Source organism: Juglans microcarpa x Juglans regia, chromosome 8D (assembly GCF_004785595.1).
Source record: "Juglans microcarpa x Juglans regia isolate MS1-56 chromosome 8D, Jm3101_v1.0, whole genome shotgun sequence".
Classification (NCBI taxonomy): domain Eukaryota; kingdom Viridiplantae; phylum Streptophyta; class Magnoliopsida; order Fagales; family Juglandaceae; genus Juglans; species Juglans microcarpa x Juglans regia.
In genome coordinates this window covers 15,999,836-16,071,924 of record NC_054608.1, presented here as the reverse complement: position 1 = coordinate 16,071,924, position 72,089 = coordinate 15,999,836, and the positions used below count along the sequence as shown (strand labels likewise).

Here is a 72,089-nt window from a genome sequence, read left to right as displayed (position 1 = left end):
ACAAAAAAAGACAAAAACTAGATGCATCTTACTGATAGATTTTCTACAATATATGCAGAAGGGTTAAACCAATTTATTAGTATTACACGTGATCATGTAGACAAACTAAGTAGGATCAGGTGCCCATGTGTTAAGTATAAGAATGGGTATTATAGGACTATAAATGTGGTGAAATATTATCTATTCATTAAAGGATTTGATAAGAATTACACGCAATGAATATTTTATGAAGAAGATGAACCATGGAATGAAAATCAGGTTCGTGACAATGCTAGTGAGAATGATTGGACAGAAAATGTCGACGATATTAAAGAAATGTTAGATGATGCTAGTGAGAATGATTTGCGGGTGATTGGCCCATTTTTGTTGGGAGAGTTTTAATATTGTTCGTAGAGATGGTGAAAAAGTGGGAGGTCTTTTGAGGCCTTCTCATGCAAAATTGGATTTTAATAATTGTATTCACGATTGCTGGTTGATTGAACTTCTTTATGATGACAATAAACTTTCTTGGTGTAATGGGAGGCTTGGAGGTAGACGTATTTGGGCAAAACTAGATCGTATTTAGGTTTCTTCGATATTTATGAATTTTTTTGAGGAGGCTCAAATGGACTATCTTCTGCGGACTTCTTCTGATCATTGTCCTATGCTTTTACATTTGAAGAGGGAGAGAAGAGATGGCATTAAATATTTCAGGTGTCAGTATATCTGGGGAACTCATGATGGGTTTTTTTCCTTTGGTTCGGGAGGCTTGGAATCAAAGAGTGGAAGGCTCACTGTTGGTGAGAATTAGCAGGAAGCTAAAGCTATTAAGAAACATGCTCCAGAAATGGAATTATGATATTTTTGAGTGGGTTGATTTGGGCTGAATCAACTTGAGGATTTATTAACTGTTAACTACACCCAGGAGCGTGAAACTAAATTGTTGCTTTGTAAACAACAACATCTTCAATGGCTTAATAGAGAAGAGATATTAGGTTGTCAAAAATCACATATTAAATAGCTCAAAGAGGGGGGATTCGAATACTAAATTTTTGCATGCATCTATGCGTGTAAAAAAGAAGAGTTTGATTGTGGATCATATGGATTTGGGAAATGGGCAGGTGTTGGAGTCAGCTAAAGTAGTGCACAATGAAGCAGTTCGGTTTTTTCAGGATTTGTTGTTGACGTCGGCCGTGAATTTGAATAAGGATGCTCTAAGTTTATTATCGCCGCTTGTGTCGGATCAGGAAAATGAGGACTTATGTGCTTTGCCTTCTTTGGAGGAAGTGAAAGTGGCATTGTGGTCTATTCCTCAGGATGGTAGCGCCGAACCGGATGGGTACTCAGCAAGTTTTTTCAGGCTTGTATGGGAGGTGGTGAAACAGGATGTCTTTGATTTGGCTAAGGAATTTTTTGAGAAGATTCCGTTGATTACATTTTTTGGGGCCACTAATCTTGTGTTGATTCCTAAGGTGGATGCTTCAGCAAATTGTGGACAATTTAGGCTGATCAGTTTATGATCGCTAGTGTATAAAATAGTGGCCAAGATTATGGTGTTGAGATTGGCACCGGTCCTTGGGGGTATTATTTCACTAGAACAAGTAGCATTATTCATGCGCAACGCATTTTTGAAAACATGGCTTTGGCACAAGAACTTGTACATGGTATGAATCAAAAAACACAGGGAGGAAATGTCATGTTGAAGATTGATTTGGCAAAAGCATATGACCGAGTAAATTGAAGATTTTTGATGGAGGTGTTGCAAAGGTTAGGATTTTCAAACAAGTGGCATTCCTTGGTTTTTAATGCGATATCCTCACCTGTTTTTTCAGTCATGTTGAATGGCAGTTGCAAAGGTTTTTTTAAACCTTCACCCGAGCTACGTCAAGGTGATCTCCTTTCGCCTTATCTTTTTATTTTACCAGAGGAACTTCTTTCAAAGATACTCCATAAAGCTTTTGCACAAGGCCAAGTTAAGTATTTTAATGCTTGTGGGGGTGTGCATACCACTTATTTATTGTAGGCTTATGATTTACTATTTTTGCAAATGGTGGGAAAGTTTCTATCAGGAACTTTAGGGGGTGATAAAAAAATATAAAGACATTTCAAGTCAGCTAGTAGATCCTCAAAAATCCTCAATTTATTTTTCTTCTAATATTAATTGTGCTCAGAAAATGGAGTTGAAACGTATGTCAGGAAATATAGAGGGTGTGTGGCCTTGCACATATTTAAGCATTTTGTTACATGTTGGGCAAATTACGTTGAGATTGCTTGAGCAATTGTTGACAAAGATGCAAAAAAAGTTAGCTGGTTGGAAGAATAAGTTGTTATCTTTTGATGGAAAAATAATTCTTATCAAGTATGTGCTTAATAATATGTCCATTCATTTATTGTCGGTGATGAACTTGCCTAAAGGAATTTTTGGGATGTTGAAAGTTATTTTTTCAAAATTTCTTTGGGGTTCTAGTGGTGAGATTAAGAAGCAAACCTGAGTTTCTTGGAGAAATATATGCTTGCCAGTAAAGGAGGAAGGCCTTGGCATTCGTGATTTGGCTGAGATACAAATTTCATTATTCATGAAATTGGCTTGGAAGTTGTTGAAGGGTGGTTCTCTTTAGGCGGAATTTTTTCTTTCCAAATACGTGGGTAACGCACAGATTTCTTCGATGTGTGAAGGAGTAAGGGGATCTCAGTTTTAGCGAGGGGTTGTTCAGGCTCTTCCTATGGTGTTAGATAATTCATGATGGCTGGATCACGAGAGATCTTTGAATTTTTGGTTTGATAACTAGCTAGGCAATGGCACTATTGTTGATCGGCAAACTGTGGTGGGCTATAGGGATTTATAGGTCTGAAATTTGTTTGAAGGTGCGGAGTGCAATGTACCATTTTTTCGACAGCTTGTGGATGAGGAAATGGTGAATAAAATTTTGACAGCACAGGTCCGAATTCAAGAAGGGCGAGATATTTTGGTTTGGAGGCATACTGTAGATGGTAATTTTACTACTAAATTTGCGTGGAATATTGTTAGAATTCACGATTTGTTATGCCCATGGAAGAATGGCTTTGGCCAAAGTATGTAACCAAGAAAATTTATTTCTTATATTTGCGTGCACGTCAAATAGCCATTCCTGTTGATGAGGTGAGTAGACAATTAGGCATTCCAATTGTTTCGAAATGTCATTGTTGTATTTCTCCCCAGTTGAGTTTGTTGATCATATTATTTGTGATGGGGAAGGCCCGATGAAAGTTGAGGATTTTTTTCTAACGATTTTTGGTATTCATTTGCCGGCTACTTGGATTTGGGTTGGGGTGATGAATGTCTGGTGGTGTAGAGCTTCAAAGTCTTCCCAGGTGCGTCGTTTACGTGGTGTTATACCTATTTTTATTTCTTGGCCTCTTTGGAAAAGACGTTGTGGTGCTCGAATGGAGGGATTGGTATTTGATTCGAGGAAGGTAGTTCGTATGGTGAAAGGATTTATCCTAGAGTCTACGCGCTTGATGCAAAATTTCAAAAAATTAAGCCCCCATGATGTTACAGTTTTGAGAGCGCTAAATTATCCTATGGTAGAGTTGGGTGGTAGATTGCTAAGAAGGATTTCGTGGGAATTACCGGAGGCTGGGATGGTGAAACTCAATGTAGATGGGGGTTCTTGTGGTAATCCTGAGCATTTCGGTGGAGGGGAAATTGTTAGAGATGATCGTGGTCATATTCTGTGAGGTTTTACCCATTTCTATGGTCAAGCTACCAATACTATTGTTGAATTTTGTGTGGTGCTTGATGGTCTTCAGATGTGTAATCAACTCAGTTTGAGGAATTTTGTTGTTGAGTCGAATTCAATTGTTATTGTAGGATGGTTTGTGTCTGATGTTTGTAATTGTTGGTATCTTTGGGATTTTTGGGAGGAAGTTCAAAGCCTTGTTAGCTCTCTTAATATTCAGTTTAAGCATGTCTTTTGATAGGCTAATATGGTAGCGGATTTGTTGGCTAAATATGAGGCTGATGGCAGTAATATGGATTTTATTAAAGGAGATGTTGGTTCGGGTTGGCTTAGGGGACTTTTACGTACGGATAGATTAGGCATCCCTTACATTAGACTTAGTTTTTGTGGGGATGCATTTTATTTTGATTTTGATGTACTTATGGTTATTCCTCCACCTGAGTGAGAGTTTTAATAAATAGAGGTGATGCCCTCCTTTTTTTTTAAAAAAAAAAGTATAACCTACCTCCTTGGAAGTGTATGAAATATATGTACTTCATGATGACCTTACTTATTCCTAGACATAGGGAACCCATAAATAAAATTGATGTGTATTTTAGACTATTGATTGATGAGTTGAAGTAGTTGTTAGAAGAAGGTGTAGATACATTTGATGCATCAATATCACAAACGTTTAGATTACATGCATCATTATTATGGATAATAAATGATTTTCCTGCATATGTAAACCTCTCCATATGGAGCACCAAAGGAAAATTAGCATGTTCAGTGTGTAATGAGGAGACAGAGTCTATACGCTTGAAATATGGGCATAAATATTTTTATATAGGCTCATAGTCATTTTTTGCAACCAGAGCATATTTGGCAAAAAAAGAATGCTATTTTTAAATATAAAGAAGAGCATAGATTGACACTTCATGAATTGTCTATCAATGATGTGTTAGAACAATTTATGAATGTTAGAGATGTGCAATTTGGAAAAACATATAAGAGAAAACGAGCAGTAAATGAGTTGAATTGAACCAAAAAAAAGTATCCTCTTGAGTTACCATATTGGTCAACATTGAAATTAAGACACAACCTACGTGTCATGCATGTTGAGAAGAATATTTATGACAATGTATTAGGAACGTTGATGAATACAGAAGAAAACACAAAGGACACAATTAAAGCACGAAAGGATTTATGTTAAATGGGTCTCACGTTTTTTACAACGGCTACTCTTAGTTGCAATTTGTGGGTGCTTACAAAAAAATATAAGGATGGTATTGATTGAGCTAATTTTTTATTTAAAAAACTATGTTTATGCACGTTAAACTTAGAGATTTTGAAGTAACTAAAAAGCAACAGTGTCATTATTTTTTCAAGTTCGAAATGATATTTCCACTAGTTATATATATATATATATTGTCATTATTTTTTCAAGTTCGAAATGATATTTCCACTAGTTATATATATATATATATATATATAATGATATACTTAGCCATTTTGAATCATTGCTTGTAGGACCGGTGCAATTTCAATGGATGTATCTCATTGAAAGGTTTCTCGGCAAACTCAAAAGGTATATACGAAATCAAGTATGTCTAGAATGGTCAATTACGAAGGCTTATATTGATGTCGAATACTTGACATTCTGCTCCATGTATTTTCAAGATGTTAAGACAAGATTTAATCATGTAGAACGAAATACTGATATTGGACAAGAGAATGAATGTAGAGATTTATCTATTTTTTCTTAGAATGTTCGTCCATTGGGATGCTCAATACTTCACAGTTTAGATGAACGACTTTTTACAATGGCACAATGGTATGTGCTAAATAATTGCACAGAAATTAAGCGCTATCCAAAGTAAGTAAATCATGTATAATTTGTTTAATTGCACATGCATTTGAGTTAGTAATTATATCATGTATTGATATAAATTTTATATGTAGTGAACACTATGAGGAGATCAAAGCAAGATACACAAATAATGTATATCGTAGACATGAATCTAACTTTCCAAAGTGGTTCAAACAATGTGTAAGTATGTTTTTTAGCAACATGGCGATATTTCTAACGTGTTGAATACAATTTATAAAATATTATTTTGCTAATTATTATGCCCCGTGTGTTGGGATTAGCAGTTTTTTGGACTCGGATTCCTCCCATGGCCACAGATTGGGAATTCCTTTCAGTTAGGGGGCAACACCGGATGCACTACCAGTACTATCATTTATGACTAAGTCATGGCTGTTACATAACTTCATACATTAAAAGATTCATTCATTCCCTTTCCTTTAATATTTTCTTTTTCATTCATCATTCAATTTCATTTCATAGCATAAGCATAAACATCATCAATAAACATTATTTCATAACATCATTTAAACATGATTTCATAGCGTCCTTTAAACATCATTTCATAGCATCATTTAAATATCATTTCTATGGCTGTATAGGAACCGGTCAGACCAATCTCATTTTTCTGTTGCTATTTGTGTGCTTCAATTATAGTTTGATGTTGAATTTTTCCAAGAGTTGAAAATGACATCAGATATGAGAAGGGAAACCATAGGAAGGAGTTGGAATATATATGCTACAAAGTGGAGGAACCAATAAAACTAAAGGGAAGTAAACTAATTTTCTACCATCTACTTCAACTATCTCCATTTACTTCAGTTGCAAGAGATGTTGCTGTCCAATGTTACACCATTGACTTTTCCATATTAAGAATGAATTATGGCCATATATTTAGAGGCATCTAGGTGCTAGTAATCTAATAAGAACTACTGAAGGAATAAAAGGCAAGAACAAAGATTGAAACTTGCCTAAGATGGTAGACGTGTAACAACTTGCCAAAAACACATGGAATCGATTGGATGCAAGGGACTTGTGGCTCACTCACACACTGATTTATAATGGTTTGACGTACAAAGAAAATGGAGGTTTAAACTTAATAATGAACACACCAACATACACACGGTTTCACCAATTCTCAAATCAAAATAGTCATCATACTTCACAATTTCCCAACCTCCATAGTCCCAACACTTCACATGGCATGCTTCCACGTCACAAACTACACAATCACCCCCATCACTTCACACGACACAACCACATCACAAATTTCACATTTAATCTCATCACTTCACACTACACATAACCACTCTACAAACTATACAATCACTCCATTCACAATTCACAATGAACAACACAAAACACATTTAATTCACAATAGTCAATAGAATACCTTTCACAACACCATTTCAAATTCACAAATATTAAATTTATTGTGATAAAGAGAGAGAGATTTATACTATATATTGAGAGGCTAAGTTGGGCAACAGTTGTAACACTAATCCTTGTGGTGAGATTTTAGAAAATAATTTAAGACAAGAAGACAAGAATGATTGAACCTTTTAAAACTTTTTCCCTTTCCTTCCCAAGATATAAAAGATTCTATATTTTAAAATTAAAACATGCTTTGTATATTAAAATAGAGTTCGATGTCGAAATCATTAAGTTAAATTAAAAGTCTTTTTACAAAAATTGACTTTCATACTTTACATAAAAACATGCCTAGGCTTTTGACACTCGTCCCTTGGGCCATGTCAGTCCTGCTGCTTCTTACTCATTTTGTTCCTGTGAGGGGGAGGGGCATACATAAAAATAAAATAAGTCGAATACTTAGTAAGTATTACTTCATACTGTAAAGTATACTAACATAGGTTTTCTTTCATGCATTTGATATTCATCTACATACTTTACATAAAACATTCACTTTCTTTGGAAACATTACAATGTGGGGTTTTTCTTTAAAAATATTTTCATTTCTCATATGACATTTCCCACACCTTGTACATACATTCATAAAGAACTAAATTATTCATACATTTATTTACTTTTTTCACTTTTTCTCTAGCTGGTACACACTGTTATGCCCTGTGTGTTAGGGTTAGCAATTTTTTGGACTCGAATTCCACCTGTGGCCACAGGTTAGGAACCTCTTTTAGTCAAGGGTAGCACTAGGTGCATTATCAGCATTACTTACCCGGTATTGCAATCTATCCAATCCATTGGTACCGTCATTCATTCATTCAATCATGGTCGTTACATATTTTCCTACATTAAAACATTCATTCATTCATTTTAATTATTTTCTTTTCATTCATCGGTACATTTCATTTCATAAATATTACTTAAAAGCATAAGCATAAACATCATTATTTAAACATTATTTCAGAGTATCCATTAAACATTCCTTTCATTGCATCATTTAAATATACTTTCATGACATCATTTAAATGCACTTTCATTGCATCATTTAAACATCAGTTCTTAGCATCAAGCATAAACCTCAATAATTCATTTTATGGAAAATAAAGACAATAGCTACATCATATAACATTTATTCACATGCATATAACTATTACTTAGGGTGCATAAATAGGGGCTGGCAAAGAAGGCATTTACATACTTATACCTTTAAATATTAATACTTAGCATACTTTCATAAAACGTCTTTTCATTTTCTTTCATTGCATAAAAGAATATTTTTCATAAAAGCTTTTCATTTTCATTTCATATAATTTATAAAACTCCATATAAGAGTATGAACATAATACTTACTTGGTCTCCATACTATTTTCATTTCATGCAGTCTATTCATGTGCGTGTCAGATGATAATCTACATGCATACATAATCTTAAACATCATTTTCTTTTCAAATGCATATGTAACTTAAACTTAGAACTTACTTAAACTTCCTTCACTTAGACATACTCTATCATCTAAGTTCAACCTTCATACTTTTCTTTATCACTTTTATTTAAATTTTCAAACCCATTGCTTGTGACCCACTTGAGGTCACATTTCCAACACATAGCATTCTACTTCAAATTTTTATTCTTTAAAGTGAACCTATTTGATTCACTTTAAAGGTTAAGACACACTATCACATTCATCACACTCTTCCTACCAAACTATCACTTTCAATGCAAAACTTGAACCAACCAAGAATTACATCTCAACCCTAATCAATATATACATCTCTTCCTTCATTCATATATAATCTAACTAATACTTCATCATAATCCAAATCAAGCATAATACACAGCTTTAAGCCAAACTTGAGATTTAAACATCGTCTACTCATGCGTAAGACAAACTATCCATTACATATGTTAAATCTGTCCGATACATGCATCCAACCAATTCATACATATATCTTACTCTTTTTATCACCTAAGATCAACATATAATCTACCAACACGTGTACTTATTTTTACAAGCTTCCTACCAACCAGTACAATCCCAACCAACATAACACTTCACACAACATGCCCAACTACATAGCTTATCCCAACACTTCACACGACATACACAACATACAATCACATCACCCACTATACAACATCCCATCACGTCACATGGTTCACAACCACCTTCCAAACTGCACAGTAATCTCATCACTTCACATTCACAGTTCACTACACAGAGCACTTCACGATAGTCCCGCTACTTCACAATCAAAACCCCATCACAATCACACTATGCACAGTCATAACACAACTGCACAAACATCCCATCGCTTCACACTACTTACAACCCACAACACAACTATACTATAATTTCCATCACTTCACACTCCATAGCCACATCACAAATTATTTTGTTTACAGTTCACAACACAACATATTCACAATACACAGTATTCCAATGCTTCACATCATACCACCAATTACAACTACACAATCTCAACTTCACAAACATAATAAATTATTAATGTAAAGAGACATAAATTATACCATGGTTAGGGGATGAAATTGTTGCGTACCGCTTACTGTCCTATGGTCTAGTGGTGGTGACTACGTATGTGCAAAAAGGGGTTGGTTGAGGCTTGGTGGTCACTACCATGACTTTAAAACAACGGTTGTTTGGGTGGCTTACAATGTTTGCCAAAACTAGGATACTCACGGTAGTGGCAGGGGATGTTTGGTGTGTCATGAACAGGGGAAAAGTAATACGGTGGAGGAGCTAGGTTGTGGCTTGGAAGAGGACGGCGAGGCTTTTGCTTAGGGCGTGAGGGAGGCGGTGGCTCACGGCTAGGCAGAGGCTAAGGGTGGCATTGGGAGTTAGGTTATGGAAGTGATTTTGGGTGGCCGTGTGGTGCGACTGAGGGAGGTAGTGGACTAACCGTGGGTGGTGGCGACAAGGTCGTGTGGTGATGACATCGTGAGGGAGAGGTGTTGGGCTGAGCTAGGTGTTATGAACCTCCTTGTAATTCCGTGTAACTTGTGAATTATGTTGTAATGAAATGAGAAATGGGAAAAGGCTGTAATGTAATAAGGATTGTTGTAAAATGAAATGAGTTTGCAGAAGTAATGATAGGCGCAGGGAAGGTGTTTGATAAAGAGTCTCATAGACTCATTTGTATTGATAATGGAAACTTCGAGGGTTTCCAACATCCATACACAGATAAGTTCTTTTCCAGATTTTAGAATGCTTCTCCCTTCACTTAGTCCGTCCCTAATGCTAATGCATAATAACAACCCACTTTCAATACAATACTGACACGTAGCCTTTAACAACTAACTAATAAAAGAAACAAAATAAAATACAAAACTATAAATTTCCCAGGCTGCCAAAACGGTGTGTAAAACACTAATTATTGAAATTGTGCATTTAATCTCATTTCTCCAAAATGGTGCGCTGCATCGGGTTCCTAACAATCTCCTTCCTTTAAAGAACCTTGTCCTCAAGGTTCAGAGTATGGATCATTCTCCTAACTCACCAGATAACATAAAAACGCTGGCCCACTACCTCACTTGTGAAATAGAGTAATAAAAGCCTTTCGTATGAACTCTTCCATGGTTGTAAGAAAGGATAGTGAATGCTCTCTCAGATAGGAAAAATATTTTTTTAGTTTTTTATTTTATTTATTTTTTATTGCAAGTCCCAATTTTGTTGCAAAAATAGCATGAATTACTAGGTGAGAATGATCCAAAATACCTTGGATTCCAGCAAGTTTACAAACAAATCCGTTCACATATTTCACATCATGAATAATGGGTTATTGTTCATCCATGTCCAAATCCATTGATTTTACCATTCTTGGGACCACCTTGGTATATATCCATGATAATCTTTTGGCAAATCCACTTCCACCCACGTCCTTTAATGCGCTTTCATCACCACTTACAACATTCTAGTGCCAAACTTGCTCTTCTCAGAACAAAATATCCCACCAAGATAAAAGGAACATCCACATAGCACCAAAAACATGATTGACATGGGGACACACCTCAAACTTTTGTCCCCTTGGGAAGTTGATTTTCCATCTTTATGCTTCATGATCCTCGAAGTCGTAAACCATATTTCCTTTCCCTAAAAAAAAAAAAAAAAAAAAAAAAACCAAAAAAAAAAAAAAAACAAAAAACCTTGTCCTCAAGGTTGGAGCATTAACACCTTGTCCTCATCCAACTACAACTTTGCCAAATAAGATGGAGAAATCTAGGAGATTGACAATCCACATACATGTACACAATGCAAGCCACAAAAATAAAGAAAAATTCTAGATTTCAACATCAGTAGCTCTGTAAGCATGGAGAGACTGCTGAACTTATAATAGACTTGGAAATGCTTGGGCATCATTGTCAAAACCTTATTGCCATCACCTAAGCTTCTCTTGGGAGCACTGGTTGCTGTTAAGGACTTGCTAATCCAATCTTCACTGTTCTCAGAATCTGTACCCACGGCAAAGCAGACATTGTAAGCCTAGAATCCAAACTAGACTGCTTTACAATCATGCGCAAGTAATCCAATTTATCCAAGTATGCTTCCTCTACCATCCTCTTCAATAGCAACGTAAGGATCTGGACTTCATATTCCATAACATCCAGGTCATCACAATCTATTCCAACAAGGTTTCCTTCCTTTCCTCTTTCAAAAGGCTCAAAAACCACCTTAAGAGGCAATATGTCAAACAGATAGTGAGCAAAAAAAATTTTCCCCTTACATTTTTCAGCAAACTCACCCACATTGCCTTCTTCTTCAATGTTCCTCCACCCAAATGCAGAGTCACAATTATCCTTACATACCAACCCATGAACATATTCAATCTTCTCAATCCATCTAGAAAATTCATGCAGACCCATATGAATACTTTTTCATCCTTTTATCAAAGGGTGCAAAAACACCCTTAAGTGGCCATTCAACAAACAACTTAGGTGCCCTTAAAACTATAGCATTCCAAGACCCCACATATCTATGAGGCATTTTCTCAAACAACTCTTTAGCGTCACCTCTATTTCTGTTATTTTTATATTCTCCCAAAATTTCCTTCTTGTTTGAGTTGCTCTCTTCTATGGTAAACCAAACATACTTACTCTCGCTTTCTATAGAAATAAAATCTCCAAGAAATAAAATACCAAGATTTTCTTCTTTATCTCCATTGCTCTCTTCCATAACCAATTCGTCTTTTGCAAATTCACCTTCTCTTGAAAGTGAATCTCGAAGTTTTCATTTGAGTCCATAGAGAACTTTCATGGAGGTTGCCAACACAGACGAGGTCCAACCTTCCCATTGTTAATGAGGTTCATCTTGATGATCTGGTTCTTGGCTCCATCCTCGATCAAAGGCTCCATCTCGACGAGTTTGACATTGGCATGGAGAGGGAAATCGATAACCACGAGTCCATCCATCAGTAGCTTCACTACTTCACGAGCTTTGTTTTTTATGATCACATCTTGTAAATCAAATCCATTCGAGAGAGGACCCCTGCAATCTACAATCATTATGGCTTCGGTGCTCTCGGTCTTCACGATGGCAATATTGTCAATCCCATTTGATGACAACCCTGTGTGAACATAAGCCCCATATGCAAAGAAACTATTGGCTTCAGAAGCAAGGTACGAAAGATTGGGAGGAACCTCAAGATCGGCCTTGAGTAGAGACCGAGAGGAAGCTTCTAGCGTGGAACCCCCTGAATCGCTTGGTCTACATATTTGTTCTTCATTCTTTGCTCCACTTTCGTCATGTCCTTTGACGTTGCCTCTAGTTTCCCTCTTCATATCAAGAACAACATATCCATCATTAAATATAATCGTCGCTAACAAAATAACCTCATCTTCTAAAACAACTCCTATGTGTTTCACTTTTTGTTGCTCCAGTGGATAGATGTGTCTCCCATAAGCATATTCAATATTGAGTTTCACATAGTAAGTAGTGAAGCAAGAATCGACTAAAATTTTTAGGTTTTTACCATTGGAAGACTTCACTGTAAGCACCATTTGGCCAGGATCTCTATAAAAATCATCATAGAGGGCACGATGATAATTCTAAAATCATTCATAAAGTTCTTCATTACTCAACTCCATGGCAAGATCGTTGTCTCTAGATATCAATTGTTATGAACCTCCTTGTAATTCTGTGTAACTTGTGAATTCTGTTGTAATGAAATGAGAAATGGGAAAAAGCTACAATGTAATAAGGATTGCTGTAAAATGAAATGAGAGTTTGCGGAAGTAATAATAGGCACAGGGAAGGTGTTTGATAAAGAGTCTCGTAGACTCATTTGTATTGATAAGGAAAACTTCGAGGGTTTCCAACCTCCATACACAGATGAGTTCTTTTCTAGATTTCAAAATGCCTCTCCTTTCACTCAGTCCATCCTTTATGCTAATGCATAATAACAACCCACTTCAATACAATACTAACATGTAGCCTTTACTAATAAAAGAAACAAAATACAATACGAAACTGTAAATTTCCCAGGCTACCAAAACGATGCGCTGCACAGGTTCCTAACACTAGGGTAAACAACGATGGCATGAGGGTGGCCTTTGGGTTGATCTTTCATCGGTGACAGCTCCTGGTGGCATGTGGCGGTGCACAACGACAAGGAGCGGAGAAACAGAGAGATCGGGAGGGAGAAGTCATGAGAGAGACAAGCCAACAATGAAAGAGTGAGGGTTGAGGGAGAGGAGAAGGTGGTCACAATGAGGCTCAACGGGGCTGCTCACTGTGGCGGTGTGAGGCGTTGTTAGGTGGTTATTGCGAGAGAAACATAAAGAATAGGAGTGAAGGAGATCCAATGGGTGAGGGAGAAGGGGTTGGTTTGCCCGTGACGACGAACTCGCGAAATGGGTGGTGCCGATGGTGGCAGTGTGGGCTTAGGCTGTGGTGGAGGCGTGTTGGGGAGTTGAGATCAGGGAGGGAGGGGGCAACGACGTGGGGAAGGGAGGGAGAGAGAGAGAAAAAAAAGAGATAATTAGAGCTTTAGGGTTTTAATCCTAACCATACATCTAGGGGTCCCTAACTTAGATCCAACGGTGAAGATTAAACAAAGAGGACTAAACTAACTAAATAATACGAAAATAAAATAGAAATGCAATGGGACTAAATGAAAATCAAACTTTGGTTTATTAATCCTAAAATAATATCTTGCATCATAAAATAAAATAACGAAGTTTACTAAATATTTTTAAGAGAAATAAAATCATCTAAATAAAAAGAGTTTTTAACATAAAATAAAATAATAAATATTAACTAATATTCATAAAGAAATAAAATCATTTAAATAAAATTATTTTTTAAAACTATATTATTTTGAGACTCCAAAATATAAAGAGGCTTACTTTAAAAATAGATTTGGTTCAATAATGTTAAAAATACCCCATTTAAAATAATTTTGGACATTTAAAATATTTCTAAAACTTGCTAAATTTAAAACACCGGGCTCCGTTTAAAAGTCACTTGCAAAATTTAAAACACCAATTCAAGCTTTAAAATGCAAAGGTGAGACTCGTGACTAATCGAGAGAAAAAGGAGTGACTGGTCATAGCGGTGCAATAAGCTAATCTGGAGGCAACAATCATGAGCTCGGGTGGGTTGTTGCCTGCTGGTCCACAGAAGGGTTGTACAGAAATTGACAGAACCAGCTGTCGCCAACATGGACTGGATGTTGGAGTCCGGAACTGGCCAAAACCGACAGAGAATCGGTCTCCCGATGGTATAAAATTAAGGAAACCGATGCCAGCCGGCTCGATTTCGGTTTGAACCAAACTTAAACCATCAAGCTGGCCGATTATATATATATATTATGTATATAAAACAAAGCCGTTTCAAGTAAGTGAAATGGCTTCGTTTTATTTATAAATTTTATAAAAACAAATTAGGTGAAATGACGTCGTGTCACCTAATTTTAATAAACCCCCATTCTTCTTCTTATTTTTCCTCCGTCTTCTTCTTCCCTCTGCAACTACAACTTCATAGCTCACTGCTCACCTCCTCCTTCACAGCAACACAGACGACAGACTAACAAATTGCACCGACTCATGCTGACATCAAAGACGCCGATTTTCTCCCCCCTAATAGGTCGGTTCGGTTGATTATGAAGCTCTCCAGCCACCGTTAGTGCATCATCGATCTTGGACCAAAACCGTACCAATTACATCGGTTTTCAGCCCTATGGGTGGTGCAAGGCAGTGTCCCCTCAGTGGCCCATGGTGGCTTTTTAGTTGAGCTTTTGTCGGTGACTAGTTCGTGGTGGCATGCAACAGCACAAGGATGGCCACTGAGAGAGAGAGATTGTGGCACAGAGAGGGAAGATATGGGTGGCTTGCGATTGAGAAGAGGGAAGATCTGTAGCTAAGCAATGCCTTGGTCTTGCTGGGGTGGTTCTTGGCAGCTCACGGTTGGACAAGGGTTGGGGGTGGCTAGCAGCTAGGCTTTTTGAAGGACAACCAAGATGTCGTGTGGGGTGAAAGACGGTAGTTGAGGGTGCGATGGGGTTGCAAGTTTGTGGTTGCTGGAGGTGCTGTAGTTCTAGTCTCATTGTGGTTTTTGATGGCTGGTGACAGATGGCTGAGAAATGGGAGAAACGTAGAACAGAAAGGGAGAAGATAACTCTAATAACAAGATATGATATGTTTTGAAAAGATGAGTGAGAATTGTTCTCTAGAACAAAATGTACATCAAAATTTTTTGAAAGATATTGAGGAATATGGATGGAAGACAAATACAGTTTTTCTGTATATCATGCATATATCTCATGTTTATCATTAGTCATGTATAATTTATCTCTTTGTACGTTGCTTGTTTAACTTACTGAGTGTAACAATCTGATCCAAAATTATTGGAGATGAAATATGGATAATTTATTAGGCCTAAATTAGGTTTAATTGGTTCTTTTGGATAAGCCCATGAGCAATAATTTATTAAGGCTAGTTTGGAATTTTAATTAGGCTTGAGGCAAAAAAGAATTTATTTTAAAGCCCATTACAGTTAAGAGGATGATTTTGGGCTAATATTTCGGGAAGCCTAATCGAGATTCATTGAATTATTTTGAATAGGCCACGGGCCCATAATTTAATTAAATGGATTATGGAAATTTTATTGGACTCAATAATTGAGTTAAAGACCATAAATATTTTTTGGTCGTGAAATGGACCCAAACTTATTAAGTGTAAGCCTGATTTGCTTATAACTCTAAGCCATGGACGTCTCAAACTTCTACTAGGATTTGCGCCTCCATAGAGCTCTCTCTCTCTCTCTCTCTCTCACTGGGGTTACAATCTTACAACCCCCTTCACATTAAAATTCCTTGAACCCGACGGACTTATATATACACCATGCACTGTATGTGCATCTCATTATTCTTCAAGCCCTACTTTAATTCTTTGGTTACCCTCAGCACGCCGCAAGCCTCTATAGAGACCTCATTCACTCACAACAACCCTTCCCTTTCACAAGCCATTGTGAACCTAGCCAACAACCAATAGCCTTCTCCCGCAGCCACGCTAGAGAAATACCTAATGTGCACTGTGAACCAGCTGCATCCTGCATTCACAGCCAAGTCCATGTCCCAAGTTGGTCAACCCCTAGCCCATGCACGGACTTCCGCTGTAGTAGCTTCACCATTGTACCACATTATTGCCACCCTGAATCATTACAACTGCGAGTCACGCTCTCATCCCTCATACCAACAACTTCATATGCCATATCATTGAAGCGTTTATTTTAAGCAAGGAGCACTTGGCCCCCCACCGTGGCCACAAAGCCATTGCAACCTCTGATGATCAACCACTAAAGCCCCAGTTCCTTCGCGCATCAACCCCACACGGCATACCCTATTTTGGCCCCACAAAAACAGAGCACGGTTCCATCCCCAAGTATGACAAAACAACAATCCCGTAAGCCTCCTCAGCCACCTAAACTCCAAAAAAAGGGCCACCCAAGCCTTTAGCCCCATGGTAGCCATAGTTCAAGCATCGTAGTGGCCCTATCGTATGGTCGTGCTCCTCCCCACCTCACGAATGCAATGCCTAAGACAAACCACCCCTCTTGGAAAGTTTGGAGAGGTCGCATGGTTGTGCTCGTTTTGGATTATGGGCTTACACAGGTTTATAGGCCACAAGTGGATATTATGGATTTAATGTGTATATTTTGGTGTCCAAATCATATGTTTGCATGGACAATATAATAAGACCAATTTATGGACTAATGCAGAGTAATAATGTAATATGATCTTAGGATTTAATCATGTAATTGTTTGGAGAAATTATGTGAAAATCAAAGTATTTGGGATGTGATGATATTTTAGGGTTCAAGGATTTTAGACTTTAGGTGAATATAGATTTTTCTTATTATCTTGGGTTTTAAATACTTGTTACGTGCTCAATTGGAAATTTATGCAAGTTATGTGACTATTTTATAGGTGACGATTGTTATTTTCTTGGAACTGTTGTGAGGAAATTCAAAGAAGTTAAAAATTCTAGGTAAGCAAGGCTCTTGTGCTAGACTTTACATAAAAAGAAATGAACTGAGGTTGATTTTATGAAAAAACATGCATATTTTGTTATGAAAGGAAATTTAAAAACAAATTCGGTCATTTTATCTACATTACTCACGAAATCTGTATAAGAAGAGAAAAATATTTTCTGTCATGACTGGTGTAGACATGAGCTATTTTTGACATTTTGTTCTCAGTTGTATAAAAAAAAGAATATGAAAATTTTTGCATGATTAAATGAAGATGATATGAATTTGTTGTAATCTAAATCTGTTTAATACTCTGTTATGATATAATGTGATATAGAAAAATTTCTGGCATGACATTCTGTTTCTATTTTGTTATGCTCTTCCACGAGTATAAAACTGTGGCCTCTGTTTGAGTTGGTACCAACTGCTCTATTTTTGGTGCATCCACTTTGAAAACAAAGTTATTTTCTGCCTGATCTTTCATGTTTGCTCACTCGAGGGTCTCAGAATAATAAAGAGAAGATTTTACATTCTGTTTTTGCTTGTTGGCCATCAATGTTTGCACAACCCTATCACGGTAGTTAAATATGGAATTCCGTTAATATGATGATGTTTCAATTATGCTATGCCAAATGACTTTAAATATGTATATGTCTGAACTGTTGCTTTGATATTTTTGATAACATGTTTTGTTATGCATTCTGTTACTAGCTCATGTTTACACATTGGTATATGTTTCCTGCTTACTAAGTTGTTGACAACTTATCCCTTATCTGCACAATATTTTCAGATGTTTTGCATGTTTCAGCTGAAAATCAAGAATAGGAAGCACAGGCAAGACTATTTGTGCATAGTGGATTAAATACTAATATGGTAATTTGATTATTGGAGAGTTTTACTTAGTGGATTTGTTTTTGTTTTGTTGACTTGGTTTTTCCAACGGTTAACGTTTATTTTGAAACTTTGTGGTGTCTTAGATTAATTATATTGGAGTAGTTGATTTGAAACAAGGTGTAACACCCCATATTTTAGTGTATTTTTATTGAATGATTATTTTTAATAATTCAAAAATTTATTCTCTTGTTTTAAAATTGTCAGATTTTTAGTGCGTTTATTTTTATGATTTTCAATTTGTGAAAATTAAATTTGATATGTTTCCTTAATATTAATTATTGTTATGCTTTTAAATTGTTCTTTATTTTTGTTTAAATTAATTTATTGTGGGATTTAATTATTTTATCTTCATTTTATCATTACGTTTAAATTATTTTAATTAACTTGTTGTTTTGAAATCTTTTTCGTTGGATCATTTTTGTAACCCAAGATGTGAGGATTGTACCTCATTTCTTTCCCTCCATTTTTCTTTTCCCTTTTTCTTTTCTTCTTCTTTTTTTATTTTTCTTCATTTTTCTTTTCTTCCCTTCTCTCTCCCCTCGTGCGAAGGCCTCTCTCTCTTCTCTCCCCGTCCGTTTCTTCTCCTCCACCCAGCCACCGCCACGCGCCGCCGTGTGCCTCACCGCCCAGCCCACAACCTTCCCCACCCTCCTGCGACCACCTGCCTCCAATCTCAGCCTCCCTTGCGCCGCCGTTTGTCCCCACGCCCAACACGAAGCAGCCGCCTTCCTTGTGCTCTAGCGCTGCCGTCGTGCCACCTCCGGCCACCATCTCTTCACCACTTCATCCTCGACCTCCTAGCAACCCAATGCACCCATCCTTAGCCTCGATCTGTCACTGGTGAAGTACATCCAACTCCATTTTCTTTTTGGGCTTTGTGGTCTTCAATCGCCCTTTACGCCGCCACCCACAGCCAACCACCACCACCATTAGCTTCACCGACATCCCTAAGCCATACCCTATCAATTTCGGGTCTTGGTTTGTCCCCATTCAAAAATGGGTATTTGAGACCCACGGCCACAGTGCATTTTGCACTGTTACGTTGCTGAGCCGCTACTTCTTGCACCTCTGTGATCCTTTGAAAATTATTATATAGCACTGTAAGTATTTTTCTAAAGAACTATGGCGATTTAAATATATTTTTACACTAACTCATATTACTGTGTTCTGGTTGCTTATGCCGAACTGAGTCCGAGGAGTACGGGGGTCGGATGGATTGGAGGACGGAGTTGTTTGTGTGTTTGGTTTGTGTTGTGAGTTGTTGGTTGTTGGTTAAGGCGTCGTTCATGTACATGGCATATTTGCACGCATGATCATGATTGTAAATGAAATTGGGTTTTCGTGTAATTGCATTCATGTTCATGTGTTAAAGGATTTTTGGATGCGTGCGTATCAAGACCCCAAGCCGAGATGGGGCATTATCTCTGTGGAGCTCCTTTGGTCACTCGAGAGCGGAATATACTGAGTGACGTCTCATGGGTTGTCGCTGGACGACAACGGGATCGGACGTGATGGTCTCGTGCCGACTCCGTGGCCCTTCTGTTGGCGGGGGCTAGAGGATGCTTGGTCATGAACGCGCTGAGCGCGGAAGTGGGCATCGCTCATTGCTTAGAGGATGCTTGGCCACGAACGTGCTGGGCGCGGAACTGGGTATTGCTACGAAGCCAGGACATGCGGATGGTCCCTAGGGGAGATCATGGTACATATAGTAAAATGGATAAATGGGCTGTTTTCTGGAAAAATAGCATGTGTTGAATAAAATGATTTTTATGTGGTTCATTTTCTGGAAAAAATGATATTTTATTGATTTTGGTCATTTTCTGGGAAAATGATGGATTATTATTTTTGGACTAAAATGGAATTTTTGCGTATGTTGAAAAATATCCATTTTCGAAAAAAATGATATTTTGGGTCTGTCACATATTTCTTCATATGCATGCATGTTGGTTATATTAATATGTTTTTATTTCATGGTTATTTGGTTTATACTTACCTGCGGTACCGTTTTATGGTAACGCAGATTTTGATGCAGAGGAAGAGGAGGGTAAGCCTGAGGATTTGGCTCCGCTCGAGGAGTGATTGGATTCGCTTGTATTTGTTTTGGGACTTGTTTTATATTTTTTTAATGGATATCTGTATAACTTTTTAACGGCTATTTATTTTGGATATTTGTATTAAACAATTATGGTACTTAGTTGACTACTTTTAATTTATTCGCTGCGACTTTTATTGTACACTTTTGCATGTTGCACACACTTGAGCACATTTCGTTGGGATGCGTGACCCGTGTTGTCATCATCCCGACGTCACGATTCTCGCGTTTCTGTACGTGGGAGTCGGGGCGTCACACAAGGTGTTTTACGTGTCATTGAGACCTTGGAGTTTATATCTGTACTATGAAATGTGATTTTTAAGTGACAAGAAGTAACTCTCCGACCCATCCGAGTGCGAGATGTTACACTGAGATTTCAAGGAATCTCACCGTGATAGTCTCAACTACCATTTCTCCTAAAATGATAAAAGTTATAGCAGGACCAAATTTTGACAATCAAGATGGTGATGAACTTCACCCGTGGCTATGGGTGATTGAGAATGAACCCAAGCTTGACTGCAAATTGGAGTTGATTATGATGTTTGCAGAGACGGTTTTGGTTACCATGAAGCACATAAGAAAAATGATTTAACTTGTCTTTTATGAAACCCCTATGAAGTCTATCTATGATAAGGAGATGCTATCTCCAAACCAAGTTTGAATTTACGCCTTACTATTTAGACCTCTGTTTAAGTAAAGCTCTATCTATGTTTAACTTGAATGTTGGGATATTTAATTCATTTTGATGCAAAATTTTTAGAAGTCACCATTTTTCTGCTATGATAATCGCATATTGCTAAATGCATGCTAAATTGCATTGCATATTATCTATCATGAACGGGGTATGTAATCTTGGGTTATATGTTCCGACACTCCAAGTCTTTGTTCCATCCCAAATAGAGGTTGGAGGCGTCACAAGAAATTAATCTTGTTTATTAATTAATGACACAACTTGTATAAACTTGATCATTGGACTAGTATTTAAAGTTAGTATAGCTTTACTTTTATTATCATTTCCTTTTAGGATTATCTTCTAGTACTCTTGAATACCATATGGATGACTATATTTGGATCCAGAAGCAAACTGATCAAGGCAAATCTGAAGTGCTGCAAATGAATCATGACTCTTTGAATTGGAAATATTAATTAAAAGTTTAATAAATTAATTGACTTTGTACAAAACTAATTAAGCTTGTTTATTAATTAATGCCACTTGTATAAACTTGATTGGACTTGTACAATTAAGTTAATATATATCCTTACTTTTATTAATGTTATTACAAGATTATCTTCTAGTCTTAAATATGGCCATTTTTCCTCTAAGAAAAAATAGTGATTATATTCTTAAGCTGGTGTAGAAAATACATCATCTACATTATTGATATTTTGCGATTAGATTTATAAGGCTCAAATTAGTAAATTCTTTTTATAAATTAAATCCTAAAAAATAATGATATGCAGTGTGTACCACACACCGACTAATTAACAAAACTTTTCATAAAAAAAAAATATTTTAGTCATAAAGAAATTTCATAAAAGTAAATTTATAAACTGACGTAATTTGATATTATACGTTAGATTATAAAACTAATTTTATTGTAAAATAAATCTAATGTCTCATATATATATAAAACTATGTGATCAATTTATAAGTTCATTTTTATATGTTGTAATATATCTCTAGAACAAATATGGTCGTGCTTAGAGATGATCGTTTTTCTTAACTTGAAAGCCGCCAAAGGCCATATATGTTTTATAGTAAATTTCATGCACGCGGCTTCAATCGATCGAACTCTTTCTTTTCTTGGGTGATCTCAGAATATATATAGATATATTTAAGCTTTTCGAAAGAACCTAGAGAGCCGGCCGCGTGCATGCCTTGGTTTTATCATATTATAATTATATTAATTGCTCATGCAAAAAAGTACGAGAGAATGGTCGCAATCACATTCTGGAGTACGCTGTGCGAAGAGACCTAAAATATCATTGAAATGCTCGTACGTACATCGTTCCAGCACTTATAAAAGACAACCTCCATGATCAAATATATTCTTCTAATATTCCATGGAAAAGTACAGCCTCCCCTTGAAGAAAGATATGGACGGCGCCGGAAGTGCTCATCGGAAACTTGTGTGCGTGAAACAAGTGATGCAGGAGGCACCGGAAGACTGGGATCCGAGCTTGCCTCTACCGGGGGATATTATTGAAGGATTTGCAAAGGATGATGCCGACGACATGTTTGTGCCGGTCAAGGCAAAGTCAGACCTAAGCTCACAGCTAGGGAAGCTTAATAATCAACAGGTGGAAGTCATCTGGGTGAAGGTTAGAAGGGGAGATAGAGCAATGAAACTCCAAGCACGTATTGTTCAGGAGAAGTTTTCAATGGCGCTCCATAAAAGATACACCATTCGAGCTGTGGGAGATGACAGACATGTTGCTGTTTTGGGGGATTTGACCTTGGATCAATGCACTGAATTGTACGGTACGTTGGTTCTTCCGAATTTCAAAGATTGTTTACAGTTTCATGATTTCAGCACTTTTTGAGACTCAGGCGATGCACGCATGTGTAGTACTTAACCATTTTTACTCTTTAAATTTTTATATTACTTTTCAATTTGATCAGTCCAAATATCTCTCACGATCCAATGAAAAATCTTCCCTTTTTACAAAATGAGTTTTTATCCAATAATTTACCCTACGTTTTAATAAAATAAAAAAACAGTACAAATTAAAACAGCCGTTACAAAATTTAAAAAACTTACTATAAAAATAATATTTAGGATTGATTTTGATTCAGAGATGAGATGAGATTGTTTTAGATTAAAGATGAAATTTAAATAAAATATTATTAGAATATTAGTTTTTAATGATATTATCGTTTTGGTATTTGAAAAAATTGAATTGAGATTTGAAACTATTGAATTGTTTATTATATTTTGTGTAAAAATTTAAAAAAATTATAATATTAAGATAAGATAACATAAAATGAAATATTTTCTAAATCCAAATGAACGTGGCCTTAAACGGTGGTGAAATAAATACTCTTTTGGGGTGGCATGAAAGCCCTAGTATTGGCTGCCCTGTTTTCGAATATATTCACTTATTTTCACAATTCCCAATATAGAAGATATTTCGAAAAAATCTTATTTAAATGTTTCTATTTACTTAAATAAAATAAAATAAAATACATACCTTAAGACTTTTTTAAACATATATACCTTGAATTCTGGTCTAAGATGATCATCGGTATACAAATTGCAGTGATCAAATAAAGAGTGCAATGGAAAGAAATGATAACAATCTCTAGATCTAGAGCATGCTATAGTTTAATTTTTATTTATTTTAGCAATTTATGATTGTTGCCTATAAAAAACTAAGGAGAATTTGAAGAATAAGGAGTTACGATGAATTCAGAAGTTATTAATAATATGAAAAAAAGCTGTTCTAATAATTAAACTTGCAGAAAGGAGCCAGAGCGTTGTAAATTTGGACTGCTGGGAATTCAACAAAAGGGGTGTAAAGTATGATTGGAAGATGAAAGTGAGAACCTACCTGCCGGACCAACGCTCTCCAGTTGTTAGCTCAATACTGTTCATACGGCTGCAATCCGAGTACTGCATCGAGGCAACTACAGCAAGATGCATGGCCTGGTTTTCAGCAGCAATTTCTTCGGGGATTCCTCTAGTCTTTGTTAATATCCAAACAGAACAAGTACTTTTGACCTCGGTACCATTAAATTTAGACTCTTTTAATATCCAGTGTTATTTACCAGTACTTGTTGATCATGCATGCATTCCATGTAGCTTAGTTTGTCATGTACTCATGTTCCCCCATGCAATGGGTCATTTTCACACATTTTCCATAAGCATTCCCGTATTTCTACAACAAACCAAGTTCTTGAAGCTGATTATGTACATCAACCCCCCAATTTTTATGCTTTCTATAAGAAATTATAATATCAACTTGCGAAAAAAAGAGCACGTGATAGGCTAAGGGTCTGTTTGGATAGTGAGATGAGATGAGTTGAAATAGTTTGTAGATAGTAGTGAGATTATTAGTTGAAATTAGATGAGATAAGGTAAGATGATCTCATCTCTATATCCGAACAGGCCCTAAATCAAAATTTAGGCAAGAATGACCAAAATATTATCTCATAATTGTCTAATTGTTTATTTGGTTACAAGCTTGATCACTTTAAACATTTTAACCCTTCAAAAAAACTACATGGAATTTAAATGTAATTTACCATTTTATTAGTGCAAGGACTGGCTTTAATTGCCATATATATGCCAACAGAAAAGTAATTGCCTTCTACCCTACATCTTAATGTTTTATTTTCTGTACGTGAGCCGAATCTCGATCTGTTTTGATAATGATATCGATTGATAGTTGTCCAAATTTCTTTTACTAGAAGGATAAAACAGGAAGAGAAATAAGCTGGGGTAGGCAACAAAACGCTACATTTGCACAGAAAGTACATGGTATAAGACTATGGTTTTTACCTGGAATTGAAGAAGTTCCATTGGAATTGATCCCCCGACCAGGGGAAGCGCGGTTCGGAATGGACATCAAAAGAACAGAAGAGGTATAATATCATTGCACCTTAAATTTTAAGGTTGCCCATCATTTTTTTTTCTCATTCATATATATAGTACTACTACTCTCCCTTTGATATCAACAAGATTTTAAACACTCAACAATATTCTTTTATTAGAATTTGTTATGGGTCCCCAAGGCTTATCCCAAACATCCTTTTGATGGTTGAACTCTCTTTTCATTGATGGAAAAAATGGAAAAAAGTTCCACTCAAATTCTTCTCCTAACTTGAGGGTCTCAAGTGGGAGAGAGATAAATATATAAAGTAGGTCTTACGATATTTATTACTGATCATTTAATATTATCCGAAATATTTATTAGAGCGCGCATCAATATTAAATATTTTCTTGCTTGCACTTTTAATACCACTTGATGCCTTCATATTTGGACAAAAACTCGAGGGGACCTTAATCTGAAAAATTATATCTACCTCCAGCTGCCACTTGGGTCTCTCATCCTTTTTGACTTCTTTCTTGCTCTTTTTTCCTTGGTAGGGCTTTATCTATGTCTATGCAGTAACAAGAGGTCTAGCTGCTGATCGCTCTGGGCTTAGGCACTTACATGAAGAAGCAATTGCAAATGGATACCTTCTTGTGATCTCTCGACTAGAAGGCAAGAGTCTTATGCCTACAGGTGCCAGCTCCGATGGTCTTGTACTTTGCTGTGATCACAATGAAATTAGGGACACTCTCTCTTCAGCAATGCTTGAAATGGATAGAATTCAACTTCACGTAATGTCTTGGCCTAACCAAACAGATCTTTGTACTAAACCAATATTAAGTACTGCAACAGTACTTCGTCCTCCAAAAGGATGTGATGATTTGTGTCCCGAGACTTGTTGACCATTGCAAACAAATTTAAATGGGACAATTTACTCACAACATATGAATTGCTTAGGTTCCCAAAATTATCAGTTGGCAAAAATCATGTAAATTGTATCATTTGAGCTAGGAAATGTATATTGAGACAAAATGTTATATATGAAATACAATCATCAACCTATGTGGTATGTCAGATTGTAAAATTACTTTTATTATAAAGTAGATCTAACGCATTCCATGAAGCTGCATCAATTTGTGGGTTTATTTTGTATAATTTCTTTGTGTTTGTAGACTTGAACTAATGTGAAATAAACATGACGTGAATTGGATTTGAACATGAACTTGGAATCTTGTTCCCATGATAATTGTTTAATTAAACATGAACTATGGATGCTATACAGGTCCTCTTGAGCCGTGTATCCCTTTCGATATCGCATCACATCACAAGTATCTGCACTAGTTGTGAGTACGTTAACATACACATCATACCACATATATTTGTACCTGTTGTGAGTACGTAATGTATGCATCCTATGACAGGTATCTGCACCTGCACGAATGCGTAAAATATGAAATTGAACTGTGGTTTGGCACCATCGGCGTTGGTACTTGACTTCACTTCGGTGACTAGTTACTTAAACCCCATTCGAAACCTGTTGACGATACTTTATCAACCCAGAGAATTTCACACTAGTTTAAACACTCTAGCTGAACAATAGAGTTCCACTAGGATATTACCCCATCCTAGCACTTGGGGTCGTGGTAAACATAAAAGACTCAACTCATTTGAAAATATTATTTTTCGTGATGAACTCCAAACTCGTGACATGACGTGGTGTGAAATGAAATGATAGATGACATATTTTGAAATGACATGACATGTACATGAGACTAGTGATATGGCATAACATGATGCGTAACAGATAAACATAACATAATCGTGATATGAAACATTTAAGCATGGCATAACATGGCATAACATACAACAAATAAATATGTATTGAAAGTAAATCATGGCATGGCATAATGTAACATGTACATATGTATAAATAACATAAATGATGGTTTCTCTTACCACCATACACACATAGATACCCTAGTAGTAAGTTAGAGGATAACTTATAGTGATTATAACGTGACGAAATAAAACACGAAATAATGAAAACTGTAAAGAGATATTTTTAAATGTTATAAACTCCTTACTAATATAATTAGAAATATAAAATCAATGACTCATGAAAAAATGACCATTTTACCCCTCTATATGTGAAAAATTACCATTTTTCTTCTAATTTAAGGATTTTTTTATCTTAACTCCAAAGAAAAACTCTAGAGTCAGTCGCCTGGTGTAAGTGCCGTGTAAGCGCGGCTGATGTGGCAAAATAAAGAAATGTATTATTTTGAACAATTTCCATTTCCCACATTCTTTGCATTTTCATTTCCTCTCTCGAAGCCGAAGTCCCCACCCTCCCTCCCTCTATGTTTCCATTTCCCTCCCTCAAAGCCTCCCTCCCTTGAAGCACCTCCCTCCCTCAAAGCCCTCCCTCGAAGCCTCCCTCCCTCCTTTGTGGTCGCCATTAACCCTAGAAGAAGGTGATCAAGGACACTAGTAATCGGTGGGTTTCTTACACTGGTAATTTAAATTTATTTATTTTTTGCTTTTGTTTTTGGTTAAACTATATGTTAGCGCGGCCCTTAAGATCACCTTCCTCAGTGAAACAATCATGGAAGCGTGTCAAGTCATAGTCGCACGAAATCATCACGTACAGTTCTCTCTAGGGTTTTCCTTTTGAGTCCACTTTTCCCACCTGAGCTGTATTATCCGTGAGGCATATCCCTTTGCCATTGGATCTGTCACTTCCTTAATTTTCTTTGGAGATTAATTGAAAGATTTCAGCTCCATTGGTATGTTTTCAGTGTCTCACTCTATGGCGGGGAATAGTTACTACTATTCTTTCAATATTATCAACTTTACTAAAGATTATCAGCTAAGTTAATGTTTCTTCCTCCCGATTAAGATTTTTTTTTTGTTAGTAATCAACATCTACTTCCTTTAAAAAAAAAACCAGTTGATTTCACATTTGTGGGTTTATTATTTGTTTGTACCCAAGCCGGGTTGCTAGAACTGCTACGCTAATGTCTTAGTTTAATGATCAATCATTTTAATATTTCACCAAATTAAACAGGAAAAATTAGATCTTCTTGGCCAAGCTGGGATGTTTGATGAAGTAGAGACCATAAGAATATGGAAATGGGACCATCTAAGGTTCTTTTCTTGAAGATTGTTCTATTCATGGCGTGTTGAACTCGGTGAATATGTTGCAGAGCATCTCTTTGACTTGGATACTAAAAACCCAAGGGTTTATCTGCAGTGTTTCTATAAAAATATATATGAAGAAAGTTCCTGGATGTACTTCAAATTGAGGTGGATGTTGTTGTTTATTATTATTTATAATCAATTATCAAAAAAGGAAAAAGAAAAAGTAATTACTCTCATTCGTTAATGTTTTGTATGGATCAATTTGAAATTAAATTATTATTATGTAATGTATAATAAGAATTATGACAATTTTTTTGCTGGAAGAAAAAAATTGGCATGAATACATGATATAAAGTTTCAGTTCTGTATAATCTACTTGATGTTTATTGATACAATTCAGTTCTTGATGGCTGGCATCTTGTGCTTACAAGCAGAAACTTGGCAAGCTGGCATTGAGTACAAGTGTGGAAGATTAAACCTTCACTTGATTTTGAAGATATTTATAGCAGGGGCTCACATAGACATTTGTTTGCAGTTGATGATCTACAATGTATTATCTAAACTATCCCAGTTATACGTTTGCAGTGTAACTCCTGTAACACTCATTTCCAAGATTATATAGCAGCTAACATGTAATGAATGTAATTCATGTATTGGACACTCAAACTATTGAGGCAGGGTTTGCATTTTAATGGTTTTCTATATTTGCAAGTTTAATATATATATATATAAAAACTTCTGTTTGTTTGAGGAAATGCAAGTGCCTGTGTGTGTTTTTGTGTTTAGTTCAAGCTACAGCTTTTATGATTATGGAGGTGTACTGGGAGTGCAAATCAATAAAAGTACATTGGTAGTGAACCTGTAATGGTGGCTGTTGGTTTGAAATGTTGGTTTTTGTAGTGGGAGAAAATGAACAATAGAAAAGACCACTGCAGATTGAAATGGGACCAAGCATTTTTCTTCATATAAACACAACTACAAATTAAAATGGGACCCGTGTCCTACAATTATCCCTATTGCAATCACCAAGCATTCAACTAAAATACCAAAACTCAAAAAATGGCACTTTCATTACTTAAAACCTGTATTCCAACTTAAGGATAAGAGTACCGCTTGGAGTTCTGATTCAAGAAAAAAACAATGGAGACAAAACCTAGGGACTAACTCCAGCATAAATAAATGTACCTATTTGTTTTGACCATACAAAACCACAAGACTCTTAACATTTTATCTTAGTGCTCAATGGCACAAACTATAATAAGAGAGACTAATTAACAGTACATAGGAATAACTCCTTTTCACACTTCTATTCTGGCCAGTTTGGGAATGAAGCTAAATTACATTATACAATTAAACATAAATGTATTTGCTAAAAGTGTGGCTACTCTCCATTGCAGCTTCAACATGTCCTAAGCAGCACAGCCTCCATAGACAATACTTCTGCAGTTAAAATAAGAATATTTAATGAGAAGTCATATCTAATAGACGATTTTTATGCACATACTTATTATAGCATCATGCCATATATTGAGTCCATGATTGGGTTGGGCATTCAAACCCCTCCCCCCCCCCCCCCCCCCCCCTCCTCCCCAAAAAAAAAATCATCTACATCCATAAAGTTTCAAAAAAAAATTTGTAGAAATTAAAATTCAACCATATCATTGCACCCGGTGTGATCCAATGCTCTATACATGTTGTTCAATAGCCAAGGTCAGTCTTTGAGAAGAATATAATATTATAAACATGCTAGCCCAAAGAAATGAAGTATGAAGTATGAAAATAACGTTTGAAATCTAAATTTTGAAGCTTCTAAGAAGAAGAACAAGTTCTAGTGCTATTTCTAAACTCAAATAGAATATATTGTGCTTGCATGCAGCTCTTTCTAGGAAATATATAATTTAGCAGTTTTGAAGTGGTTGAATAACTAAAACCAATAACATGATTGATACCTTTTTAGAATTAGTCTCTTGAAGAGACTCCCATCAGTACTCTTAAATTCCTGCATTTTCATGATTTGTCTTTAGGTATGTATGCCCAAGTGAAACAAAATTCGTGCAAGGATACTTAAGTTTAGCTGTATTACTAAAATGACATAATAACTGCAACATTAATAAGCATTTGTTATACTTTCCTAAAGAAGTACTGCTATTAATAAGCATTAGTGGTTTCTTACCTTGAAGGGAAGGGGTACCTATAGCCATAAAAGAGGGTGGCTCTTCTTGGCTTTCAAGTATTTGTTTGCAAACAACTGCATAGAGGTGTTTGAATAGCATCGATTAATTAATTGATCAATTAATTAATGTCACCCTCATTATTTCTCTCACTTGTACATTGATTGTACCTGGATGTTTGTGTTTTGTTTTCGGCTTGTGAATTTAGCTCCTACCCCACCAATTTCCGGTTGAAAGACTAGCTTATGTTCAATTGTTTAAGCATAATGAGGCATTTCTACTGAAAGAAGTTTGTGGTCCTTAATTCTCTGTTTTTAGATCTTTTTACTTAAGTCGAAAAATTAACACTCCTTTACTTCCAATAGTTAACACCATCCGAACAATGATTATGTGAATTATAGCTTAATTTCGACTAACTGCTTTGTAGATTTTGGAGTATACTTTAACATAAGATGTTACAAGACAATTTATTGAAACCCATAACAAATTTTCATACTATAATAACTAATTAGTAGAATTCATTCATTCCTACAGCTCCAAGTTTAGAGTGGATATGGCAAGCAAGATGGCCTCGAAAGAACTTCAGCATGTATTTCTATTCACAATCATCCTAAAAATAAATGGCATGGGAGTTTTGAGAAACTTGCAATATTCTGGGGTTTTTTTTTTTTCTTTTTACACAGAAGCATGAATTTCATTCATCACCAATAAACTCAACCAATGTGCAATATTGTTCCTACCAATAGATTTTGTCAACATTGTTCCTAAAACAACAACTCCCAAGAAATCATGAAACAGGAGCAAGTAAAAAAACGTGCTTTACCATTGTACAATTTCTTCAAATTTTTACTGGGTATTTCGCACGACTATAGCCCACATGGAGGAGAAGACCAGTTTAGCTCCACTTGAAGATTTGTAGACTATAGCCCACACAACTCCACTTGAAGATTTGAAGACCACGAAAGTGATTTGAAGACTACTGTCAAACTCAGGGAACAAATACCCTTTACTGATTTGGAGCTTTCATGGAAGTCTGCACTTACAAAGCCAAAGACCCACACCTGAAGATTTGAAGATGACCCACGCAAATGGGTGAGCACAAATCCATGTGTAAATCCCGGACACAAACCTCTCCTACCAGTCGTAAGTGTTTAAATCCTAAAACTTTCGAGAGAGAGTCAAAGCTGTCGTGCTTGGCGTCTTGCTGATTTGAAGCCGAAGACCCACACAAGGAAGATGACCCATGCAAATGGGTGAGCACAGATCGACTTGAAGACCACATGCAAGAAGCCGAAGACCACAACAAAGAGCAAGTTACGATCTGAGGAACAACACCATGAAGCCGAAGACGACTAACCAGACCACCAAAGCAAAGGAATCCAAAAGAAAACAAAGTTTTCTTCTGTTTTGTATTTTGTGTTTTTTTTTTTTTTTAAATATCCACGTCAGCCAACTCCGTAGTGACTGTAGCCGGCGACTATACATAGCAGAATTGAACTCCAAAACTCATCCAAATTTACATTTCTCATGTAAATTTTATCCTAAATCTAAATATCGAATTATAAAAATTTAAAACACAACATGGCTATAAGAACCAAGCATAGGCCGAAACACACAATTGCTAAAATCCTTATTTTTTTTTCAAGTAGTTCAGACAACTCAATCAAAGATGTCATAATACTATCTATAAATTGGAACATCGAAATGATGAGCTTCGCATTGTGTCGTCGTTGTTTAGTCAACCGTCTCTAGTCAATCATCTTTTGAAGCGCCTCTTGACCTTGGCACACGAGCTACCATTCCGAAGGGAATGTTGGTTGAGATTATCATGGTGAGATTTGAATACAAATCTCAGCAAGTTAATAGAGAACTTCCACACAGGTTAATGATGCATGCATGACAGTAAAGACATGAATGCATAATCAAAGTTATAAGCAAGCACAAAAATAACTTGACATGTAATATGACATAAACTGACATGACTTGATCTGAAACGTGAACTGAACTTAACACTTGACATGACATCTGCTCCCACCAATACTTGTTTTTCTAGTGTAACATTTTATATGTGATTTACAGCGAATACTTCAATCCCTAAATATTATAGCTAGCCATGGAAACCGAAACCAAAAGACGTTATTCCTCTAAAAACGTCGACATTTATGCATCCACGCAAATAAACTCAAGAATATATCATCGTAGCCTCAGATTTTGACATAAAAAGATAAACTTAAAATAAGCCAAAGGTCCCTCTTTCTTGCAACACCAATTGAGTATGATAATTTAGGCTCTACATGTATGTGCTTGAGAGAGAGAGATATGATAAACTTGTGAGAGCTATGATGTTTTCGGTTCAAACTTGAAATGCTAACGAAGGAAGAGAAACTAAAAGAGTAGATGGGAGGGAGAGAGAGCGAGGATAATGTACAAGGATGGAGACTTTTCACTTAGTCAAGCATGGACACTTGTCTAAGCTTAAGGGGTTGAAGACCATGTGGCGGTATGCTCATATTGACATTATCCGCTGCTCATGCTAGCCCTAAGGCCTACAAGAAATATGGCCTATTTCAGTGAGAAATGATGTGGCGACCTAAAGATTGCAGCAAAAAAGTGCTTTTGGAGGTGAGAAATGCATTGCACAAAAACCAACGCCACTAACAGGCAATTCTAGCAAAAGTTTTTGCGACGATCACAAAATCACTGCAAACAACTTTCAAATGTTTTCTATTTTGACTTCTATGTACATATAAAAAAATTATAAATATTCTAATTAAGATTAGTGTTAACGCCCCAAAAAGGCACAGCCCGGAAGGGAAGAAAGATCCATTCCCAGATGCGCTGAGGTGGGTTGAGGGGAGAAAGATTGGTGAGTTGTGGAGCGCCTGACAATGATCCAGTACGACTGTAGGGTGTCTATGCTTATGTTCATAGCGGTGAACAATATTTAAATGCAAAGAAAATAAGGAGATATGGACAAACAGATTTACATGGTTCGGTACTAGGCCTACGCCCACGGAGTTTGGGGAGAAGAGATTCTACTATAATATGGTTGCTTACAATCTCTCATAGCATCTCATTTTTCACTGTACAATGAGAGCTGAAGATCTATATGCTGGAGAAGAGGTTCTCACTGGAGCTCTTTGTCTAGAAGTTGAAGAAGAAGTCGAAGAAGAGTTTGGCCAAAAAGTCCCTCCAAGGACTCCAAAGAAAAAGTCATTGAAACCGTAGGTACCCTGTCCCTTTTATCTGACCCTCTTCATGTGTGTGCATTGGTAGTGGTAAGGGATGTCTACTTTACATGTCTGATCATCTCTCCCTTTTCTACTTTCTCCTAACACCTCCCTACCTCCTGACATCCTCACCCCGTTGTCCCTTCTTGCCCCCTCTCCCTCTCTCTTATTTTGTCTTCTAGTGATGACACTTTGATGGGCTGGGCCTTGAGAACCATTTTAGATCTGGTGTATTTTACTCTCTCTCAATTGCCTGCAATTCTTAAAGGCAATTTGTTCTAAAGAAGACCCTAAGAATCTCCAAAGGTAAAATATGCAATCGAAGTAATCTGCCCCCGTCCGTAGAGCAATAAATTATGGGAGTTGGCCCTATTCATCTGCTCCTCTCGCATTAAGCAGCAAAGATTTTCGAGTATGGGATTAGGCAGGAGATGGGCTCGACTACGTGGAGTGCGAGTGCAAAGCCCATCTTGGCGAAAACAAAGACGCCGAAAGAACATACGCCTTTCGACATAACTTAGGGTGAGTCCAGTCTTACAAGCTGCTCAACCCTCTTTACCACTTTTATAGAAAGACAGGCAGGAAAGGTTAGGGACCGCCCGACCTCCCAGGTGTCCGAATAGGCAGGCAAGTCACTTGATTACCGGACCAACTCACACTGGCACCTTATGCGGTCGAGCCCATCTCTCGTGATAGCCGGGCTTCACATTCGCGCTCTATGAGGTCGAGCCTACCTCTTGCTTACCTCGCCAGGATGGACTTATCGCTTGCTCTCCATGCAGTCGAGCCTACCTCCCGCTTACCTCACCACAGCTGGGCTTTGTGCTCACACTCCGTGCAGTCGAGCCTACCTCCTACTTACCTGGCTAGGACGGGCTTCGCGCTCGCGCTTCATGGGGTTGATCCTACCTCCTGCTTACTTCACCAGGACGGGCTTCACGCTTGCGCTCCACATGGTTGAGCCCATCTCCCGCCTAATCCTGTGCTCGGAAATCTTTGCTAATTAATGCGAAAGGAACGGATGACCAGGGCCCGCTCCTAGAATTAATTTCTCTACAGTTGGGGGTGGATCAATTCAATTGCATATTTTACCTATGGAGATTCTCAAGGTCTTCTTTGGAACAAATTGCCCTTAGGATATTGTCACGGCTTTCCAGGTCTGCAGTGGCTTGGCCGGTCTTTCGACACTAAAAACTTCCTTATACCTTGCCCTCTTGGCATGTGCCTTTTGGCTGGAGGTGGACATGCCTCCTCCGGCGAATCTTCTCGCAATGGTTTGGATCTCACCTAAGGGGATGTTATCTTGATTCTTGCAAGGGGTGTGCTCCACACTCCTACTTGTTGCCCTTCTCCTTCTCAGGCTCTCTTTCTTGTGTGGCCTTCGTTCTTGTTTAGGTCTTCTCTCCCCGTCCGTCAGGATGATGAGGAGTGTTGGGCGATCAACCACCCGAGATCCTCTCTTTCTTGCAACTCTTCTATCCATCATGTCAGATGGTAACAGTCCTCAGTTTGGTGTCCTTCTGATTTGTGATACGTGCAATATTTATGGATCCTTTCTCTTTGGTCATACCACTCCGAGACCTTTCCTCAGCTCATTTTTGCATGTTCTTGACTTCCACCTCTGACAGTTTTCTTTGACTTTTCTTTGACATTTGGGTACCAAGAATACCTTAGGTATTCTCAAAATACTCCTCTACTATTTATTATTTTATTATTATTTTTCACCTATTTTTTACTATAATTCATTACTTTTTACTATTGTTCAATATTCTATTATTAATTTTTCATTACTTTTTTACTACTATTCACAATTCTTCTCAACACTTCTCACTCTCAATACTTCTCAACACTTATAAACACTTTTGTGACTATTATTACTTTTTATTCTCCGCTTGCTTCAGCTCGGATTCCCTCGAAGCGATTAATGCTCGTACTCTAATTGAATTAAAGATAAAGATATTTTTATAAAATCACTTATAAAATATAATCATTTTTTTCAAATACCATCAACTTAAAATATAACTGTAAAAATACCATGCGCAGAGTTGTGTGACTATGCCCCTTTTTAAGAAACGCATTAACGAATGCAGCGTACTCTAATCGATTTCCTCGTGCGTTATACTGACAACTTCCTAGCCAGCCGACAAGGAGTCCTAACGTTCTTTTCGGCATAAAGCTTTCCCCATCGCCCATCAAGATTCAGGATTTAGGCTTGAGATAGATATATAATAGATTACTTGGGGTGTCTTGGTTAGGCCGGCCCATTGTTTCTGCGGGAAAAACTGTCCATAGAAATTCGTAATTTGGTAATAAAGGCAATGGGCATGATGGTCCATAGAAACGTTTATTGGCAAATGGTTTTCCCTTCCCATTTTGGTTGTCATGTACTTTATACAACTGCAAAACATTAGTATTAATAATACTAATAAAGATTCCATAACAAACCATAGTTGTGACTTGTAAGAGTTTGCATCGCTCCCAATGCTTTGTTACATATAAAATTGTTGGTCTCATATGGTGTCGTTTTAACTTTTTCTTTTGAGCAAGTTAATATAGTTTTTCATGTGTTTTAAATTTATTCAACTTTTTCAAAAAAAGTTATTCGAGACTTGCACGCTCTAAGATTGTAAATATCATTTTTTTTTTCTTTTCAACTGATGAGTGAACGGCAAAAAATATGGCCTATTCCGTGCTTGATTCAATTTTCTTCCCCGTGTCCCAATCAATTTCCTAAACTGATACATTGCAATATTGAGGTAGACAATGCGTCAAGTGGTTGAAGATAAAATTAAGATGAACGAGATTTTCAGGGAGGGACTGTACGAGAATGCTTTCAACGGGTGCCTTCAAAATTAGTATGTACATGAGCCAATATTCCTTGCTTCTTTGACAGTCATTAAGACAGCTTTGCTTTGCTTCCACTACACCCTGTCCTTTAGCCTCTTGTTGATGTGCAAAGACTGCTAACTCAATAGTAAGCTATCCTCTAACAACCCTTTTCTTGGTATTTAACTAGAACTTGTACCTAGGCCTCTACAAAGCTGAATCCATATGTCTTAGACAAATGTTTTAGCTACAAATAGAATCTATAAAAGGAAATCTACAAAACTAACATAACTTAATGTGCTACATTATATTGTAAAATTATTTTTAGTATATAGTAAATTTAATGTATCATATAAATTCATGTCAATTTATAAATTTACTTTTATAAAATATTTTTTGCGACGGAAACACTTCCGAGAAGTCGTGATGAAAAAATGCATGCACTGAGATATAGTGATCTCTTTCTATGTGCTTTGAGATCTACAATTTCTTTTGATGTCCCCATGGTTTTGATATCGAACCATGGAGACATGAGAAGAAATTAATTTTTTTCACTTTTGTCAGTTTGTGCCTTCTTTTATATATGTGCACATGCAGCAGCAAGTGCCTTATCCACTACAATATACATAATAACATACAGAGAAAAGGAAAAAAAAAAAAAAACGATTCATTGGGACAGAGAGAGAGAGAGAGAGAGAGAGAGAGAGGGACAGAGAGCAAAACAAGGACAAGGCATTGTCTTACGTCAATGGATTCATTAAAGTTATATGACAGGGAGATGCCCTCCAAAGTTCGTTGTTTCTTTCTGCAAAAGCTTTCAAAACATATGAATGCAGAAAGAAATATCTGCAATTTCCACTTGGGATGTGAAATATTATCCATGATTCAGACTGCAGTTTCCATCATTATAAATCGACTATATGACATAACATGGAGCTATATGTAATAATTCTGAGTAAATTGATTATTGAGTAACATCATATTTTGGTACGGAACCTTCAATGTTTACCCCTTCAGAGAAGTAATTTTTCTGAACAGAGCTCATTCTTTTACAGGAGAAAAGATGGGCAAACACCATACAATTTTACAGCAAGGAGGAGTAATCTACGAATCAAACACTCTGAAAGCGAATTTAAGGGGGGGAAAAAACATGAATTTACATTATCGGAAGCATGAAAAATAAATCTGAATTCATGCAGGCAAGCTGTCTTGCCGCTTGGTAGACATACGTTTCAAGAATTCATAGGTGGTAATCATGGTTGTGGCAGACATGGACATTGAAGCCCACCTTGGACCCAACCCTCTATAACAAGCCCTAAATCCAGCATCCTTCACCAAGCTTCTAACTGTCTGCACAATCGTCAGTGGCCTTTTTTCTTCTCCGTCCAAAACCTGCAATCTTGTCTTAATCGTGTCGAGTGGCATAGTGATTACAGCCGAAATTCCACTCGCCATAGCAGCACACAATCCCTGCACTGCCACCGTTGCTTTCGAATCTGGCCTAAAACTGCACTCATTCTTATCCTTTTTACCCATGTAGCAACCAAAACCGCCCCAAATAAACCTCTGTGTAACAGAGTAAGAAGCCCACCAAACGGCATTCGATGGCGCATACATTAATATGGAAATCCCAAATCCCCTATACAATCCTCTTGGACCATCTGCAATAAGAATCTTCCTAAACGCATCAATCCCATTGCTGTACCTGCTAGAATTTATATGGGGAGCGATATTCTTGCCACTATTTTCGCAACCCTGAACCATTAGTCTTTGGCTCACAACATCAATAGGGGTCCAAACCAATTGGGCAGCCATGGCAGAGCTCAAGCCAGCAGCAGCGTTAGCTATAGCCGTGGCCGAAGTGTCTGAAAAACCTAATCTCACAGTGACAGTCCCAACATTACTCTTGGTGACCTCAAGCGCCGCCATGTAAAGCGCTCGAGCCGGGATCGTACCCATCAAAGATGTACCAAAACCCCTATAAAACCCCCTCAAACCCTCGTAGCGCATGATGCCAAAGGACATTTTGAGACAAGAAATTGGAATAGGAGAAACCTGTTGACGGGTCTTCAAAACGACGATGGGATAAAGAGCTGCCGATACACCCGAAAACAAAGCGGCACCGAGAAAGAAGAACCTGGATTTGTCGAGCATATGCCAATCTATATCAGATGGGATATGGATCTCTGAAGCCGAATCATCCTCGGCTGCGCCCAAGCTCATCTTCGCCACTTTTGAGCAACAAATCAAGCTCTGGTCCTCCTAACTATCTGGTGAACTAAATCCTGATCTAAGCTATTGACCAATCTATCAAACAACTATCTTACTGGATAACTATAAGTAAGCGCTGCTCGTCCTTTATGGACGGTTCAAGTGGAGTAGTCTAACAGGGTAAGATAAGATGGATTGAGCTGTATATATGGCGTCAGTGAAGCAAGCTAATTATGGTGACGGATTTGTTTTCCTTCTGTCGCGTGTATTTCCAAAAGTGGATCGAGCATATCTGGGTAGAAGAAGCCGATTCAGAAGTTATTCTTACCAGAGATCATGGGCTTGTATCATCTTTTCTTCCAGTTCTACTCAGAGAAAACCAACCTAGTGATCAAAATCTTGGATGCGAGGAGTGTTCTAGAGAGAGAGAGAGAGAGAGAGAGAGAGAGAGCTTTAACGGAAAAAACAGGACAAAGACAATTGATTTCAGCAGAGGTTTGGCAGACGGAGGAAGACAGACACGTGTTGGTTATCATTTCGATTGCCCTTCGAGATTTTGAGCCCTTGTTTATTATTGATGAGGGTTTTTTCGTGTGTACATATGGTACATGATTTCTGACATTCTTGATGCTCGAGTTTCTTCGTTTCTGTGGGTGGTGATGGCCTAAACAAAAAATAGGAGTGCGTAGTTTTGTCAAGTTGGGCTTTGTATTTAGTATTATTATTATTATTATTATTATTATTATTATGGATAGAGATGGCCCACTGCAAGATAGAGAGGAGTCAAACACCAGCAAACAAAAGAAAACAAAAGACGGAGCCACGTGCCGCACTCATCACCTAAATATAAATGGAGAAATCTTAATCAAAGTAGTAGAATGGATAAGTGTTATATAATTTTTTTTTTTAAAAAGAGTAAGTTTTATTATTAAAATTTTTTTTATGTAGATTTTATATTTATTTATTTTTTAAAAAAAATTGTACAGTATATTTTACGATTGTAAATATCATTTCTCATATAAATGTCGATTTATAGGAAATTGAATTTTTTTATCGTGAGTTTTTAATTATTAAATTTTATTATTAAAAAGTTGTTTATTATTTGGTAAGCATGCATTTATCACAAAATATTTAACAAAATTAATCTCAATTTGACACTTCTAAAAAAAGGTGACTTATTTTTTTTTTTTTTGAGTGTTTAGATTTTTTATAAATTTTTTAAATATATAATTTTTTAAAAAAATCTTTAAACTATTAAAAATACTTTTTAACGTTTCAAACTCAAACTCAAAACTCAAATAAGAAATAGCTCAATAGCGTAGGTTTAACTACGACCTAGTTGATGCACTAGGTTAGCATACCGCGTCACAACTGATATTACTCAACTTTCCATCTTGACGGTGATAAGCTACACTCATTCTCATTTTGGTAATGGTCACTTTAACGCAATTTTTACACATTCTATTAATATGATTGTCTAAACTAATTATTTTATATTAAAAAAATGATACAGTCAATTACATCAATAAAATATACAAAAAATACGTAAAAGTGACTGCACATAAAGTTTTTATTTTTCTAATCCTTTCTTATTTTACAATTTTTATTGATTTGTCTTATTTTTTTAGAATTCACTCAATGGTTTTCAAATTTTGAGTTAAAGTGTCTATCGGGTCTCTTTTTTGGTGACAAATACTTTAGTCATGAAGAGATATCATAAAAATAAATTCACAAATTGACGTGACTTGATAATTGTTAAGAATAATAGAAATATGTGGCAATGCTTGCGGTAAAGAATTGATCCACTTAAGCATATATATATATATATATATATATATATTAGATTTCTTGGTTCGCTTTCCTTTTGTGTTGTGATTATCCATGCTTAACATCCTTTCTTCTTGAATGAACATGTCGGACCCTTGTGCTTAACATCATAACCTGTTTTGTGCTTAGAATGCTTTATTCGTTGAATCATTGACTATGTTTTTTGTCTTTGTTAATTGCTAAGAACAAATGAGAATATACGGAATCCCTTATGGTGAAAATTGATCCACTTAAGCATGCTGTTATTTATTTTTAATATTGGATTTGTTGGTTGGTTTGCCTTTTGTGCTATGATATATCCATACTTAACATCCTTTCTTCTTCTTGAATGAACATGTCAACCCCTTGGACTCAATATCATTTTGTGCTTAGAATGCTTTATTCATTGAATGATTGGTTGTGCTTTGTTGGGTTATTTTTTCCCTTTGGTTGTGAAGATGTCAAAATTCATTGGGGACATGGCAAATGGGCACAAAATCCATTGTAAGATAACCCGGATGACCAATATTTATGTCAAGACTCAAAATATTAGCATCCAATTGTTGCAGCTATAAGTTTTTACCCCTTCCTCTATGTCACCATTATTTTTTTGAGCCGGTTTGGTAGTCTTGATTTCACCATTGATTTTGAGTTTATAACATGTCTAAATTACTTCATGGTCTACGATTTTATAGAGATGGTGTCACAATCCCGCCCCAGAGAGGGCGGGGTCGCTAAGTACATACATGTCCTTTTCTTTTCCATTTCTTTTCTTTATCTAATAATATGCGATCAGCATGAACATGACATATGTGTACTCTAAATTTATAATCTAGTAAAGGGGAACACCTGATTAAACATTCTATTCAAACATTTATCCATAAGAGACTCTCAGAGTCTATCATACGTTTATAAAAACATAATTGTTCTAGTTAGGAAGACACTAAGTCAATGTATAAGGGTTTACCATCACCATCACCCCACCATAACGATTACCCAACATAAAACATCGATACATATAACCCATCATCCATGTAAGGTCGAACCAACAAGGAAGACAATAAGCGTCTACCTCTCTCTCTGCAGTAATGCCTTGCTCCCCAGCCTCTTCGTCATTTCCTAGACGTTTAAAACATTTAAAACAAAAGTGAGTCGAGTATTCAGTAAGGAGTACAATATGTTGTTAACTTATTAATCACATAATCTTTTCTTTTGAAAACATTCATACATAAACATTTTGCTAATTCTTGACAATGCTTTCATGTATAACAGTTTAAGGAATAAACCATACTTTCATGCATAAACATTTAAGAAATAAGCAATAACTATGCTTTCTTGCATAAACATTTTAAGAAATTGCTATATTTTCATGTTTAACTTTCTTTGGCTAGTACACACTACTACGCCCAGTGTGTTAAGGTTAGCGGTCTTTCATTCAGTCCTTTTTTTCTTTCATTCATGTTAGTCCTTTCCTTTCAGTCCATTTCATTTAACAGTTCATTCATGGAAGAAAATCATTTAAAAGCATGAGTTTAAACATCATCTTTTATGGCATCCACAAAACATCATTTCCTAGGGACATTTTAAAATACTTTCTTTGCGTCATTTAAAGCTTGAATTCATAGGGACATTTACAATACTTTTTTCGCGTAATTTAAAGCATGAGTTCATAGGGACATTTTAAAACTCATTTAGAGCATCACTTAAAACATAAGGCATGAGACGTTTCTTTCCTTTCATTTGCAATCAAAACATTTTCATCATCTTTCTTAATCCGATGCACATGCATTTTTATGAACAAAATACATTTTCATGCTATACTACATATAGGAATAATCAATACGTTTCTTGAGAGAGCATGTATGAAAGTCTCATGACTTAGAACCTACGTGCATGCATTACCTTATACATATACACACAATTATAATCGATAGGGTGCTTAAAAAGGGCTATCAAGAAAGGGCTTGTACATACTATATTCATTTACTCTTTTTTTTAGAAGAACATTTGCAATAAGAGAGAGAGACATTCTTTCATAGAGAGAACTTTGTGTAAGAAGTATGGTCATAGCTACTTACCTACGAGCTTTACTAGTGGGTTCCTTTGAACTTGAAAATAAACTTATATTCAATGAAATGGAATAAACACATTAATATCCATCTCACTTTAAACTTTACTAACCGATACCCTTACATGCTCACTTTAATTCCAATTTGGAATTAAAGTATTTTCCTAGACCCCTTCTCACTTAATAAACATTATCTACAAGGTACAACTTTAACACATTTAGCTACCCACCATACATGGCACTAGGCCAAAACATTAAAATCCTCATTCCAAACATTTTAAAGAAACCAATGAAAGTAAATAGCATGCTTGGTGTCCCTTTAAAGGCCATTGTTTTCTACATGAAGGGTAGATGGAAATCATAGTTTAGAAATGCATAGATGGTAGGAATTTATTTAAGAATGGAAATGAACAAAGAATTGCTACAAGTTTGAAATTTTCATTAAAGAGGGCATTTGATAACTTTGTAATATTGTATGGAAGGTAAATCCAACAAAAGGGCCAAAGCTCACAAGAGGGTTGATTTTGTCACTTGTTTTCAATGGTTCTTCATACTAAAATTTAACTTTAGTTGAACAAAAGGTGAAATTAAACAAGGAGAATGAAATGGGCTGGTTTAAGCCCTAAAATAGAATGCGTAGCAGAAAAATTCTGCAACGCCTAGACAGCTAGTAGCCTTAGTACATTCATGCTTTTAAACATCACTCACTTAACCAAAACCTCAACTACATAATTAAACAATACTAGAGTTGTAGAAAACTTAAGAAAAACATCACATTTTTCTGAAAACATAGCATAAATAATGGATACAACACTCGGCAACTCAGAATTCCCAAAGCAAGCTTACTAGTTTAATTAAAATTCTTAGTGGTTTACTTAGACCATAAACCTTGAGGAAAGTATGTCTAAAATTATAAACCTCAACTCCATTAATTTAACACATAAAGACAAAACTTAACATAATTAAAACATGGCTTAAATTCGAGAAAATACAATGAAGGACTACAACAACATTGCCTTCCAAAACACATGGTTGGAAACAAAAATAGAGTGTAACACATAAAAGCTATCATTCCTCTACTCAGTTACCACCCAATTAGAACAAATATTAGGGGAAACAAATGAGAAATCAGTCTAGAAACTACCACACAACAATCGGCTAGCACAGAAATTCAAAAACCCCAAAACCGAAGCATTAACAATTATCAAAAGAAAAACCCACTTGATCAAACCATGATTAGGTTCGAAATACACAAAGGAGAAGAATTAAGGGTACTCTTACCTTACTATTAGAGAGTTAGAGAGAGAAAATCCTCTCCGTACACATTTTTTCTCAGAATTCTTTTTCGAGTGAAATTAGTTTAGGATGGTGTTCATGATTGGTTGAAGGTTTGAATGTGATTGGTTGGAAGGTGAAATGGTGCATGGGAAAACCATTGTCATTGAACTTAAATCTTTTGAGATTTCTAGGGAGGGTCGATGGCTGATCCTTACAAAGAGAGGGTGGAAGTTTGTGAAAAGCATGCAGATGGAGTTAGCCATGACATGGTGGCTCTGCAGAGTCCTGGAGGATGGCATGAATGCAAGGAGAAAGGGTTTTAATGCTAGACATCGTGAAGGGGACAAGGGCTTCACTGTGCATGGGTGTTCAAATGTTTAAGGTGCATTCATGGCACTGGAAGAGCATCAAGGGGGTGGGCGTCGCAACTGTATTTTTGTCCCAGATGATAGAGATGGGAGGGGATGGAGGAATCTTGCTGAGGTTTTAAGGGAGACCACTTGTTTCGGTGGGCAGGCACCACCAATTTAGAAAACTCCTCAATCGTATAAGGAGGCTCTATCAAGGACTGTGGACATATCTCGTCAGTTGGACAGGAAGGTGGCTAGTGGGGATGACAGCAACACTGTTGTGGTAGGTACTCAAGGACGTGAGGAGGTTGGCAGAAGATTTGTTGGCCTTCAAAAGGAAAATATCATGCAGGTTTTGTCTAACATGCAAACGCAGATGGGGGTACTGCAATGTAATCTTACTTGGCTGAAACGCTGCGTTGAGGATCAAGGGTGGGATTTGAGTCATGGTTATGGTAATGGGCTTGTTTTTGGGCAGTTAAAGGGCCAGGAGCCCAAGAGTCAGCCAAAGGGTAAGGAGATCAAGGCAGTCCCGTATGGGCCCGAAGTTGGTTCCTTTTTTGGGACTGTTAGGGGAAGGGCCCATCCAATGGGCCCATGTCTTCCAGAGTAGATCTCAGACCCACGGGGCCTGTGTGGAGGAGGTGTGGGGCCTCACTTCCACCTGCAGCTGTGGCTTGCGTCGAGGGCGGCGGGGGCACTGCTCCGATGTCGGCAAAGGCTCCGGCGAAGGTAGTGGCACCTCCGTTGGAACGTGTTCAAAGTGGTGGCTCATCTGAGGCACCTAGTGGAAATGTTCAAAGTGGTGGCTCACGTGACATGGAGGCGCTGGGTCTGGCACAGACAAGGTCGACTGAGGCTGGTGTGTCTCTGACGGCTGTCCCCCCAAGGTTCAGTTGCCGGTGACCGTATTAGCACCGATGGTTGGAAATACCAAAGCTGGTATGAATCTTTGCACCATCGTGAGTGGCTGTGCCGAGCTGGGTCATACACAGAGAGGGTCAACTGAGGCTGTTGAGCTTTCTACGGCAGTCATGGCACCCTTTCCACCGTCGGCGATTATTATTTCTCCTCTGGAGGCGCTGTGTGAAGTAGTCTCTTTGTTTTTTCCTCAATAGAACACGCCGATGGAGCCACAGAACAAGCCGATGGAGTTAGGTGAGTCCTCAAAGGCAGTAGTAGTCTTATCTCCTTCGCAGGTGGATATCTTTCTTTCGGAAGGGGTGCCGATGGACATGATAACTCATTTTCAGCCTCAGCCATGGATCAAGATGCAGCTTTGGTAGTGACCAGTCTAGGCAATGGGCTTTCTGTTGAGGGGATGGAGGAACCAGCTCCTCTATGCACAATTTCCCCTAACCTGGATCTATCTGCATTGGATTGGGTCTTTAAGCAAGTAGAGGAGATGTATTCTGCTCTTGGTATTTCTTGTGTAGGCTATGAGGATCAATTTAGAGCCCTTCTCATTGCTATTGAAAATAGTCGTTCGAAGTCGACCACGAAGCGAGACAGGGAATTTAAAAGGTTTTCTTGCACTATCAACTATGAAGCTAAAGAATGGGGGGATGGTAGAGATAGACCGAAAGAGAGGAGCAGTCTTTGTAACTATGAAGCCTAAGATATTATCATAGAATGTGAGGGGGCTGAATGACTGCAATAAACGTCTGCGTATAGGATCTTTACTGAGGTCATGGAAAGTGGATGTAGTGTGCTTTCAAGAAACTAAGTTGAGGGTAGTCGATAGAAGAATAATCCGTAGCTTGTGGGGTATCCATATGTAGGGTGGTCTTATTTGGCGTCATTGGGGGCGTTCGGGGGTGGAGGGGGGGTTCTTTTAATGTGGGACAAAAGAGTGGTGGAGTTGGTTGAGGAATGTGTTGGGAATTTTTCAGTTGCTAGTCGTTTTAAAAATACGATTGATGGATGGGAATAGGCCTTTGTGAGTACCTATGGTCCAAATTTGGATAATGAGAGGAGGCGACTATGGGAGGAGTTGGCTGGCCTTATTTATTTATGGGAGGTGCCGTGGTGCATGGGGGGAGATTTTAATATTGTTCACTTTCCCAGCGAGCGTTCGGGGACTCACTACCACTCGGCAGCTATGGATGAGTTTTCGGAGTTTGTATTTGATTTAGATCTTATGGATCTCCCGCTTCTCGGGGGAGAGTTCACATGGTTTAATGGTTAGGGATGGTCGAGATTGGATAGGTTCCTTGTCTCCCCGTCGTGGGAGGCGTACTTTCCTGATCTTTTTAAAAAACGGTTGCCCCATTTGTGCTCCGACCATTTTCCTATTGTCTTGGATTGTGGAGGTATTATTGGTAGACGCAGACCATTTAAGTTTGAAAATATGTGGTTAACGGCGGAGCGTTTTGTAGAGAAGGTGCGTTCTTGGTGGTCCTCTTATATGTTTACAGGCAACCCTAGTTTCATTTTAGATTGTAAGCTCAAAGCTTTGAAGCAAGATCTAAAGAAGTAGAATTTGGAGGTGTTTGGTAGCATTGAAAATCAAAAGAATGCTCTTATGGAGAAACTACAAGATTTGGAGAATAGGGAATTGACAGGAGACCTATCGGAGGAGGCCATTGTTAGAAAAAGAGCGATTGTAACTGATCTGGAGAAGGTGCTATTGATGGAAGAGATTCTATGGCAACAAAAATCGAGGGCCCTTTGGTTAAAAGAGGGGGATAAATGTATGAAATTCTTCCATAAAGTGGCAAATTCACATCGACGCAATAACACTATTGAGTCACTCCACTCAGGTACCCAAGTGTCTTCATCCTTTATTGATTTGGAAAATCATATTGTGCAGCATTTTGAGAACCTCCTGTCAGAACCAGTATGCCTGAGGCTAAAACTTGATGGCTTGCCATTCAAGTCTATTGATGCACAAAGTGCTAATGGGTTGGAAAGGGCATTTGAGGAAGATGAGGTGTGTAAGGTTATTAGTAACATGGCGAAGGACAAGGCACTGTGCCCAGATGGTTTCTCAATGGGTTTCTTCCAAGCTTGTTAGGATGTAGTAAAATGTGATATTATGCAGGTCTTTGTAGAATTCCATTCTTTCCATAAATTTGAGAAAAGCCTAAATGCAACGTTCATTGCTTTTATTTCAAAGAAACATGGGGCTAAGGTAGTTGAAGATTTTCGCCCCATAAGCCTGGTGAGTGGAGTTTATAAAATTATCTCCAAGATCCTGGCAAATAGGCTTAGCTCAGCAATAGAACATATTATTTCTAAGCCTCAAAATGCCTTCATTAGAGGGAGATAGATCCTGCATTCGGTGCTTATTGCCAATGAGTGCTTGGATCATAGGTTGCGGGAAGGCGTCCCAGGTATTCTTTGCAAGCTTGACATGGAAAATGCTTATGATCATGTGAATTGGGATTTCCTTCTTTACTTACTTGGTAGGTGTGGTTTTGATGACAGGTGGATTTCTGGGATCCGTTGTTGTCTATCTACCGTCCGCTTTTTAGTATTAGTTAATGGTACTTCTGTTGAGTTCTTTAACAGTTCACGTGGTTTGAGGCTGGGGGATTCCTTGTCTCCTATTTTGTTCATCATTGTTATGGAGGCACTGGGGCGGTTGGCGAGAGCTGCTATTGGTGGAGGTTTCTTATCTAGTTTTTCGGTGGGTAATAGCACAAATGGTACTACTTCACTCTCTCATCTTTTATTTGCAGATGATACACTATTATTTTGTGATGCGAATCCTGGTTAGATTCAATCTCTACGAGCTCTTTTGCTATGCTTTGAAGCAGTGTCGGGGCTTAAGGTTAATCTTAGTAAATCCAAGATAGTTGCGGTGGGTGTGGTGCCTAATATTAACAACTTGGCACGGTTGTTGGATTGCAAGGTGTCGTCTTTGCCTATGAACTATCTGGGTCTTCCACTAGGGGCCAATTTTAAGGCTCGAGCCATTTGGGATGGGGTGGTGGAGAAAGTAGAGAGGAAGCTTGCAGGGTGGAAACGGATGTATCTATCGAAAGGGGGTTGACTTACTTTAATTAAGAGTTCATTAACAGGAACAAGGTTTGTTCTCCTATTCCGAATGGAGGTTTAGGGATTTGCAATTTGTGAACGTTCAATAAAGCTTTATTGGGCAAATGGTTATGTAGGTACCACTTAGAGAGGAACACACTTTGGAAGGAGATTATTGATTCTAGACATGGGAAGGGGTGGGGAGGATGGTGCTCTAAGGAAGTGAGAGGGAGACATGGTGTGGGCTTATGGAAATTTATTAGGAAAGGTTGGCAGGGTTTCGAAAGTCACATACGATTCGTGGTGGGAGATGGTTCCAGAATAAGATTTTGGCATGATGTTTGGTGTGGAGAGTGCCCTTTATACAGGAGATTTCTAGCACTCTATAGTATTGCAGCTAACAAAGAAGCCTCTGTTGCAGATATGAGGGTATTCTCCCATGGATCTTACCAGTGAAATATTCTTTTTAATGGAAATATTCATGATTGGGAACTGTAGGCTGTCTCTAATTTCTTCAAGTTGCTCTATTCTATGGGAAATATTACGGCTCAAGAGGATAGTTGCAATGGAGGGCTAATGGTAGTAAAAAGTGTACAGTCAGGAATTACTACAAGAGGTTATCAACCCAAGGCCATGAATCATTTCCATGGAAGAGGATTTGGAGATCACAGGTGCCTACTAAGGTAGATTTCTTCGTATGGACTATCGCTCTTGGGAAGATCTTCACTACAGACAATTTAAGAAAGAGGGAAATCATAGTGATGGATTGGTGCTACTTGTGCAAAAAACAAGGAGAATCTGTAGATCACTTACTTTTGCATTATGAGGTCACGAGGGGGTTATGGAATGAGATATTTCGAAGAATGGATATTACTTGGGTAATGCCTCCGCGGGTGATGGATTTATTGGCTTGTTGGAAGGAGCTTCAAGGCTGTCCCCAAGTGGCGGTAGTGTGGAAGATGATCCCGTTGTGTATCATGTGGTGCACATGGTCCGAGAGGAATGAGAGATGTTTTAAGGATAGGGAACACACAATGGAGGAGTTTCAAAAAATTTTTATGCGCACTTTAATGCTATGGTTTTCAGCCATTTTACTTTATGGAAACAATGTCCATGACTTTCTTTCCTTAGCTAGAATGTAATTAGGTGTTTTCTTTTGTATACTTCCTATGTACACAGGCGATGCCTATTTCATTCGTATGAATAAAATCTTTATTACTTATAAAAAAAAACTATTTTCCTCTAACGATGGATGCTTGGCTTGAGATTGGAAGAGAAATGGAAATGGGAGAGAATGGGAGGTAGGTCACCCGGTTGGGCTTGAGAGATTTCTCTTCTTTCTTGCCTTAGAAGCCGATGGGTGCAAGAGAAGAAAAAGAATTTAGTTGCTTGCTTAGGAAGCCTACAGGTGCAAGGAAAAAGAACTTAATGGCTTGCCTTAGAAGCCTACCGATCCAAGGGAGAAATGATTTAATTGTTTTAGTCAAAACTATCCCAAAAGCTAGGAAGATGGACGGTGGAGATTGAGTGTGGGAATATATTTCCCTTACCTACCCATCCAATGGTAGAGAGAACTTGAGTCATTTCTTGAATAAATGAAAATTAGAGGGCTTGAGAGAAATATTGTAAGGTCTTAAAATCATGCCTTTCAATTATTCTAATAACCCACATAAAAATAAAAGCACACCCATCCCAAGGGAGAAAGGGTTTAATTGCTTTAGCCAAAACTTGTTTCATAAGCTAGGGAGATAGACGGTGGAGATTGAGTGTAGGAAGATATTTCTCTTACCTACCCATCCAATGGTAGAGAGAGCTTGAGTCATTTCTTGAATAAATGAAAATTAGAGGGCTTGAGAGAAAATATTGTAAGGTCTTAAAACCATACCCTTCAATTATTTTAATAACCCACATAAAAATAAAAGCACACCCATCTTAAAATAAAATAATAAAAATCTTAATCTCAATATATTTAACTTAAAGAATTAATAAAATGACGTAAGGATCTATGTAGTAGGACTCAACTATTACAGATGGACTCATAAAAGTATGAAAATATGTTCTCCATAAACTTTATAAATAAGAACTCTAATATTGACCACACATTCTTGAGTCAAACTCAACACAGTTCTGTGTTGGAGGGAGACTCTCCACCCCCACACCATGTAATACCCAAACCTATTAGGAAAAAGCCTATGTCACTAATTTACTTAAATCAAATAAATTCTCCCAAGTATTTTAATTTTAAGAGTCTTCATTATTATGATTTTAAAATCTGTTCTTTAATTCATAAAATGATTTTATGCCACTTTGAAATGAAAAAAAAAAAAAAACTCCCAAAAATATATTTTCCATGTTCTCAAACCTCTAGTATTATTATTTTGTGTTTTAAGGTTTGGAGTTAAGATAAGATGAGTTTAAATGAAAGTTGAAAATTGAATAAAATATTATTTTTTAATATTATTATTGTTTTGAAATTTGAAAAAGTTGAATTGTTTATTATATTTTATGTGAAAAATTATAAAAGTTGTAATGATAAGATGAGATGAGATGAGATGAGATGAGTTAAGAGTGTTTCTCAGTCCAAACTAAGCCAATTTTGCTCATTTTAATCTTTTCCATGGATAGGGTCTGAGAAGTAGAGAAATATCTTCTTCTTTTATTGATCAAGCTTTAGTAATATATATATATATATATATATATATATATATATATATTTATATATGAAAAAAGAAGCTACAATGAGTTCTTCACGCTCTTTATTTACATATTTCTAATTTAAGGTAGATCTTTTTCACTATGAAAATCTAACATGCAGGAAGGAAGAAGAAGAAGAGGGATATTTCTATAGGTCTGCGTTGAAGCTGCCCATTGCGCCAAATTATGCGCGCATCGATTTTTGTCTCAATGTATTTTTTCAACTTTCCATACTTCGAAGTTGTCAAGAAGGTGCCTGATGTCTCTAATGATGTTTTGCATAGTCCAATATGAGACTTGTTTCTTGTTGTTTATTGCTTGAACAACAAGATTTGAATCACCTTGGACTATGATTTTCTTGAGCTTAAGTTTGACAGATTCTTCTATGATCATCAAGGTTGCAACTGCCTCCCCTATGTTGGGGTTGTTGCTTTGAATAAAATCTGTTTTCACCATTATTACATTTCCTAAATCAGATCTACAAATTATAGCAAGAATATTGCCTTCTTTTCTAACCGCCACATCAAAGGATAGAAGATGAACCCTCTAGATGGATTTTTCCTAGAATTTTATGGGGCTTTTAATATATGGATCCATGATTTTGAGTGTTCTAAGTATGACTTTCCAAGTTTAGCAACAAAGGTGTTTGGATGGATTTTTTCTTGGTCATGCACTGCCTTGTTTCTAAAGAACCATAAATTGTCCACGGCAAGTGTAGCAAAAATTTGAAATCTATGATGCTCCTCTTTGGGAATGTTTAAATGAAGAGATGGATTTATGATGTTTCCAATCCAATCTGAGATTGATTGTGTTACTAAACATGTCATGTCTAGGGGCCCCGGTGAGTTTCTCCAAAAGATCGTAGTGTACATACATCTGAGAAACAAATGTTCAACACTTTCAGCTTCTTGCTTACAAAGAGGACAAAGAATTTGGCCACTTGTTAGACTGATGAATTTCTCTAACTTTTTCCTTGTTGGAAGAATATTGTGACTAACTCTCCAAAGAAACAATTTTAATCTGTCCTGAAGTTTTATTCTCCACAAATTTTTCCAATCTACATTGCTTTGGTTTGGAGTTTGAGGTTTCACAAGTGCCACATAAGCTGACTTGACTAACTACCTTCCAGAAGAATGATATACCCATTTGATTTTGTCCTCAAGATTTTGAAAGTTATAACTTGATAGAGGGATTTTTTGAATTTCTTCAACAAAGTTTGTGGTAAAAAGAGCATTCAAAAGAAGAGTATCCCATCTTCTTGGCTGTTCAAGAGTGAGTTCAGAGATAGTTTCATTTTGGTCTAGTTGCAAACAATCTTGGTTTGGAGCTGGTTTGAAATTAGGAAGAGTTGGTACCCAAGGATCTTTCCAAATTCTTGCTTTAGCACCATTATTAATCTGAAATCAGTAACTTGCTTGAAGGAATTGTCTCTGCTTCAAAAGACCTTTTTAGATACAAGAGTGTGAATTTTTCAGATTGACATCAAGGAAATGTGTGTTTCTGAGATATTTTTGAGTGAGGATTTGTTTCGACAGACAATTTTTTTCAGTTAAGAAAACCCAAGCAAGTTTTGTGATTAGGGCTAAGTTAAAGTAAGTAAGCTTTTTTAATCCTAATCCACCCATGGTTTTTTGAATGCAAATTTTATCCCAAGCTTTAGGGGTATATTTTTTATTGTTCTGAGAACTTATACCCCACCAAAATCTTCAAAGAGTAGAATCCAAAGTTCTTATGATATTTGAAGGGACAAGGATGGTTGACATTACATAAGCTGGAATTGAGTTTGCTACTGCTCTTATGAGAGAGGTTTTCCTAGCTTGTGAAAGGGTTTTTGACTTCCATCCTTGTAATCTATTCTGAACTTTTTCAATCACATCAGTTAAAAAAGATTTTTTTTTCTCTCTTCTAGTATGCAAGGGTAACCCCAGGTACTTGAGATTACAGTTGTCACCTCTTAGACCTAGGATTTCCTTAATATTAGTTTTTGCTAAGGTAGAGGTATTCCTACTGAAGTGAATGAAAGATTTTGTTTTGTTAACACTTTGTCCAGACCAAGAGTTATAAACATCAAGACAGGTGTTAAAAGCTTGAGCTATTTGCATTGAGGAAGAGCCTAACAGAGTTAAGTCATTAGCAAAGAGTAAATGTGAAAGAGCAGGGCATCTACTTGAAAGTTTGATGCCTCTAATCTCTTTTTTTATTTCCTCGCGGTGAATTAATCTGGTTAGAACTTCAGTTCCCATGATAAAAAGAAAGGGTGAGAGAGGATCTCCCTGACTAAGTTCTCTAGTAGGTTTAAAGAAACATTAGCGGGGAACCATTAATGAGAATAGAGTATGTAACTGTAGTCAAACACTCATGAATCCAATTAACCCATTTTTTGACTAAAACCTAGATTTTTTAAAATGGCAAGGATGGAAGGCCATTCCATGTAGTCAAAAGCTTTTTTCCATATCAATCTTTATGGCAATTTGTCTAGAATTACCCCTTTTTCTTTTAAAATAGTGACAGATCTCCTCAGTTAAAATAATGTTTTCCTGAATCATCCTACCAGGGACAAAGGCTGATTGGAATGGGGATATAATATTTGACAAAACTTTTTTAAGTCTATTTGCTTAAATTTTTGCAATGAATTTATAACAACCATTTGAAAGGCTGATGGGTCTAAAATGATGTACTTCATTGGGATTATCTTTTTTAGGAATGAGAGTGATATTTGTAATGATTCATTTCCTTTAAAAGATTTCCACTAATGAAAAAACTTAAGATTGCATCCATCAGATCCCTTTTAATCACCTCCCAATGAATTTTATAAAACAGCCCCGTGAAACGATCAGGATCTGGGGCCTTTGTAAAGAGTGTTTGGTTAACAACACATTTCATTAGGAATTTTACAAAGGAAAGCATTGTCTGTGTCATTGGTTTTTGTTGGAAAGAGATAACTGAAATCATCTGTCAAGATGGGATTTGAAGTTTCAAAATTCTTTTGAAAATGTTCTTGAAACTTTGAATTAATGACATGATGATCTGTTGTCCAATGACCAGTATCAATTTTAAGACAGTCAATACTGTTCTTTCTTCTCCTAATGATTGTGGAAGTATGGAAAAACTTAGTGTGAGGTTGTAAGCCATGTAATCCTTGATTTTTGTTTCCACAAAGACTCTTTTTTTTTGTGAGGGTCATTGAGCTGTTCTTTTAAATTTTCTTCAATATTATTCGGAACATGGGAAAGATCTTGGTTTTGAACTTGTTTGAGGGTCTGGTTTATGGAATTGATTTCAGTTTGAAAGTGGCCAAAACAAGTCTTATTCCAAAGCTTAAGAGCTGCTTTTGTTGCTTTTAATTTTTTTGAAAGAATAAAAGCAGGAGTTCCTATAAAGATTTTATTCCAAGCTTTTTTAATAACATCATGGCTTGAAGGGTCATAAGTCCATAATTCCTCAAACTTAAAAGACTTTGGAGACTTATTTGGGTTTGAGGTATTAAGGAGAATTGGAGAGTAGTCAGATGAGGACCTAGTAAGTAGAGAGATATCTACTTATTTTACATCCTAGTCACTTATTTTTATGAGTTAAAAGAGATTTCAGCCCCATCACTCGTAACCCTTGCTTCAGACAAAAGAGGGTCCTTTCTTCTTCCTTGCTTCAGGTGTTCATTTCTTCTTGCTTCTCTTCAGCTCACCTTTCAGCTCTTGGAGTGGAAACCTAGCTTAGATCTTCTCAAGAAGAAGACTAAACTCATGTAATTACCCATTTTCGATTCATTTTTCCTTAGAGATTTTGCTCTACACACAAAATAGCAACCAAGAGTTTTATTATCTGCAATTTCTACAAGTTCTAGCCAAGAACCCCCTTCCTCCATTTCTTTCAGCTCACATCTCTATCTTTGGTTTGATGCTCCAGTTCACACCCTTGGGAAGAAGACTAAGTCAGGTAAAAATCTAGTTCCAAATCCTTTGTTTGTTAGGTCTATGCTAAGCACAAAACAGCAGCAACACCAATTGATTTCTGAAAAAAAAATCCTGCTGCTGTCCAAATTTGCTTAGTGACTTCCAACTTCGAATTTTCTCATATATTTCTTCTAATACTTTTTTAGTTGGGTGTGTAACCAAGTGGAGGGAAGGTATGAATAATCATAAATCGTGCAACCTACAGCTTGAAGAGGTCAGATGATTTTTCTGCCCTGTTTTGTTCCAAGTTGTGCAGTTCTACAAAAAAATTCTGTTATAGCTTTACTTTGCTTCTTCCTGAGTTTGAATCACGTTTTTAACTATGTTTAAGCCTTCATTTTTATGTGCTAAACTAGTAGATATTAGTATGTATTTTAACCTTTTTCCTCAAGCTAATAGCCTAAGTAAACAACCAAAGATTTCATTCAAACTAGCAAGTTTTCTCTTAGAATTTTCTGGTTTATCAAGAATTATCCTTGCTGTTTTATGCTATGTTTACACAAAAAATGATTTTTCTTTTCAATTTTCTTCAACACTAGTATCCTTTGTTTATGTAGTTGGGTTTATGGTTAAATGAAGGGAGTTTAAAGCAAGAATACAACCAAGTTGCCGGCTGTACAAGTTAGTGCAGAAATTTTCTGCTACGCATTCTATTTTGGGTTCAAACCAGCCAATTTTCATCTCTATTTTCCATTTCATCATTCACTCAACTAAACTTACTTATTTTTATGATAAAATACTGCAAAAAGGGGCAAAACCAGCAATCAAGTAAGCTTTAGTTCTTCACATATTTTGGTTCCAACAAGGTTACCAAAAGCTGTCAAATATCCATTTTGGTGAAATTTTCCAGATTTTGATACTTTCTTGTTCCCTTCAATTTCCAAGCAAATTCCTATCATCAATACATTCTTAATCCATGAGTTTCATCTATCTTTCATGTAGAAAACTCAATAGCCCTTGTTGGACAGCAAGCATGTTATTCAACATTTTAATGAATTTCTCTAGAATGTTTGAAATGAAGAGTTAAATGGCTTGACTTAGAGCCAAGTATGAAAGTACAACATGAAATTGTTATACCTTAAAGAAATGGACAGTGAGAAGGAATGAGTAAAGTTGGATTGACTTGGTTTCCTGTTGAGCTTGTTTGATATGGAAGGGAATTGAAAGGATAGAGATTGTGTCTTGTAGTTGACTATCTCTAAGAGAAGAGGAAGTCAAGGAAAATGCTTTATTTCTTTTTTTTTTTTTTTTTTTTTTTTTTTTGATAAGTAGGAAAATGCTTTATTTCTTCTTGGGTTTAAATAAACAACTGGCTAAGAGTATGGTTAGTAAAGCTGAGTATGAAGTGGGAATTGATATATTGAGTTAATTTCATTGAATAGGATTTATTGAAGTGCAAAAGAAACAAAGGTTGAGCTTGGAGGTAAGTAGCTATGACCATGTTTCTTACACAATATTTTCTTGTACTAAATGTTCTCTTTTCTTCAAATCCTTCTTGGTAATGAAAAAGTAAATGTATATAATGTATAAGCCTTCTTGCTAGCCCATGTTAAGCATCCTATTAAATATAAATGTGTAAAAGTATGACGTAAAGTATTCACATTCAAGGTTGAGATCATGAGATTTGTCATGTACATGCTTTCTTAAAAACTAGTGACTTTCTTAATATAAAGTTATAGCATGAAATGCATTCTTTTATGAAAGAAAATGCATACTACATTAGACTAAGAAAGATAATGAAAATATTATGAAAGGAAAAAGGAAAGAAAAAGGAAATGAAGATTTTATGTATGAAAATGCATAAGGGCCAAGGACGGAATAATGATGGTACCAAAGAAATGGGTAGATTGCAATGATGGATCGGTTCCATTGGTAGTGCACCCAGTGGTGTCATCCTAACTGAGGGATTCCCAACCCACGATCACAGGCAGAATTGGGTCCAAAAGACCGTTAACCTTAATACACAGGGTATAATAGTGTGTACCGGACAAATGAAAGTGAAAACTGACTCAGAATGTTTAATTGAAATGTTTTAAACTTGTATGGCTTTTCAAAAGAAATAAATAACTGATATATGATATTTTAACTATATGGTGTACTGCTTACTAAGTATTAGACTCACTTTTGTGTTTAATATTTTAAACATCCAGGTAATGATGAAGATGAGGCTGCAAAGCAAGACACTACTTAGGAAGTAGAGACATATGCTTAGTAGTAGCCTTGGGTTTGGTCTTTGAATGAAGTTTAGTTTTTGGTTGATTTTGTGAAACTGTTTGGACTGTGCATTCTGAGAAAAAAAGGCATTTTGTAAATTGGGTAGATGTTCATACCATGAAAGTAGTTATAGTTTTTAATATGTAACTAATGGGACAATCTTATATTTTGACAAACATGTTATTTTGAGTTTTGAAGTTATAAAATAAAAATGAGAAAGTCTCTTTTGTAAATTGTTAATATATTATTTACGTATAGACGATAAAAAAATATAAGACAAAATGTAGCAGCTTATTCCATCTCTAAGGGGTTGTTACACGCCAACTAGAGGTTCTTAGCACTAAAAATCAACAAAGGGGTGCCAACTTCATCCGAGAGGAAGACAAAGCACTTTTGCTGGCGTGGTTAAATACTAACTTAGATGCAATCCAAGGGACCTATCAAAACCATACCCAACTTTCGTAGAAAATTTTGTTATACTTCAATCTTTATAAGCAAAGTACAATGGAATAGACAATTGTGTTTTTAATGCCTCAATGGTTGAGGATTCAAAAAGTAACCAATAAATTCTGTGTGAAGCTAGCCCAAGTGAAAGGGTTAAATAAAAGTGGTTTGACCGAGCAAAACAAGGTATATCCATCCACTAGCTTCTTGATGCTATTGTACATACTATGTTGCTTTGGTTTTGGATAAATACATACTAATTATTGTGTTGCTCTAATGCCTCCCAAATTTTGTTTGGGATCAAACGGATGCTGAAGCGTCGAGACATACAACACAAGGTTACTTGCCCACATTCATGACAAATAAAGATGCAATGCATCTAGCATACATATAACAATATGCAATATTCACAGTGGATAACTTTTTCTTTAAGAAATACTATGTACTAGATAAGATATATCCCAAACATCAAAACATATTTCATAATCTTATGATAACAGACGTTCAAAAGTTACAGTGTTTGTCAAGATCTATAACATCAAGAGTACTAGAGACAACGCTCCTTAAATACATGCGAAGACTAATATAACTATTATACTAGCCCATTGAGTAGCTCGCGCAACTCAGCCAACGTAGCCAAAATCCTATTAATAAAACGGAGCATCGAAGCGATGATCTCATCGTTGTTGCGTTGCTGCCTATTCGGCCTCCTCTAGTCGACCCTCTGTCGCATCTCCTAATCTTGGCACATGACCTACCATTCCAAGAGGAATGATAGTTAGGACTACCAAGAAGATTTGGTTACAAATCTCAACAAGTTAACAATTAACTTTAATTGACAGTGTAAGGATGCATGCATGACAGTAAAAACATGAATGCTAACATGAATATGAGTGAACGTGACATGAGTTGGCAAATAACATGACATGAACTGTAACTGACATAAACTTGACTGACATAACATGAACTTGAACTGTATGTGAAATAACGTGACATGAAACTGAGTCTTGAAGTTGAACTTAAACATGAATTGAACGTAAACATGGAATCTTGTTCATAAATAACTGATTAATTAAACAAGAACTGTGGATGCTACACAGGTCCCCTTGAGCCGTGTGCCCCTGTCAATATCACATTATATCACAGGTATCTCCACTAATTATGAGTACGTTAACATATGTATCACATCACAAGTATCTGCACTTACTGTGAGTACATAATGTACACATCCCGTAACAAGTATATGCAGTTGGTCAAGCGCGTAAAACATGAAATTGAATTGTGGTTCGCACCATCAGCGCTGGTGCCTGACTTCGCTTCGGCAACCAGTTACTTAGGCCTCACTCGAAGACTGTTGACAGTACTTTGTTAACCTAGGAGATTTCATACCAGTTTAAACACTGCAACGTGAACAATGGAGTTCAACTAGGATATTGTTTCATCCTAGCACTTAGGGTCATGATAAATATAAAAGAATCAACTAACTAAAGAATACTATTTTTCGTGAAGAACTCCATACTTGTGACATGATGTGGCGTGAAATGAAATGATAGATGACATAGTATGACATGAAGTGACATGTAAGTATGACTAACAACATGGCATAGCTTGGCTTGCAACAGTTAAACATGGTATGACTTGAAGTAACTTGTAACATATAATTATGTACTTGAAAAAGAAACATGGGATGACGTGTAACAGATGAATTATATACTTGAATGGAAGAAATGGCATCACTTAACATGTGTGTATATATATATATATATATATACACACACACACATGAATGATGGTTTCTTACCACCATACATGTAACAGCCCGCTAGAAATTCACTGGTGAAATTTCTATTGAGTTTAGGAACCTCGTGAAAATCCCTATAAGTTTTTACGAATCGACCAATTGCACAGATTTTAGTCTGTCAACATAGTCAGTGTTATCACTCACTATGGTGTTAGAAATATCAGTTTAATTATTTGAGGTAGCTAGAAGTGTCAGAATGTGTTTTGGTTTATGCCATTAGACTCAGTTGATTACTTAGGATTTTATAGCGCAATATCCCATTTTCAAAATTTCGAACGAAACGCCTGTTCGAAATTGTGAAATTATTTTTATGGGCACTTCGGGGTTAAATTTCGGTGAACGATTTTCACTATAGGTTAATATGAATATTTAGGAATTTTCAGTACTAAGTTTATTATGCATTTCTTTGGAGTGAATAGTAATCTCGATAAGTGCACCCAGTGCAGTGTTTTCAAAATCATAGTGTGGAATGTCCAAATTAGGTTAGAGAAGTTTTATTTAGACACTTGACAAGATCTTAGCCACACATAGTAAATGGTATTAAACACTTAGTACAAAAAGGATCCATTAGATAGATTTGTGAGGAAATTAGGTGTGAGATCATGCCACCTAAGTAAAGTTTTGTTTCATCTGATCAACCAAATTGTGCTAGACCAAAGAAGGTTTCAATCCTAGCGAAATCCTAAATGGTTGGAATCCAATTGAAACCCCAAAAACTTTGTTCAAACCGAAACCCTAAACGGTTTTCCAAACCCTAAAGTTGCCCTCCAAACCCTTTTTAACCCGATTTCTAACATTATGTTTAATCACTTGATTAAATCACTTCCACATGCTATTAATTAATCAAATCCTTATTATGATATCATTATCTAACCTTTTAAACCTTAAAAATTTGATTGGGCCAAGAAAAATGAGTTTTAGGCTTGATAGCATCTTAAACCTTAACCAAACCCCCTTTAAACCCCAAATTTAAGCCCACTTGATTGGGGCCCACCAAAGCCCACGAGTTTGACCACCTTGGCAAAGCTTCTTGAAGAAGTTTTCTCCCCCACATAGAAGACCATCCACTATCATTGGTTGCACCCAATAGTACCTTGATGTGAAGGAGAAATCCACACCATCAACATCCATCTCTCACAACTGCTGCAGGAAGTTCTTGTCCCTCACTATTCTCCACTTTATGTCACATAGCCAACTCCAATTAAGGGTCATTTAAGCCTATAACTTCCCCCTCTAGGAGTCTAAAGCCGTGCAAGGTACATTTCACTCAATTTTATCACTTCTTCACCCTGTTCTTAGAGAGAAACTCAAAAGAGCTCTCTCGAGTAAATTTATGGGTCTTTTTGCGTGAAGATTTTCGACCCATTGTAAGTATTTTTGCACGATGACTCCTCATAAAATTTTTAATCTTTGATTAGTTTTCGTAGATATCTTATTTGTCTCATTCCATGCTTATTTGGTCAGTCAAAAGTATTTTTAACCATGGAAAGGTCATTCTGGGCGTGAAACTAGAGAGTATGTTATGTTTTGAAATTTTTGACTATGTCCTGGTCCGAAAATTTTATGAAGTGTTGTTAGAATGTGTTTATGAATGGTCATTGAGGTTTTGTTGCATGGATAAAGCTTTGATGATAGATTTTCTTATATTTAGAAACTTGAAAACTGGAAGTGGAAGCACAGTTTTTGTTTAGGGAAAGTTTGAATATTTTGTGGTTTGATCTTATTCCAAGGCTTTGATATTTTTATATGATGATCCTAAGTCTCTTATATACATGTTAGGATGTTATTTTGAAGATATTTAATATTAGTTTTAAAGATATGATTTTTCTATGCAAGAAGATTTCGGTTAGGCCTAAAATTTGATGTTTTTGGGTTAGATCCATGTTTTATTGAGTTTTAGCCATGTGATTTTAAGTTTGATGGTTGGATCTTCTTTAGGATACATTTTTAAACTATGAGATGTTTTATTTTGAAGATCACATGTCTTTAAGTCATGAATTAAGAGATTGATCAAAGTTAGTTGAGAGAAAAGTTTCTGTTTTTGGACTAGGTATAAAACCAAAAGCTCTAAGCATTGTTTTGTGATTTTGGTGCCTTCTGTTTGATGATTTAAATCATGGTTGATCTTAGGATTATGTTATGAATATGTTAGAAGTAAGATTTGATTTTTTTTGAAATTTTTGGATATGTTTTTATTAAGGTCAAAATTCTTGATTTAAGGATTTACTTTGTTAAAAAGTTTGGGTCATTTTACAAAACGTTTGGTGTTGATGATTAGCCTTTCTTAATGGATATTTTAGGTGTATTTTTAAACTTAGGAAAGGAAGATCATTGTTACAAAATTTTGCTTTAATCATGAGTTTTGAAGATGGAAGAAATTGCAACCAAAATCAAGAGAAATGACCTATGAATGTTTCGGCCATTGTGAGTTTTCCATAGTTGTAAATGGTTTTAAATTTTTCTGAGTTGATATTTAAGTCTAGAACAAAATTTACGTGAGAAATATAAAATTTGATAATTTTTAGAGTTAGGATGTGAAATTCTTAAGTTAGGGGTAAAATTGTCATTTTTCCACATGTAGAGGGTAAAATGGTAATTTTACTCTAAGTTGTCCCTTTTCACTTTTCTAATTGTTAGTAATTAAATTTCTAACTTTTAGATTACCCTCTTACAGTTCCTTGTATTTCGCATTTTATTCTCTTAGAACGCGACGATTGAGGTAAGTTAGCTCTTAACTTACTATCAATTTACTATGTATGTGTGATGGGTAAGAGGACTACAATTTATATTTTTATGTTGTTATACATGTCATGTCATGCCATGTCATCACATATTTATATATTTCACGAATTATTCTGTTACAAAATATTTATCTGCTACATAAAATATTCTGTCATATGTTACTATCTGTTACAAGTATGTCACATTACATATTTTATCTGTTACATGTATATCATGTCACCTAATATTCACTGTCACATGTTATGCCATGTTACAAAATATTGTCTGTTATATATTATATCATGTTATGAAATATTTTCTGTTACATGAATGCCATGTTATGAAATATTTTTGTTACATTTATGTCTCAAAGTATGTCATGTCTGTCATCTTACATTCATGTCACGTTACGCCATGTCAAGACTTCTGTCTTTTCATATTCATGTCATCCCGTCTCGAATATTGTTTGTGTATTTCAAGAACAGTCTTGTTAAGTTATTAATGTCAATCAAGACCCTAAGCATTATGATGGAGTAATATCCTAGTGGAACTTCTTTGTTCACGCTGGAGTGTCTAAATAGGTGTGAAATTTCCTGAGTTAACAAAGTACAATCAACAGGTTACGAATGAGGCCTAACTAGCTAGTCACCGGAGTGCGCCAGGTACTAACGCCAATGGAGCCACTTTATTTTACATGTGTTCGCAGAAAGTGTTGCACAAACAAATCATGGGGCCACAACAACTATGCAGCATGAAGTATATGGCCACAACAACTGTGGAGCATACACTACATGAGATACAACAATTGTGACACGTAGAATACGTGGAGCCACAGCAACTGTAGAGTATATATTAACGCACTCATAGCTGGTATAGACATCTGTATTGTGATGCGGTAATTGGCAGGGACACACGGCTCAAGGGGACCCGTGTAGTACCCACATGGTCACTTTATTAATTAATTTTATTGAATAAGATTCCAAGTTCATGTATTGCATGTTTAAGTTATGTTTTCAAGTTATCTTATGTTCAAGTTTACGTTCATGTCAAGTTTCAAGTTCATGTCAATCATTGTAACCTTATGAGATAAGAATACGTAATCATGGTAACCCTATGAGATAAGATTATGCAATGATGGTAACTCATGAGATAAAAATAGGCAATCATGGTAACCCCATGAGATAAGATTATATAATCATGGTAACCCCATGAGATACGAATACGCTATCATGATAACCACATGAGATAAGAATATGCAATCATGGTAACCACATAAGATAAGAATACGCAATCATGGTGACCCCATGAGATAAGATTACTCAATCATGGTGACCCCATGAGACAAAAATATGTTTCAAGTTCATGTTTATGTCATATTATGCTCATGTTTATATTATGTTCAAGTTCACATTCATGTTATGTCATGTTCACGTTCACGTTATATTTCAAGTTCACGTTTATGTTATGTTGTGCTCAAGTTTATGTTAGGTTCAAGTTCATGTCCAAATTATGTATGTTCACGTTCATGCTATGTTTCAAGTCCATGTTATGTTTCAAGTTCACGTTCATGATATGTTGCTAGTTCATGTTATGTTTTAAGTTTATGTACATGCTATGTCACGTCAAGCTAAGTTTCAGTTTCAGTTTAAGTTATGTCATTTATGCCATGCTATATGTCATGTTATGTTATGCTTACTTATGACTTTGATTATGCATTCATATTTTTATTGACATGCATGTATCATTAATTTGTGTGGAAGTTTATTGCTCACTTGCTGAGATTTGTGATCAAATCTCACCGTGGTAGTCACAACTACCATTGGCTCAGGATCAGAGTAGGGAGCAGACACTAGTTGACTAGAGGAGGTTGACTAAACGCCGTAAACACAACACGAAGCTTGCAGCCTCCATAGTTAGGTCTTTAGATAGTATTCCGGTATCACTAGTCAAGTTACGCGAGTTACTCAACAAACTAACCCAATAGTGTATTTTGGCAATGTAATTATGGAGTCAGGTCTCCGTTGTTTTGAGATTACAATCTTCTAAGACTCGTGTTGTAATCGTGGATGTTTTAAGTATGCATGGTTTATGTTTTAATCATTTGGGATATTATAAGTTTTGTGCATAGTATTGCTACAAAAAAAAATTATCAGCTATGAATATTGCATAATGTTATATGTATGTTAGGAACATTGCATCTTATATGTCATGAACTAGGACAAGTAACCTTGTGTTGCATCTCCTGACGCTTCGGATATCCATCCGATTCCAAGCGGAATCTGGGGCATCGCAATACATATACAAATATCCTGAAAGTATGTTAGGGGCCAACTTATGTGATTGTAGCGTGACGTAATAAAGCGCAAACTAACGAAAATTTTAAGAAAATATTTTTAAAGTTTAGAAACTCCTCATTAACCAACTTAGAAACATAAAATTACTGACCTTAGAGAAAAATTAATATTTTACCCTTTTATAAGTGGAAAAGACCATTTTGCTCATAATTTAAGGATTTCACATCCTAATTCTAAAAATCATCAAAATTTACATTCCTCATATAAATTTCGTCCATAATCCAAATATCTAAATAGAAAAATTTAAAACACAACATAGCTAGCCGAAACATACAAATGCTAAAATCCTTATTTTTGTTGCAATTCTTTCAAACTCTAACGTTCATGCTAAAACCGAATCATGCAATATACAAAAATCACAAAGTATGCTTCAATATTATGTTAGGACATTAACAAAACACATATCTTAAAAATCACAATCTCCTTCATGCCGAAACATCAAGTTTTTTTCACCACAAAGAACAACCATTGATGTTCTTGGTCTATCCTTATTCAAATCAACTCCAAAAATTCCAAAAATTTGAAAACATATTCATAAAATTCTCATAAATCAATTCTAAGGATTATCATGCTTGAATAAATAAAACAAAGACCACAAAAGTCACAAAATATCATCCAACACAATCATTTTGCACATTTACTCCAAAACCAAGTACAACATGTTTTAGTTTTTGATAGAACCAATTTGAATTTTCCATGAAGTAAACCATCAAGAAACAACATCATATGCTTCATATTCAAGTTATAAAATTGATTTAAGCATTAAAATCAAGATCACATTACAAAAATTGTATAGAAACACAACATAACCAGTGAACCTCAAGTTTGTATTCCAATAGGACCATAACATGCATAAAAAATCATCTCCTCAAGATCGCAACATAACTTCCTAACACATAGATCAAAGTTCTAAGAACAACATATGTAAATATAAAGACCATAGGAGTATGCTTTCATAACAAAAGATCTAACCTTTCTCAAAGCAAAAACTGTATTTACACCTCGAGTTTCCAACTTTTTAGATTCATACAAAATCTACTAAAAACTTTCAACATGTAACAAACCCACACCAAACTTGCATTTAATATGTAAAATTTAAACCATAAAAAGGTAGGACCAAGATCTTTCCAAGAAATTTATAAAAAAAAATCAAAGAATTACACATTGTCCAGATTATGGCCCAGTATGACCTTTCCATGTTTAAACAGGCTTTTAACCAATCAAACGCCTAGAAAAAATCATACAAAATATATAAAAGGAAACTAGGCTCAAATAGGAACAACTTATATGAGAGAATTGCATGAGAATCTACTTACAAGGGCTTCAAACAAATCAAGCAATAATGCCCAAAACAACAGTCTGAAGTCTCTCCTTGAGTTCTATCCAAGAAATTGAATCAAAAGTGACAATCATAAGAGACAACCCATGGACAACTCATATACTGTTGTAGGGGCTAAGAGGTGAAGTGAGAGTGACCATTTGGTGATATGTTGTCAGCCAAAACCATAGGCTACAGCACACGATGTTTTGTCTTGGAAGTTGCAGAGTGATGGGTGGTGGTGGGATGGTTGATTGACCTCTAATAAGCCACTATTTAGAGCTAACAAGAGTAGTGGAAGTACACTCATGGAAATGGAAAAACTTCCTCAAGAAGTCTTGCATAGGTGGAGTTTTGCGGTGGGCCTTAATGGGCCTAAACCAATTGGGCCTCATTTGGGTTTTCAATAGAGTTTGGTTTGGGGTTTTAGTTTCCAACAAGCCTAAATCTAACTTTTTTGGGCTCAATGAAAATTAGATAGTATAAAAGAGTTTATGAGGGTGTAATGATATAAATTTGAGTGGTTAATAGCATATAAAAGTGATTTAATCAAATGATTAAACACTAGGCTAAAATGGACCGCATTTAGGGTTTGAGGAAACTATTTAGAGTCTCGTTTTCACAAGGTATTTCGGGTTTCAATTGGATCTCAAATATTTAAGGTTTCACTAGAGTTTAAAGTCACTTTGGTTTGGCACAAAAATGAGTGGTTGGATGGAATAGTATTTGGCTTAGGTGGCATAATCACAATGCTTGATTTCTCCTTCCTTTCCTTCACATTTCCATCTCATGATTCATCTTGTGCCAAGTGTCCTATACTATTCACCAAGTGTGGCTAAGATATTATCAAACGTCCAAATGAAACTCCTCGAGATTGATTTGGACAATCCACATTGTGATCTAAAAACGATTGGACTGCTTGTCATGTGGCACTAACACAGAAGTTACTATTCACACCGAGAAGGTAAAAATAAACATTTCACTATAAAATCCTAAATAATCGTTACTAACCTTAAAGTGCAATTTGTTTCATAAATTTCAACTCCGAAGTACCTCAAATAAATTGAAATGAGTTTTTGAACAAATGTTGTCTGGAAAACGAAAATCATTTCATTGCATAAAATCTTAAATATTCATTAAAGACTAATGGTGCCAACCGTTTTTTATTCTCACACTCCTAAGTATCTCAAATAAATAAAATCACATTTCTAATATTATAGTGAGTAATAAAACTAACTATGATGACAAATTAAACCTATGCGATCGCTCAACTTGTGAAACCTTTCCGATATTTTCACAAGATTCCTAAAACCTAGATAAATTCATCTACTAAACTAATGGTAGGATGTTATAGTTGCTTATTTGTATTTTTCAAGTTTGACAAAGCGAATCTTATGTACCAAATATTGGAGAAAACCTAATTTTTATTCGAGCAATGTTAGCATCTATTGAAGGATCAACCAAAATGGGTTGAGTGTTGCTCCAAGGATTGTCCAAAGCGAAAATCTCTGATGTCACTGATCCCAACTCGTACATTTGTTACTCTAGATTCAGTAAATGATGTCACGGGCCAGCATGTTCTTGACAATGATGTTGTTGAGTTGTAGAGGTCAATGGGAAGGAAAGCTAAGAAAGCAAAATGAAAAACCCCAAATAGGTCATCTGAGGAAATTGTTGAAATCTCTAGGTTAAAGTATACTTTTCTTGAGGAGTCATGCCTTCAAGAGAAAGAGTATCTCCGTCTTAAAGAGCAGAAAATGCACTTCGATCGAGAAAGGAAATATCATAAAATACGACAGGAGGATGAGAGGATCAGGTTGGAAATAGATAGACTTTAATTTTCTAGGTTCAACATCGAGGAGAAGTGGAGAGGGAGCAGTTGGAAAGGGAGAAGCATATTATGTTGATGGATGTCATTGTCTTACCTGAAATATAATTAACATATTTCCAGTAACATCAAATGGAAATTATGAAAAAATGTAGTGCAGATAAGTAGTGAAATGAGGGTGATATTTGAGTTGTAGATTCTTTAATCATTGTGAAAATTTTCTTATTGACAATAATTGGTTAATTTCTATCTCTTTAATTGTTTTTTTTTTTTTTTTTTGGCTTTAGGACATTGGCTATGATGTTTGACAATGTTTGTGATGTTGGATGTATGTTAAACGTGATTTTGGATGCATGTTATTAAGGATAGTGTTTGTATAGCAACATTTTTTAGAAAATATATTACATATGGTCAAAAACAAAATTAGCTCAAATCTTGTTGTAATAAATTTTATTAGGGAAGTAAAATCGTACATAGGAATGAAAACACCAAACTCACAACAGATTTTACACTAAACTTTTCATTTTCTACAATTGGGTATATAACTGTGGTGACCTTTGTGAGTGTTATACTTTTATCTCATATGGTGGTAGTTATTTTGTGAAACCATGTGATAGTTATAGATAAGAATAGTGTGGGCTACGAGAGGAAGTTATTGTCTCATGAAGAATGTTATCTACCTTTACACTTGAGTACATGGTTAGACTAGGATAGCTTAAAAGCGAGGAGGGCACGGGATGGAACTGAGTCCAACAAAGCAACAGAAGGGCATGCCGCAGCCGCCAACACTGAGCCCGCAGCTTCAAGATCATCTATGCCATTAACTCACCACGAACGTTTGATGGTAGAGGGTTAGCAGCCAGGTAGCAATGATGAAAAGGTCGTACAGCACCTCGACCTAGGTCTTTTCGGCAACATGGCGTATGATTTAAAGAATGATGCATTCTATTACTTACCACAGCAAGTCATGCCGATGGACATCGATGCACCTCCACCGGAGTCGACCAGTGACAATACGTCCAGTGATGGACGGTAGCTTTTGGTGAGCAACAACTTCTCCTTAGTTTGTTTAATGTTTGTACATCGTCGATTTTGAGGATGAAATCTTCTTTTTAGCAGGGGAGGATGTAACAGCTCGCTAGAAATTCATTAGTGAAATTTCTATAGGTTTTAGGAACCTCGTGAAAATACCATAAGTTTTCACGATTTGACCAATTGCGTAAGTTTTAGTCTATCAGAATAACCAGAGTTATCACCCACTATGGTACCAGAAGCATGATTTTATTTATTTGATATAGTTAGAAGTGTCAGATTGAGGTATGGTCTACACCATTAGACTCTATTATTTATTTACGATTTTATGACGCAATAATCAAACTTTAATTTTTCAGACAAAACGCCTGTTTGAAAATGTGGTTTGCTTATTTCAAGGCACTTCAGGATTGAATTTCAATAAACGAATTGCACAATTAGGTTTGTGTAGATATTTAGACAGTGTAAAGTTTATATTTCACTCTCCCGAAGTGAATAGTAACTTCTATAGTAACATTTAGTGCAGTGTTTTCAAAATCAAAATGTAGAATGTCCAAATTAGGTTAAAAAAGTTTTATTTGGAAACATGGCAGGATCTTAGCCACATTTGACGAATAGTATTAGACACTTGGCACAAAAAGAAATAATGAGATGAACTGTGAAGAAATCAAGGTGTGAGATCATGTCACCTAAGCAACACCCTATTCTTTTTTTTCATCTAATTAACCAATTTGTGTCAAACTAAATAGGGTTTCAACCCTAACGAAACCCTAAATGGTTGGAATCTAATTAAAATCCCCAAAAACTTGGTTGAAAACTGAAACCCTAAACGGTTTCCCCAAACCCTTGAGTTGGCCTCCAAACCCTTTTGATCTAATTTCTAGCATTGTGTTTAATCACATGATTTAATTACTTCCACATGCTATTAATTCCTAAACTCCATATTATGACATCATTATCCAACCCTTTAAACCTTGAAATTTTGATTGGACAAAAAAAAATTGGTTTTGGGCTTGATAGCATCACAAACCCATTCTAAACCCCAAATTGAAGCCCACTTGGTTGAGGTCCCCACCAAAGCTCACGAATTCAGTCACCTTGGTAAAACTTCTTGATGAAGTTTCCTCCCCTGCATGGCAGGCCATCTACTGCCCTTGGCTGCACCTAATAGTGCCTTGATGGGAGAGGAAAAATTCACCTCATCACCCCCTCATACCTCATGGCAGTAGGCAGTCCTTGCCCCTCACTATTTTTCACTTTATATGACATATGCACCCCCAATCAATGGTCATTAGAGCCCATACCTCCCCCCTCCAGAAGTCTAAAGTCGTACAAGACACACTTTACTTCATTTCATCACTTCTTCACGCCGTTCTTAGAGAGAAACCCAAAAGAGCTCTCTTGGCAAATTTCTGAGTCACTTTGTGTGGCACTTTTAGACTCTTTGTAAGTATTTTCTCATAATGACTCTTTCATGAAAATTGTTCTTATTTGATTTTAGTTTCTGTGGATATTTATTTGTTTCATTTAGTGGTAATTTGATTGATCAAAAGTTATTTTAAGCATGGAAAGGTCATTATAGGCGTTAAACTGGAGAGTGTGTTATATTTTGGGAGTTTTTGACCAAGCTAATGGATATATCTTGGTCCGTAACTTTATGGAGTGTTGTTAACATGTGTTTGTGAATGTTCATTGAGGATTTGTTGCATGAATAAAGCTTTTGCTGAAATATTTTCTTAGATATGGAAACTTAGAAACTGGAAATGGAAAAACAGTTTCTGGTTTGAGAAAGTTTGAATATTTCATGATTTAATCTTACTCAATTGATTTTGATATTTTTATTTGATGATCCTAAACCTATTTTTGAAGATTTTTAGTATTAGTTTCAAATATATGAGTTTTCTATGCAAGAGAATTTCGGTTAGACCTAAGATTTGATATTTTTGGATTAGATCTATATTTTATTGATTTTTAGCCATGTGATTTTAAGTTTGATGGTTGAATCTTCTTTAGGACACATTTTTTAAACCATGTGATATTTTAGTTTGAAGATCGCATACTTTCAGCTATGGATTAAGAGATTGATCAGAGCTATTTAAGGAAAAGTTTATGTTTTTGGACTAAGTATAGAACCGAAAACTCCAAGTGTTGTTTTGTGATTTCTGATGACTTTTGTTTGATGATTTAAAGCGTGGTTGATCTTAGGATTATCTTAGATGTAAGATTTGATTTTTGGAATTCTTGAACATGTTTTTATCAAGGTCAAAACTTGTGATTCAATGGTTTGCCTTTTTGTTAAAAAGTTTAGGTTTTTTTACAAAAGTTTGGTGTTGATGATTAGTCTTTTTTCTTAATGGATGTTTTAAGTATGCTTTTAAACTTAGGGTAGGAAGATCTTTGTTGCAAAATTTTGTTTTAATCATGAATTTTGTAGTTGGAAGAAATTGCAACAAAAATCAACAGAAATGGCCAACGTATGTTTCAACTATAGTGAGTTTTCCATACTTTTGTTTTATTTTAAATTTTTCTAAATTGATATTTGAGTTTAAAACAAAATTTATCTGAGGAATGTAAATTTTGGAGATAGGATGCAAAATCCTTAAGTTATGGGTAAAATGATCATTTTTCCCATGTAAAGGATAAAATAGTGATTTTACTCCAAATTGTCTATTTTCACGATTCTAATTGTTATTGATTAAGTTTTAACTTTTAGAAATCATTACTTTCAGTTCCTCGTGATCGCGCTTGAGTTTTGCTTAGAAACACAAAAATCGAGATAAGTTAGCTCTTAACTTACTATCAGTTTACTGTGTATATGTGATGGGTAAGAGAACTACAGTTATATATATTATCATATATGTCATGCCATGCCATGTCATTACATATTCATCTGTTACACATGATGTATATTGCCACGAAATACTTATCTATTACACAATATATTCTGTCATGCATTCTTATATGTTGCAAGTATGTCATGTCACGTATGTCATTTGTTGCATGTATGTAACTTCACGTAATATTCATTGTTACACGTTATGCCATGTTACAAAATGTTGCCTATTACATGTTATGTCATGTTATGAAATGTTGTCTATTATATGTTATGCCATGTTACAAAATATTATATGTTACGTTATGCCTGTTACAAAATGTTGTCTATTATATGTCATGTCATGCTACGAAATATTTTCTGTCAAGTACATCATGTCTGTCGTCTTACTTTCATGTCATGTTACACTACGTCAGGACTCTTGTCCTTTCGTATTCATGTCACATTTCGTCTCGGATGCAATTTGTTTATTCAAGAACAGTGATGTCAAATTATTTGTGTCAATCATGACCTTATGCACTAGGATGGGGTAATATCCTAGTGGATCTCCTTTGTTCACGCTAGAATGTCTAAATAAGTGTAAAATTTTCTGGATTGATGAAATACAATCAACAGGTTGTAAATGTGGCCTAACTAGCTGGTCACTGTAACGCGCCAGGCCCTAACGCCGATGAAGCCATATTTTATTTTAGTTGTGTCCACAACAATTGTGGCACAAACAATTCATGGAGCCATTACAACTGTAAAGCATGGAATATGTGGCCATAACAACTGTAGAGCATACACTACGTGAGACATAACAATTGTGACATGTAGAATACGGGAGAACACAACAACTGTAGAGTACGTATTAACGCACTCACAACT

At 36.2% G+C, this 72,089-nt stretch overlaps 2 protein-coding genes across 2 annotated transcripts; one reads left to right on the top strand and one right to left on the bottom strand.

Annotated features, from left to right (window-relative positions):
* Positions 1-22,499: 22,499 nt before the first annotated feature.
* On the top strand, positions 22,500-33,511 carry LOC121242239. Its single transcript, XM_041140131.1, has 5 exons — positions 22,500-22,917; positions 23,899-24,146; positions 24,847-25,020; positions 25,526-25,762; positions 33,353-33,511. Exons 1-5 carry the CDS (start codon positions 22,500-22,502, stop codon positions 33,509-33,511), a joined length of 1,236 nt encoding a protein of 411 aa, XP_040996065.1.
* Positions 33,512-37,364: 3,853 nt separating this feature from the next.
* Positions 37,365-39,222, bottom strand: LOC121243479 (solute carrier family 25 member 44-like). The gene has a single exon (XM_041141591.1). The coding sequence runs from the start codon at positions 38,560-38,562 to the stop codon at positions 37,531-37,533; it is 1,032 nt and encodes a 343-aa protein (XP_040997525.1). The 5' UTR covers positions 38,563-39,222; the 3' UTR covers positions 37,365-37,530.
* Positions 39,223-72,089: the final 32,867 nt, after the last annotated feature.

Excerpts from the sequence above, each read along its gene's own strand:
- LOC121243479 (XM_041141591.1), bottom strand. The coding sequence starts at position 38,562 with ATGAGCTTGGGCGCAGCCGAGGATGATTCGGCTTCAGAGATCCATATC.
- LOC121242239 (XM_041140131.1), top strand. The coding sequence starts at position 22,500 with ATGGAAAAGTACAGCCTCCCCTTGAAGAAAGATATGGACGGCGCCGGA. Across the intron at positions 24,147-24,846 it reads TTAATATCCAAACAGAACAA|AAGGATAAAACAGGAAGAGA; the intron begins GTACTTTTGACC and ends TTCTTTTACTAG. Across the intron at positions 25,021-25,525 it reads ACATCAAAAGAACAGAAGAG|GGCTTTATCTATGTCTATGC; the intron begins GTATAATATCAT and ends TTTCCTTGGTAG.